Here is a 62,267-nt window from a genome sequence, read left to right on the forward strand (position 1 = left end):
CGGACCCCCCGGGAACCGCAGCCTCCCGCAGTGCGTGGCCCCGGCAGCAGGTCAAGCAGCCGCAGAGAGGCCCCGGGGCGGCCCCGCGGAGGGGGGGGGGGGGAGCCCCACCGCCGGCGTGGGGCCGCGGGTACGGGGCGCCCGGGCCGGCCACCGCCGCAGACAATGGGGCTCCCGCCCCTTTAAGGGGCGCCGGGAGCGCGGAGCGGAGACAATGGGCGGGCGCGGGGGGAGCGGCCGGGAACAGCGGCGGCGGCGCGGCGCGGAGCAGGCGGGGGGGGCGGCGGCGGCGGGGGGGGGAGCTGCGCGGCCGGGGCGGCCCGGGGCGCGGCGGGGGCCGCTCCGCTCCGCTCCGCTCCGCTCCGCTGGGATCCGGGCTTTCCGCCTCCTCCTCGCCGGCCCCCGGGATTTCGTGCCGTTTGGTGCCGGGCGGGGGGCGCGCACAAAGGTGCAAGCGCGGAGCCGCGGCGCGGAGACCGGCGGCGGCGATGGTGAGTGCGGCGGGGCCGGGCGCGGGGTGAACCGGGGCGCAGCGGGGTCGGCGCTGGCCGCCGCGCCCGGCCCGGCGGGAAAGGGCCTGGGAAGCCGGGGACTTTCCTGGGACGGCGGCCAGGCGGGGAAGCGGTGCCGCTCGGCGCCCCCCGCGCCCGGGCAGGGCCGCGGCTCCCCCGCGGCATCGCGGCCCCGGTCCGCGGCGGGGGTGCGGGAGCGGGGCTCCCTCCCCAGAGGTTTCTGCCCGCCCCGAAGCGCCGGCTGAGGCGATACGGCCGGCGGTGCCTGGGGATGGGGCGCCCGCCCCCGCGCAGGGCTCTGGGGATGCGCCGGGAGACGGGCCCCGCTCTAAGCGTGTTGGTCGCTCCCTTTTTGCGTGGCTCTGCGGGCCCCGGGGAGGCTCCCTGCAGCGAGACGCAGTGGGCCAGCGGCCCCCAGCTGTTTGCAGCCTGGCCCCGGTGCTCGTCGCTTTCCCGCTCCAGAGGGAGCGTGTTTATGCTGGCGTTTACTGACCTGACCGCCCTGCAGCGGTCACCATCCCCTTGGCCTCCCCAGGCACAGGCCCTTTGCACCCAGCACGGGCAAAGGGAATTGCTCGGAGCAGGGGAAAATTCCCACGGCTGAAGCACAGAGCTTCCTCCCTCTTCCTGTGTCTGCGAATCGCGGCAACCGCTTGCCGAGCCCGGGCTCTCCCGGGCTTAGGGTGGCCGCTGGATTTCCGCCCTGTTCACTCCCCTGCCCCAGGATAGGGATGGGGAGGTGGAGACCGCTGGTGCTGCCGCTGGCTCCGCGGTACCTGCGCGGCAGGGTCTGCCTGCTGCGCCTCGCTGCCAGCACGCTCACCTGCTTCTGGAAGATACTGGGCCAGATTTTGATCCAGTTTATCTTGGTGCTGTTATGGTGCAATGCCCTAAGCCAGCGGGGAGTTCCCTCTGATTTGCACCAGACGTCAGCCCTGGTGCCCTGTCTGGGGCGAGAAGTCTTTTTTCCTTGGGAGAGGGTGTGTGTGAGTCTGTTTCCCCTGCAGGCCTTGGTATAATAACTGAGGTGGAGGTTTAAAAAAAAAAAAAAAGAGGAATTAAATATTATCATCACGGAGCCTCTGGGGATGGCTGTTGCTTAATCACAGCAATTCGGGATTGTGCTGGGACTGAGTGGGGCTCTGAGGCAGCCCGAATCAGATGAGCTCTCCATACCCCTGTGCTTCTCCTGTATATTTACGCTGGCTTTGTTTGCGGGGGGGGAGCTCAGGATTGGACCAGCTGATTTAATTAGCAGATGACTTTATTCGAGCCAGAGATGGCTCTTCGCCTAGTTGTTAGGCCACGGGGTGCCTATTGCCCCTGTTGTTGGATTGCGGGTCGCCATGGCACTGTGGCCTTTACTTTTCTGCAGACCACAGGAAAGGCGGCAGTCCCGGCAGCTAAAAAGGCCCAGGCTTCAACTAGAGCTCTGCTTTGCATCCTGCACTGACTGCTTTCCTGAGTAAACCTTGCATCCGACCCAGCATTTGGGGGTGAACTCGCTTTCCTTGGAGAGATCTCACCGAAACTGGTCCTTGCTGTGGCTCGTGGTGCCTTTGTGCTGTTGCTGCCTTTTGCACCACAGCCCTGTGGGCTCCCTGGGAATTGGGCTGTGTCGGGGCGGCACATCGCTTCCCGTGTTCCTGTGGACGGTGGTGCTCCTTCAGCCAGCTGGGTCACTTCCACCGCCTGCTGCTTTCCCCCGGCTACCTCGGGGCTCTTTGGGGCAGCCCTGGGCCTCCCTTATCTCCAGTCGAGTTCCCGTGCAAGCAGGGACCGAGGAGCTTTCCTGGGATATTGATAACGTACTGCAAGGATGATCAAAACGCCCGGATAAGACGCTGAGATGGGCTGGGCGAAAGCGGTTCGGCTGCTCACAGTGGCATTTGGATGCAGTGCGCGTTCCTGGTGCGAGGCAGAGGCTCGCTCGGTGCTTCAGGCCCCAGGGAGGGGGCAGGCAGTTGGGTGCGTATCCCGGCCCTGGCCGTGGAGGGGCTGGGCAGGGCTGAGGGAGCCTCGGGGGTGTCTGCAAGGGGAGCTCCTTCATCCTGGGGTTTTGTCTGGTGGAAGGGGGGAGAGAGGAGGGCACCCCAAGGAGGGGGTTTCTGGTGTGACTTGCATAGCATTTGCCTGCTGTTCTGTGCTCCCTTCAGCCATTTGAATGATAAAACATGGTTTCTTGTGGTTTTTTTTTTTTTTTTTTATCAGATCGCAGACAATAGGGCTGGAGGGGACTTGGGGGAAGCAGTAAGTTCATCTCCCTGACCTGGTGCTCATTCAGCCAGGCCCTAGGTTTAGTCTGAGCTAAATTTTAGATTTTGGTTCTGTTTTCTAAGGGCTGGTGTGGCTGACATGCTCTACAGCTTTATTGTCCAACAGGGATGCTTGGGAAGGGCCTCAGAGAAACCATGGAGTCTGTGTGCGAACTGAGGGCTTTGCTGTCCTTGCCTGGGTGCTTCCATGTCCGTGCAAATGCCGGGGATGAGCAGGCAGCGAGCGCTCGGACCCAGCAGGCATCCAGGAAGGCATTGTGCAAGGCGCCCAGCTGCAGCACAGTGGTGCTGCACTGGCTTCCTCGCAGGGCAAACTGCAAACAGGGATTTCCCCTTGTGCCCTCCATCCTCAGAGGGCATTTGCTGCATTGCCTGCAAGAGAGGCTGGGCTGAGCACAGCTTCGTAGTTGCCCTCCTCGCCTTAAGAACATGCTCAGTGGGTGAGCTCCGGGCAGCCAAATTGGTCACAATCCAACCCGAAATCCCCGAGCAGGGATGTTGGGAGCTGCAGAGCAGCTGCTGCCATCTGCACCCGTTCTGGCTGTGTTTTGATGGGGAGAGAAGGGCCCCGGCTTACGGTCTCACCCCGTCCTGTGCAGACTTTGGGGTTTGCCCTACTGGGGATCCATCCTGCTCTGTCACTCCCTGGCTGTTTGGCTCCAGGCAGATCCTATCCTGGCACTGCCTCTCCAGGCTGGAAGATGTGGCTGAATCTGTCTGTCTGCCGCAGCCTTGCAGGATTTCATAGTGTCAAGTAATAGACACTTGGAGCTGATTGAGTAGAAATGCTGCAGATCTGAAGGTGCAGTAGAAGTTTATGCTGCAGGGGTGAATTTGGGGTAGGAACTGGCCTTTTATGGTGTTCGTGCAGCACTTTGGGGGACAGAGCTTCTGAAGATGCTCTTGGAGAATGTGTTAAAATGAAAGAAACCGCCTAAAACATCTGTCATGTAGCAGCGCAGACCCCTCCTGTGGTCACTCTGTCCAAGCATTCTGCGGTGCTGCTTGGACGCTTGTGGCTGAGCACCACTGATCGCGACCACAAGGGAAGCAGCCTAGGGCTTGGGAGTTCGGGACCTCCTCTGCCACTGAGCCCCTGTGTGACCTTAGGCTTGTCACTTAATGCCCTGCTTTCCTGTCTGGAGGCACTGTTTGGGCCAAGGGGCTAGTGAACACCCTGTGCCCATCTCATATGACTCAAGTTGCTGCTCCAGGTGGAGAGCATTCAAAGCAAGGGGTCCTATGGGTGCCCTTTTTCTGGGTGCCCTGGCTGCGGCCCTGCCTGGGGCCTCAGTCCAAGGTGGAGGGGCCCCAGGAGCAGATAGGAGGAGAAGCAAAGGCATGCAGCGATGTGGTCCCAGCTGGGGGAAGGGACGGAGGGGTCTATCACCAGCCAGGAAAATGCCAAGCATTGGGAGTTTGGGGAGGGGGCAGGAGAGGGAGCCGTTTTGGGCTTCCCCACCCTGTTTGTGCTGCTCTTGGGAGAGGCATTGACCCCTTCTGGGGCTGGCGACGTGCTGGGCATCACAGTGCCGTCCTGTCTCCTCCTGGGCCAGGGACCAGAAGAGGCAAAGGCAGAGCTACTGCTGATCTGCCAAGCAGGATTGGTGCTGTGAGAACTGGGGCTGCAGGCTGAGCTCCTTTGTGGGGCTCTGGGATTTGGGAAGCAGAGGGAGAAGAGGAGCAGGTAAGCAGCCCCTGGCTGCTGGGTATCTCCTGCTGAGCAGCCAGGGTGTAGCTCTGCAGTTAGGATCCCTTGGTGCTGTCACATTTTGCAATGCAAATAGCTTTCTCTTCACATTGAGCTGTTCTCATGCAAATTCATGTTTTTTGTACTTCTTTTTTTTTCTTTTTCCCTCTGCTTCATCATCTGGTGCAGTCATTTTTACCTGTGCAAAGGCAGCTAGTGCATCCCTGCTGCCCAAGGCAGCTACAACTTCTTTTGCTCCTTTAATGCCAGAGGCAAAGCAAGATTCGAATGGTGGGTGAAAGGATGGGCTTTTTCACGTAGTTGCCCAGTTGAATGGTGGAACTCCTTGTCAGAGGAGACTTGTGGGGACTGAGCGTTGAGCAGGACCCGCAAAGGGACTGGACGTTCCTGTGGATATTGTAACAATCCCGAGCGATCATAATTAAAGCTGACACTTTGGAAGGGATATTAAGCCGTCTGCATCTGAGCTAACGCTGAGCAATTTGAGATCAGAATGGGACCTCATGGGGGAGCTGGATTAACCCTCTCGGGCTTCCCATGGGGCTTTTACGTGTCCCTCTGGAGCATCTGGCCTGGCCACTGCCGCCAGTCCCTGGCCTAATGGGCCAGAGATCTCCAGTGTGGCCAAAGATCTCCTCCAGTGTGGCAGCTCGTGGCTGCCTCCCTGGGATTGCGGCAGTGGCAACTCCAGAGCATTACAGTGCTGATGCGGGATCTGTTTCCCTAAATCTCTTGTAAAGCATGCAGCATCTCCATGCGGGCTGGGGCTGGCAGCTCTCAAAGCCCGTCTCAGGGGACTTGACCCTCAAAAGGAGCAGAATGGCCTCTCTCTGCTTTGCCTTTCCTCTCCCTGGCAGCATGTGATGCTCCTGCGAGGCATGAGGTGCGCCGTGAGCTCGCTGCGAAGCCTTTGCTCAGTGAGCTGGGAGGAGACGCTGGGCTGGATGCAGCCCAGGGGGTGGGGAGGGAAAATTGTTTGTGTTTGCACTTCGGGAGGGTGTGCGCAAACAAGGGCAGTTCAGCGAATTTCCTTGGTGGCCTCTTTCCAGCTCCTTGGCAGATGATGCATGCCTGGCTTTGGGCCCTTTGAATGGATGCGGCTCCTCTGTAGTGAGGGGGAAACTGCTTTGCTGACGGGTCCCTGCAGCTCTTACCTGGAGAGGGCTGGAGTCCCTCTGCCTCGTGGAAGGGCTGGACATCTTCTGTGGCCACCATCCCCCTTGCAGGGGATGCCAGGAGCTTTTTAATAGCACCACATCCATGTGGCCGCCTGCCCTTTGCAGCATGGATCAGTGGGTCCCCGATTCCCTGCGCTGGTGCTGCCAGCAGCCTTCTCCGTCTCCCCGGGGACATGACTGGGGTATGCGATGCATAAGTGCAATATGCTCCCCCCTTCCCCGTCGCCTCCCTGCTCCCCAGCAGCCAGGCGCTCGGCCCTGCGGCTCCGGCGCGGCAGCCGGCTCAGCAGGAGAGCTCGGCGGTGCGGCTGCCACAGCTGACTGGGGAAGGCGCCTATTGTACGAAGGCAGCAAGGCGTGTTTGTGTAGCCAAGCAAGCAAATGTGCCCCGTGCATGGCACAGCAGAGCTGTGCATCGGGGCCAGGAAGTGCCTCCCATTCCCAGGCAGAGGAAGGGCTGAGGGGGAGCCGGGAAGGCTCGCCAGGAGTGGCCAGGCTGTGCCACGCTGACCCCATCTCAGAGGAATGCTCTGAGCGCTCTTTGGGGGCTCAGGTCAGGTTTCCTGCCTGTCTGTAAGCAGCCTGCGCAGCTCTGGACTCTGCTTTGCGGTGTGCCTTGGTTCCCCTGTCTCTGTCCCAGGCTGGGGTTTGCTTCCAGACCTCCCAGGCTTACAGGGAGGATGAGCACCAGTGGAGGAACGTGCCTGGAGTGCAGGACCCCAGAGTCCTCCTCCCTGCGCAGTGCCAAGCGAGACCTGGCCTGCTCTGTGACTCAGTTTCCTGATCACTGCGATGCTTGTTAAGTCTAGCACTAAAAGGCCTTGCCCAAGTGTGTCCGCACTGTTTCCTGTTTGGCTCCACCAGTGGGAAGAGAGCTGTCACTGGTGTGCGAGGGGGTGTGTTCACACCCCTCTTATAACCACATTAGAGCATCATGATTCTAACTCTGATATTTACTTAATTGATTTAGATTTGCAGATGCTCTAAAAAGAGCACCAGTGGCATAAATCACAGGCACCTCCTCAGTGCCGGGGCGCGATGCGGTTGCATGCGCTACCTGTAAGGGGGCCCATTACATCGGCCCTCCTTCCTTGCCAGGACTGCAGCCCTGGCTCAGAGGCCTGTGTGGCAGTTCACAGGATACCATGGCATTTCCAAAACGGTACCAGCTGGTAACACTTCTTTTCCTGCTAATATAGAGGTGCAGTCATTTAGGAAACAGCTGGAGCAGTTTAATAACTTATCATGAAGAGCCAGTGGCTGTAACCCCTCTGGGTCATGGTCCCTCTGGGCAAGATCTTGTGCTGGAGCAGGGGGACGCTCTCTGATCTGCTCCAGTGCAAAGGCAGCCAGTTTAGTTCAAATCGTCTTTGGCAGGGACAAGAAGGAGGTCTGGTTCAGCTGCTGAGCTTTCTCTCTCTCTCGGTAAGGTCTGCCCTCTTCTCAGAGCAAGGGGATTCTCCAGCAAATGTCCTATTTGGCTTCTGCAAGCACATAAATAACTTCAGTGCTGAAGCAGGGAGAGAGAAAGCCAGTACAATATGGTATAGTTTTGCACAGCCCCGTCCAAGGAGTGCGTGGCACTATGCCGCTGCGGGAGTGGAGGAGTGGATTTCCTTCTTGGGATTTTCCCTGGAGCTGTCTGAAATAAGAAAGCTTTCTTGTATAGAAACACTTGGATCTTTTTTGAGCATTTTAATACAAACAGTAGTTAATGTTGGGGATTGAGAGAATCAAAGGCTGGGAGAGAAAGTGGCGGCATCTTTTCTGACCGCCTGCGTGATGTGGGCCTGGGAGCCCCAGTCAGGTTCTCTCTGCTTTGAACCCTGTAAATGTGTATTAGCATCATCCCCAAAAGCCATCCAGTCTGGACTTGAAGATGTCAAGAGATGGCAAATCCTCTTCTCCCCTGGGGAGTTTGTCTAATGGTTAATCACCTTGCTATTAAAAATGTGAGTTTTTTTCCTTATTTGCATGTATCTGGCTTTTGCTCCGAGCCCTTGGCGGTTGCTCTCTTTTCTCTGCTGGCTTGAAGATGGTGGGTAACACCAAGTCTCTTCTCCTGGAAATGAAGCATCCATTGCTAGATCCTCTACCTGAGCCCTTGTGCTGCTCAACTAGCTTTCCTCGTTCTGCCAGGCAAACTTTTGTATATTTTTGTATAAATACACACACACAAAAACAATGATTACAAATTCCCCTTCTTCCCTGACAGTACTACCAAGCCCATTGCTCCTCCAGCAGCCATGAGAAATGCCATACTTCTTTGTACTTTGAGCAAAGCAAAGGAATAAAGCAGCTGCCCCTGCCTTCTTTGGGGGAATTTGCAAATTGCCAAGAAAAGCTGGAAGAGCATCCTGGGCCCGTGGTCCGGCCGGTTGCCTCGCCAGCCCTGGCGCTGCTCTGCCTGTCGGCACACAGCTCGGCGCTGCGCCCTCATGAAAGCTGGTGCGTCGGGCTGCGTGTTGGTGGAGCCGGGCGCTTGAGGTGGGAAAGCAGCCAGGACTGGGGCAGATGCAGGAGAAAGAGGAGTTCCCACCTCCAGGAACTTGCCAGCTGGCTGCTTTATTTACAAATTGACCTTACAAAACTGATGATTTGGGTATTATTTTCCCCCCCACCCAAGTGGCTGCCTCTGGTCTACTTGCCTGAGAAAGCTGAGCTGCTTTTGTGCAGGGCTGAGCTGGGCAGAGGGGTGGCTCCTGGCAAAGGGGATGATCCTTGTCTGCTGGTGCTGGGCCTGGAGCCAAGCCCTGGTCCTGATGCTGAGGTTGCCCATGGCTTATTCATAGATCACAGCCAGAGCAAACTGTCCTGATCCACTGGTCTGACCGCGGTAAAGAATCTGCAAAACCTCTGCCATGTGAGCCCATAGCTTCTGCTTGGTCCAAAGCCTGTCCTAGAAATATGTCGAGTTGAGACTGAAGGGCCTGGGCCTGCTGCATCCTTGTGGAAGCCATTCCCATGGCTGATTTCCTGCTCTCATTAGAAATGTGAGCCTTATTTTCCATCTGAATGGATCTAGCTTTATCTCCCAGCTCTTGCACTGATCTGGCTTTACCTTTGGGAGTTGAACAGCCCTGGGGATCTGCTCATAGTCCCAGCAACTTTGCGACCCTGGCCTTGCTGGCCTGGGCCACCACGAGGACTGTGTAACTCAAGGAAGGGCTTGAAGTGCAGCCCTTAGGAGTGGGATGTCGGTGGCTGAGGAGTGCATAATCCTTGGGCTTTGGGGGGGATTCAGTCCCTTAGATCACTGAGATGCTTTGGAAAACCCTCTCCTGATTTTTGTCCCATAAATCAGCTTCTAGGCATGCCCAGAGGCGTTCTCGTCCGGATGGGGCAGCAAGAGTGGCCGGGGGCTGTGGGAGGCATGCTTTGCCTGTCCTTGGGAGCCCCAGGGACTCTGCTGCTCTGAGAAACCACATCAGGAAGGTCTGTGCTGCCCCATTGCGCTGTTTGCTCTGTGCTGTGGTGTTCTCTCCTGCATCTCACCCCGGTTGAGCTGCGCGAAGGACTGGACGGGCTGCGAGGTGCCAGCTCTGCCAGCTCCATAGCATTCAGGGCTGGAGACTCCCAGAGAAGGAAGTCTCTTGCAGCAGCAGGGATGTGACAGCCAAGGTGGCTGGAGGTGAGGGCAGGCAGCAGGTAGCTGTGTCCTACTGGGGTGCAGGGCAGAAAGATGCTGCTGCACAGAGGTTCAGGGAGCCAGTGGGGGTCTGTGCTGGAGCAGGGTGATTTCAGCTGTAGTGGTGTGTGTTTCCACATTGCCTGTTCGGGTCTGGGTATAAAACACTTTGCAAAAGCTGTACTGATTTAAAGTGCTCTTTGCCCCTAGTCGCTGCTCTTGCCTCTATGCTGGAGGGGGTCAGGGAGCATCTGCAGGCCACCATCTCCATCGTGGTGGGAAGGTCTCAGCATCCTCCTCGGCATGCCTGGAGGGCTGAGGAGTAGCCAGGAGGGGCCGGCAAGTGGGGGGTTTACATTGGCTTCACTCCGAGTTATATTTTGAAACATTTTAAAGGGGAAAAGGACTGCATGTTTTTAGCCTTAAAGCAACGAGGCCAGGAGGAGAGCAAGGGTGGCTCCGTCCCAGGTCGCGGAGAGCACCCAAAGCACGTGGGGAGCGCAGGCTCCACATGAGGTTGTCCTCCCACGTGCTGGAGCTGTGCCTCGCTACGGCAGAGACGTCTTGCTCCGCGGGAACCTCCCGCCCCAATTCACTTCTGTTTTTGGGTTTCCCCCCTAGCTACCCCACGGAGCCCTGGAGCAGCGGCCTGGCGCGTGAGCCGCTCCCAATGCGGAGCCCCGCAGGCTGCCGAAGCGCCCGCGCGCTGCGTGCCGTCCTCTTTGCAGGCTCAGGATGCCCCAAGTGCCTCGGTGACTGATCAGACGGGGGCCAGCACCCGTCTCCATCCCCGCCACTGCCGCAGTGAGTTCCCCGCGGGGATGGTGCGCATGGGAACGGGCCCCGCATCCGGCTCCCGGGCAAGCAGTATGGCCAACGCGCATGGCTCACGTTTCGCCCTGGCTGGCCGTTGGGAAGCAAGCAGCGGGAGCGCAACCCGGGTGTAAATCTCCTAATGGCACTAATGAATAGGACTGGGAAGGGAAGGGGAGGGGACGCACGGCACGGCCGGCTGCGAGGCCGGCAGTATTGTTCCTGGCAGAAACCTGATCCTTCCTGCAAACAAAGCGGAGAAAAGGGGGGCTGGCAGGAGGGGCGGGGGTGTGGGAAGGGGGGTCCTTTCTCTTTCTGCTGTGCTTCGTCCCCTTCCCCCCTCGCTCGCGTGGGATGCCGGGATGCGAGCTCCCGGCGCTGGTGCCATCTCCTAGACGACCGGTGTGGGGGGGCTTTTGTGTCCATGGTGATAAATGTGCGAGACTCCAGCATCGTGGACAAAAGGATCCCCCCTTTCCTCTCCTCAACCCCATCTCCCCCCTCTCTGAGGCTGCAGAAAAGAGGCCAAAAGACATTTGGGTTTTATTTGGCCAAAATGGCATTTCCGTGGTAACTCGGCCATGGCCCACCCCCAAACACAGCTGGCTCGGCCCCTGGCACGCACCAAGCAGTGGGGTCAGGGCCTTGGGGGGGTCCCCAAATCCCCACACAGCACCCTCGGGCAGGGAGGCAAGGGGGCTGCTCTGGGGGCCGGGCAGCCACCCATGACGTCTGTGCGACACCCCTGCCACATCTGCTCTCTGTCCAGGCACCTCCCCTCTCAGAGCTGGCAGAGGTACAAACCTGGACGAGCTGAGCCCTGTCCTCTTCCACTTCCCAGGCTCCGAGGCCCCGTGCTGGTATTTGGGGTCCCAATTCCTGCCTTGGGCTCCTTAAGCAGGCGGGCTGTAAGCCCGGCCTCATCCTCACACCTGCAGCTGTTAGGGTGCGACCGTGGTCAGCTCTGCTTTGAGGCCTCCCTGTGCGTTTTCTGTGCTCCGATGCAGTGGAGCCCTCCCAGAGCGGGAGGCTCCAGACTGGCTGTGCTTAGCCTCCTGGTCCGTGACTAAATGCATTTAGCTGGCACACCCCCTGCTTTGCTTTTCGGCAGGGCAGGCAGCAGGTAGCGTTTCCCAACCTCCCCCGGGAATGCCGAGCTCAAGGACGCTGCGGTGGCGAGGCAGGGTGAGATGAGGGGCTCCTCTGGCTGTGGGGTGCTTCGACCAAGCCCCTGCCAAGCACCAACCTGTTCCACGTTGCACTGAAGTCAGCTGAGAGCCCGTGGCCGGATGGTGCCAAGATGGGTGGAAGCAGGGTTGCCAAGAGGCACAGCACCGGTGCAGGGTGGCGAGCGGGCAGGAGCTGGGAGAGGAAAGCCAGGGCGCTGCAATCCCTCCGCGGCCGTGTTGCTGGGCAGGTTGAAACCATGCTGGAGACAGGGGAGCCAAAGCTTTACCTGGGCTCCAAGTGCCGTTTGGGTGTGATGCAAGTGATACGTTATATTCCTAATCCAGGAGCAATAGGACACAATAGCTAGGTGTAGGTGGGTATAATATGTGTGTACGTATGTGTGTGTGTATATATATATATATGTAAATACAGAGATATATATTTATATGCACCTAAAAATCACTGTTGTTGGAGTTTGGGGCTGGCTAATGTGATGTGGCAGCAGCGAGTCAGTGCACAGGGAGATGTTATTTCCCTGGCTTGTCAAAGCCAGCCTTGCGGCTGGTGGACCAGTCCCTGGCTGCTGCTGCTGAGGGCCTCTCCCCACATCCATCACGCTGGCCCGGGCCCATGGTCCCCTCCCCGGAGCCACCCCGCTCTCCCTTACGGCGGCTCCCCACAGCCCCCCTGCTGGCTTTTTGCCTGACCCCCGAGAGCACCGCTGCCCCAACCTCTCCCCTTGGGTCTGGGTGTAAGAGGTGGTAATAATAACACAAAGTGAAGGCCTGATCCTGCATTCCCCAGCCGATGCTTGGTGCCTGAGTGGGGATCCCAGGCTCTGCTCCCAGGTGGGATTCGGCTCGCACCCTTCTATCCCGCTGCTTTGCAGCAGCTGAAAATCTTGTGTTGATCTTCAGCACATAAGATTGCATCTCCACGCTGGGGAACTTGTTCTGACAGAGCCCCGAGACTCCCAAATGGGCCTGAAATGTTGTCTGCGCTGAATTATTCACTTATTTTTTGTGTGTTTTTTTAAATTGGCCCCCACCCCAGGCACTCTCTTGGCAATTAAAATAACGATCATGATATTAATTAAGGCATAAATCACCTGGAATAGTGCAGGAAAAAGCTAATCTTATAGTATCGTGAAAAAAAGAGGAAGATGGATTCCTGGGTCCAGCTCAGGCCTGGTGTTAAAGTAGAAAATACCCAGATGTGACCCAGAGGACGCGATTGTGTTAGCTGTTGGCAGTCTGCACCCTTGTCCTGTCCCTTCTGGAGTCCTGTCCTTGCTTTACACCAGGCTCAAGCCCACTGCGTGGCCACGGAGGTGCAGGGCCAAGACGGACCCCAGTGCCGCTGACCCTTCCCATCTTCCTCCGCAGGCAGGCGGACCGTTTTCTCCTGAGAGAAGCCCAGCCAGCTGATCAAAATAGAGTCCCTCAAGGTGACAGTTGACTTCTTGAAGGTGCCCCTCGGCCTGAAGAAGCCTGCGCTGAAGGAGGCTGCGGCCGCCTTGGCCGCCGTCCCCGGGCCAGGGAGACCCAAGTCCATCACCGTGGAGCGGTACAAGGGTCGGCGCTCTGACAACATGGACAATGAGTCGCAGTACTCGGGATACTCCTACAAGTCCGGGCACTCCCGCAGCTCCCGCAAGCACAGGTGAGGGGCCGGCACGTGCCTGGCGGTGGGGAGTCCCCTCACCCCGTGGGTCCCTCCTCTCTGCCATGCTCACCCTTGTTCCCCTTCTGCCTTTCAGGGACCGTCGGGATCGGCACCGCTCAAAAAGCAGAGATGGGAGCCGCGGGGACAAGTCGGTGACCATCCAAGCCCCAGGCGAGCCCTTGCTGGACAACGAGTCAACCCGGGGTGACGAGCGGGTGAGAGGGGCTGGGCTGGGATGTGCCGGGCAGGGAGGGATGGGGCAGAGCAGCTCCTCCTCCGGCTCTGCCTCGTGTTTGGGAAAGGTGCTGGGCCGGGCCCTGCCCGACAGTGCAAATTAGAGCAGCCTCCAGGTTGCTTTAATCCAGGCTCCCATGAGCCAGGACCTGGAGCGCTCCCCCAACCCAGCGCTCACCAGTGGCTGCTCCCTGCCCCTCGGTGGGAGCATGGGGCCTCTGCTTCAGCCGTGGAGGCTCCCATGCTTTGAGCTTTAGGTTACTAGAGAAGTTTGAGGTTTTCTGTCCTGATTGAGGACCGAAGTGAAACAAATCGGCTTGGCGGCACGGACCCAGCCTGTGTCAGGGTGCCGGGTCACCGCCGTGGCCCACCCCGGGGATGTTGCTGAGAGTGGGAGCCGCCAGCGGAGCATGGGGGCTCCCGACGTGCTTTGCTCGCCCCATGGGAGCGGTTAAGCCGGTCGGACTGGCCCTTGGCTCGCTGACAGGTACCGTGCTCGGAGCGCTGCCTTTGCGCCTGACGCCCAGAGGCAGGGCGTGTGGGAGGCCAGGGTGCAAATGAAAGGGGACATGCTGTCGCGCCACCCTGGGCCAGCACCCGGGGTGGGCACAGGCTGCCCTTTTGCTCCCTGCCCGCTGCCCGGCCCGGCCGCCCAGGGTGGAGAACACCCTTGGGATCAGCTCCCCTGGGATCGGCTGCTGTTGGCTGCTCAGCGCCTGCAGGGCGATGCAGGCTCGGCTCTGCCAAGGCGTAATAAGCCCAGCCCGACTCCTGGGAGGATCAAACAGACGAGCAGGTTTATGCAACTGGTCGAGCAGAGGCTCCTGTGCCGCATCCCTCCGTAGGCTATGCTAGACCTGCAGCCCCGCGTGGGTTTCTTGTTCCAACCTGCGGTGGGGTCTGCGCTGCTGTGGTCCGCTGCACAGTCCCCAAGCCCCGCTCTGGCTGCAGGGAAATCTCCCACCTACACTGCCTCTGCCCAGGCTGGCCCAGGAAGCCAGCAGTAGCCCAGCATGCCCAGCTGTGGCTTTGCTTTAGGACTCAGCTTCAGAGGGTCTGTGTTAGCCAGAGCAGTTGCTGTATAAATCTATCATGCAGAAAAGGCAACTAGATAAAACCTCTAGGGTTTTCTAAAGAGCCGAGTCAGGTCCCAGGTCACGAGAGCAAAATCCCCCATCTCCCCATGCCACTGTGCATGGAGAGGGGATCCCCTGCATGGCTGCTGAAGTCCCTTCTGAGGGACGGGGACAGCTCACCCATCCCCTTGCTGGAGCATGGTCCTCGGCTTTAATCGTCTCCCAGCCACCTACACGGGCAACTCCAGCTCTTTTAATCTTCTCTCATTAACAAGTCAGTGCCGCCAAGGGCCTGTGTTTATGGTAGTTGGACGGCTCGTGGCTCAGCCTGTCTGGTCAAGCAGCGGCCAGGACGAAGCGCTTCCACTGCGGAAACTCGTACCCCTTTGGCAGAGCTTACCTGCTTTGGGAAGGGCTTGAAATATGGGAGTAGGAGGCCTGGGAGCAGATTCTCACAGGGCCAGGCCCCGTGGTGGGAAAAACCTTGTGGTTTTCCCACACCGCGTCTCACATGCGACAAGTGGAGTCGCAGAAACAAAAGGTTTCTGTCTTGCCTTCCCCAGCGCACTCGACACTGCTCTTTTCCTGCACTTTGTCTCCTCGCAGTCCTGCCGTGCCCTGTCCCAGCGACATCCTCAAATCATCTGCCACCTCCTTTTGCAAATAGTTCTGTATTTTATTTCTTTATTTTAAGCAAGCAGTTCCGTTGTTTTGAGGCAGGGGCACAGTCCGACCTGTGTGTGTCCTGTCTCCTTGAGCAGCTGCACTCAGGGAAACTTGCTTCCCCCTGCACAAGAGACCGGTCCTTCCGGAGGTGGCTGGGACCCCCCATCTGCTCCTGTCCCAGGAAAGCCTCAGGCTGCAGATTGATTTTTGTTGTTACAATTTGGAGTGAAAACACCAACTTTCTTGCAGAAATTCTGGCAGGAAAAACACTTTCGGAATCGTGAGTCATGTCAGGTGAAAACGCTTTGTTTCAGTAGTGCCAAAGTGCTGTGAAACTGAATGTTCAAGTCGGGATGACATGATGAAAAGGCAAACCATCCAACTGTGTCATAGCGGAGTTTTCTGTGACTGCAGAGCAAAGTCTTCTCCTTCCGCCAAAACTCCACATTTTAACTCCATCAGCAGGAAAAAAAATGAAGTAACTCATTTCAGCACCTCTCTAGCTTTAGTGAGAAGTCCAAACTGATGTGTTTTGCAAAGTGTCTCGGTTCCAGCAAAATAAGACTTTCTTACCGAAAGCCATCCTGTTCAGTAGCATGTGTAATTACATGGGGCAGAGGAGCTATTCTGCTGCCTCCAGCCCCCGCGGGGTCCCTCCGCAGTTATCTCGGAAAGTGGCCAAGGGCTGGGAACGTGCCACCGCGGGTCCGGGCTTCCGTGCTCTAGGGTCGCGGCTGCTCCCCATTCCTCCCCACACCGCTCCTGTGTGTTTGGGAAGGAGTGAGCCCTGCTGACGGGCCGCGTCCTTTGGGAAGGGAGCTGGGTTCGGCTCAGAGCTGCTGAGGTCTGTCACCAGCCTGGGGTTTTGCTGTGAACACCCATGGTAATGCTTTTGTATAGATGTTTTACAAGAGAGGACTTAAGCAGGAATTATATCTGCTCTCCGGAGGAAAAAAGCCAGATTAAAGTCAGGTTTAAGAGCTCGTGAAAGTGATGTTTCTCCCTGGGAGAGATGCATACCTCAAAATATGCTCATGGGGCAGCCAGTGTGTCCAGGAGCCCCCAGCGGGGAGCAACTTGGTCATGGGTGATTTTGCCGGCCGCCAGCACAGTCCTGGGGAGCCAGTGCATGGAAATGAGGCCCGTCTGCTTCAGGGCTGGGCGCGGGCACTGGGCTCCCACGACTTTGTTCTGCCCTGCGCTGTGCTGGAGGAGGCCGCACCAGCCTGTGCGGAGGCGGCGGCGAGGGTGTGTTGGGACTGCAGCTGGGCATGTTCGCTCTGGCCCCACTAATGAGAGGATTTGCCTGGAAACAGGATGCTTTCCACTTGCAAAGCTTTGCTTGCCACTGTTGCTGGCGTGTCGTTCGCCGCGGAGGTGGAGAGCGTCAGGGAGCTACGCGCTGTCCTGGCTCTGGCGAGGATTTCCCAGGGGGTCTTGGCCAAGTCGCCGTCTGCCTCCAGGCCGCGCTTTCCACCGTCTAAATGGGGGTAATGGCACCAGGCAGTACACCAGGCTTAGAGGTTTGGATGATGGGAGATACTGGAGCTGCCGGTGGGTTGCGCTGGGGTGGGTGAGACTCCGGGACCACACGGCTCATGGCAGGCAGCTCGCGGGGCGTCCGGTCCTGCTGGACGGCCTCGGTGTGCTTAACCCGTCCTTTCCTCCCTGCTTCCCCAGGACGACAACTGGGGCGAGACCACCACAGTGGTGACGGGCACGTCAGAGCACAGCATCTCGCACGATGACATCACACGCATCACCAAGGACATGGAGGACAGCGCACACCTGGACTGCTCCCGGCACCTGGGCGTCTCGCTGGCCGGGGCGCTGGCACTGCTCTCCTTCCTCACCCCGCTCGCCTTCATGCTCCTGCCCCAGCTGCTGTGGCGGGAGGACCTGGAGCCCTGTGGGACACCCTGTGAGGGGCTCTTCATCTCAGTGGCCTTCAAACTCCTCATCCTCCTCCTGGGCAGCTGGGCTCTCTTCTTCCGGCGTCCCAAGGCCTTCTTCCCCCGTGTCTTTGTCTTCCGGGCGTTGCTCATGGTGCTCGTCTTCCTCCTTGTCGTCTCCTACTGGCTCTTCTATGGCGTGCGCATCCTGGACTCGCGGGACCGCAACTACCAGGGCATCGTGCAGTATGCTGTGTCACTGGTGGACGCGCTGCTCTTCGTGCACTACTTGGCCGTGGTGCTGCTGGAGCTGCGGCAGCTCCAGCCCCAGTTCACACTCAAGGCCGTGCGCTCCACCGATGGGGCCAGCCGCTTTTACAACGTCGGCCACCTCAGGTGCGGCCCGCGGGGTGCAGGGAGGCGGTGGGGCACCGTGTGCGTGTCTGGGCATTCGCGTGTGCACTTGAGCCTACGGACATTCATGTGTGCTTGTGCATTTATCCGGGTGCATGTGTGTGTGCGCGCACGTGCATGCATTCACGGGGGTGTGCGCGCACACTGCTGCCCTCTGCTGCGCGGCTGGCACTAGCTGACTAGAGCAGATGCGAGTGTCCCCAGCGGGTCCCCTCAGCAGGAAGGTGCGTGGATCTGTCCCTGCTCTGCTTTGGGGGCCTAACGGGGCACTGCTGCAGCAGGGACTCTTGCTGTGCCCCAGGTAAAGCTCCGCTCCCGGAGGGCCCGCAGACCCCACATGGCGACGTCCCTCCCTGCCTTCTCATCCTGCCCCGGCTGTGTGCGCGTCCCCTTCCTGTCAGCATGATGCTAACCTGCTTTTTGTGTCCCCCCCGTGCCCGGCTGTGTCTCCCCACAGCATCCAGCGAGCAGCCGTGTGGATCCTGGAGAACTATTATCACGATTTCCCAGTCTACAATCCCGCCCTCCTCAACCTGCCAAAATCCGTCCTGTCCAAGAAAATGTCCGGGTTTAAAGTCTATTCCCTCGGCGAGGGTGAGCTCATGTTCCCTTGGCTTCTCCTCTCGTTCTTTCTCTCCTCTGCCACCCTCCCATCCCCGTCCTGGTGTTTTGCCCCGCTCAGGCTCCTCCTTTGTGCTGGGCTCCTCAGCAGCTCTGGTCCTTCTGCCTCCCTCTGGGAACTGCTCTGGGCTCGTGTGCATTTTTTCTGGCCAACGTGGGTGATGTGGGTCCTGGTTTCCATCCCACATCAGTGACGCCTGATGCAAGCGGGAGCAGGCTGAGCCTGTCTGCAGGATGGGCTGTGCCGGGACCAGCAGCGTTACAGGGCATCGGGGCAGGGCTTCGAGCACGGGGAGACTTAGAGTACAAGACCTTCCTGGGGCCCTTCCCGCAGGAAGCGTATTGCAGTGTCAGTGCTGCCCACAGCCAGGGCTAATGGGCTCCTAGGAGAGAAGATGCCCCGCGGCTCTCTGAGCCGTGTCTGCAGCGTGCGGCTGTGGCTAGAGACGTGGAGCAGGGCTGGTGCAGCCACGCTGGGCTAGCCGAGGGCAGGGAGGAGCATCAGGCATCCTGCAGGCTCCGTCCTCCTCTCTCTCACCTCTCCCCTTCCCTCCAGAAAACACAACGAACAACTCCACAGGCCAGTCCCGAGCTGTCATCGCTGCGGCTGCCCGGAGGCGCGACAACAGCCATAATGAGTATTACTACGAGGAGGCAGAGCATGAGCGCAGGGTGCGGAAGCGCCGCGCCAGGTACAGGGCCGGAGGGAGGGCGACCGCTCTGGGTAGCCTGGGGAGATGGGGTGCCGAGACCTGGCAGGCCCTCTGCTCTTCAGAGCAGCTCTTGCCAAGCCTGGTTGTTGCATGGCAGTTCAGATCTCCCTGCAAAATTATTTGGGGTTGAAACTGGGTTCTTGTGGTCTGTAGGAGCATAGGCTCTGCTGTCTGAGCTGTGGGGCAGGACGCCGATGAGCAGCTCCCCCTAGCCCCACAGCTGCCAGAGGCCCTGGGACCAGGGGATCTCCTGCCTGTGGCCAGGCTCTGCCCTGCTGCAGCTGCAGGCCATGTCCTTTCTCCCCCCAGGCTCGTGGTGGCCGTGGAAGAGGCCTTCACCCACATCAAGCGGCTGCAGGAGGAAGACCAGAAGAACCCGCGGGAGATCATGGACCCACGGGAGGCAGCCCAGGCAATTTTTGCCTCCATGGCCCGGGCCATGCAGAAATACTTGCGCACCACCAAGCAGCAGCCCTACCACACCATGGAGAGCATCCTGCAGCACCTCGAGTTCTGCATCACCCACGACATGACGCCCAAGGTGCGCGGGAGCGAGGGGAGCCGGAGGCGGGCAGGACAGGTCTCTTCTCCCTTACTGGTCCCCTGTCACCAGGTTTGCCTGGGTGCCTGCCAAGCTGGTCTGGAGAACCAGGGATTTAGGTGTTTTTTGCCCACAGTGCCATGTAAGAGAGCATCTCCCCTGGAGGACAAGGGATGGGGGCTCTTTAGTTGCTGGATACAGCCAGAAAAGCGAGTATAACCCCAAGGGAGTGACACACAGCGATGGGAACCTGGTCCCCAGCTGCTGGACCTGGCACATGGGGATGTTTTTTCCAGTGGGGCCTGCTTAGCAGCTTGAGACTGTGGGGAAAAAAGGCTGAGCCATGTTGAGGTGACGTTTCCATGTCCCTGCCTTCCTTCAGGCATTCCTTGAGAGGTACCTGAGTGCTGGGCCAACCATCCAGTATCACAAGGACCGCTGGTTGGCCAAGCAGTGGACGCTGGTCAGCGAGGAGCCAGTGACGAATGGCCTGAAAGATGGGGTGGTCTTCGTGCTGAAGCGCCAGGACTTCAGCCTCGTGGTGAGCACCAAGAAGATCCCTTTCTTCAAGCTCTCAGAGGAGTTTGTGGACCCCAAGTCGCACAAGTTCGTCATGAGGCTGCAGTCAGAGACTTCTGTGTGAACTGAAGAGGGATGGAGAGAGGCTGGGGGTGACACCCTCTCTCAAGGATGGGCTTGCTGCAACTAGGCCTCTCTGTCTCATCCTCCCGGTCTCTGACAGGGCTTGGGAAGGCTACCGCTTGAGGGCAGAACTGTGACAGCCATCTGGAAGCAGTGCCTGTGTCTGGCCCCGTCACCTGCCTGTGACCACTCGCCCCGCAGCCCTCTGTCTCAGCTTGACCCGCGTTTGGGTGGGCTGAGTCCCTTCTTCCTCGTCCCCGTGCTCTCCAAAACCCAGGTCCTTGTAGCAATCCCTAGAAGGTGCATCCAGCGAAGGACAGTGTCACAGCCAGAAAGGAGACCGCATGTTTCAGTGCCATAACTCAAGGGCTAACTCTCCATTAGATGTTCTTCACCAGCGTCCTCAAGTGCAGTTGGGTCTGAAGGACCTTCTATGCTTTCCTGTTTTCTACTTGGCAACTGTCCTGTCTCTGGCCTTAAAACATCACCCAGTGTCTGGGGTTGGTTTTTAATAATAGAGACTTTTGGAGTATTTTGCAAACACCTCTCCAGTCTGTGGCTGCTATGAAAACCTGCCTGACAGACCCATGGGTGGGGAAGAAACTAAACTGATGATGCTCCCAGCGACAGCCTGGCTGTACAAACGTCCTCCTTGTGTCTCCACTGATGCTTTCCACACTCAGCTTTTAACAAAAGCAAGAGAAAGACTGATTTTTAAAAAAGAAGTTTTAAAGTGATGGTTTTCCCTGCTGTGCGTGTGCTGTCTAAGGAGATCTGTGTTTCTGTGAATAGCAGCTCACCCTGAGCCAGTTCCTCCACTCCCACCCCAGCTCCGAGTGTCTCTTTGCACGAGGTTCTTTGCACCATTCCTGCAGCGTAAGGAGGCCTTAAAGTGGGTGTCAGACACGTGCCGGCTGCCAGAATGGTGTAAAAAATCGTCTCAGAGTAGAAGCAAAAGTCTACTTTTCCTCTCTCTTTCATAACGCCGAAATAGCCAGCGAGAACGATGAATTGCAGGATTCACAAAGAAATGACTTCTGATGTGCCCGAATCCAGGGGCTTTTCCATGCTGTGGCTGAGGGCAGTTTGGAGGCACAGTATGTGGTGTGCCAGGAGTCCCGGTTTGCAGGCAGAACAGCGTAAAGTGTCTCTTGGAGTCCAGAGCGGTGCCTAGAGTCAGCAGAGTGAAACAACAACTTCTCTCCAAGGCGTGATTGTAGACTGTGGTTCATGGAGGTCCTTGGTTAATGCTGCCTGGCTCAGATGTTGACGTGGCTGCCCCTTTACGGCCGCATCTGCAGTCCTCCCAGTCCGCATTAACGCTTCCCATGTAAGTTGGGGAAGGGGAGATGGAGGCGCAGAGAGGTGAAGAGAGCCAGCATTGAGCACCTTATTCCTGGTGGGGGGAAATAGCTGTTTCCAGAGCGCTGGCACAAGCAGAGCTAAGGGAGAGCACCTTGGAGTCCCCTCGGCCTCCGCCAACTGAATTTGGGGCCCTCGACTTGAGTAGCCTTCTACTCCCAACGCCAAACCGCTCCTGAAAGCACACACAAAAGGCTGGTGGGATTAGGCATTCCCCAAAACAGCACCCAATAGCACAAGGCAGCAGAGGAGCAGGCTCCTGCGCTGCCAGGTTCGAGAGGCCAAGGGGGACATCAGCGGGGCGCCTCTAGGCGCAGCTGCTGGCACGAGGGGACGCAGGTGGCTGGGCTCGCCCAGGTGCAAAGGAGCGAGGCAGAGCCCAAAATGCATTAATTACCCCAGGGCGAGCAATCCTGCGATTCATCCCTGCGGCAGCCAGCCGAGCCCCTCTCCCTCCCCACTGAGTCCGTGTGTGTGTGTGTGTGTGTGTGTGTGTGCGCGCGTGCACGTGTTGTGGACTTACCCACCTGGCGAGAGTATTGTCACTGTAGTGTTTTTTGTCATTTAGCCAGTTTTTTTCCAGTGGGATCTGCCTTCCCGCGGGGCCTGTATGAATTCTGCTTCTGCTCCTTTCGGCATGGGGCGGAGCGAGGTTATGAAGGGCCTGGCCAGGAGGGTGGCTGGCGTGTCTGGTCTGTGTCAGGTTTCCGCTAGGTGAATGCAAAAGCTTTTGCCTTTCCTTATTTTTGTTAAGGTTACAAATACCTCATGGAGTTGTTTCTTTCTCGTCCCGTTGTCCGGCCGTGTCCTGCTGCCAGGGACGCGTTGTGGGGACAGAGGGGTTGATGGCAGCGCCCTGTGCTGCTGCCCCCGGTGCTGTTGCTGTGCAGGTTTGGGGTGGCTTGGTTATAAGACCTGCCCAATTTCTTCACTGTGATTTGCAGTCTTGAAACTTTATTTTATTCTAAGCACTAAGCTGATAAAGGGTTGTGACTTCGGGGTGATGAGAAAGACCGACACTGCTTTGCCCTGGCCATCATGGTTGTGGTTGTTTTCCATGGGTTCGGATGATTGCTCCAATTTGCTTTGATCCTGTCCTGTTAGACCCAGTTTGGTTAGATCTTTTACCATCCCCGTCACCCGTCTGCCCCGTCCTTCACACTCCTTCTGGACAGTTTACAGTTGCAGTGATGCTCCTAAGAAGCGGTTGGATGCCAAATGCTTTTCTTTCTGGGCTAAAATCCTCCAACCAGACACCCCTGCTTGCCATCTTTGCTCCCATACACATGTGCTTTCACCAGTTGACTTGTCTTCTCTTTGTGTTTGCACAATATCCTGTTCTTTTCCCCTCTCTTTTCACCCAGATCTCTTGCCTGAAGTTACGCGTGTCCCTTCCCGACCACGCGTGTCCCTTCCCGACCGCAGGGCGCTGCTGCCACCTGCCTGCGCGCACTGGCCCGGGAGTGCCCTGGTTGATGGCCTCTGGGGAGCAAATGCCCCGTTTCAGCCCCGCTACCTCCCTCTCCCACCCCAGAGGAGCTGGGGGCTTCCCTGCTAAATACCAGGAGCACAAAGAAGATCCCTCGCAGTGGGCGTAACAGGTTGTCTGTGCCTCCTGGCACGCTCGAGGGGTGGAGGGGGACAGCGCAGGGTCCCAGGGGTCTGTCCCCATCGGTACCACTGCTCTGCTCCTCTCTTTTGCAGGACCTTCCATTTGCAGGTTTCTGCGGCTTTATCATCCGCGGCTCCGTTTCCCGCCTGCATCACCCCGCTGGGGGCCGTGCCCTGGCATTACCTCGCCAGGCTGCCACCGGCCGGCCCCAGGCTCGTCCTCAACCAGCCCCAGCTTCCCACTCTCCTGAGCTGGGAAAAGGACCCCAGCAGGCGCTGGGCTGCATCCCGCTCTGAGCCAGCTTCCAGTCTCGTTTACACCAGCCCCACGGTGCCAGAGTGACTCTACTTGACGTCCCTCCGGGTGCAAATCCTGACAGGTTTCCCAGTGCTTTTGGGGGTGCTTTGCACCCCAATGCGCCCCGTCCTCCCCAGCAAGCGCACAGGGCACTCTGGTGTCTCTAAGGTCTTCCAGCCTCTGTCAAAACTAAACGAGCCGGGTCCGGTTGTGCCGAGCGCGGCTCGTGGAGGGTCCTGCAACCCCCCAGCTCCTCCCAGGCCCGTCCGGGCCTCGGGGAGCCTCCCCGCAGCATGTGGGGCTCTGGGGGCCTAGCGGCGGGGACAGCTTTGGGGTTTTTTTTTGCAAAATGACTTCAGCATGGGAGATGGGACGTGTAGACCAGGGGGGTAGGGGGGGCTTCTGCTTGGAGTTTAAGAAGAATAAACCCTTTTTGTTCATTTTTTTGTTTTGTTTTGTTTTTTTTGCAGAGCCAAGACCTTGTGCATGCATGTAGAAAGTTGTAAAATGTAAAATTGTTTTTTAATATATAAAAAGCTTGTTTTTACAGTTTGCAGTGGATCGAAGCATTACGGCAGTGTTAGGAAGTTTTGTTTTTTTTTCATAGAGGAACTAAATTGTACAAATTTTTTTTATATATAAAATAAACACATTTGACATTTTTCTTTGTCTTCTCACACCTGGTGCTTTGCGGTGAGATGGTAGAAGCTGACTCATGGCTTCTAGCAGTGGTTTGACAGCAATTTTAGCTGCTTAAACTCCTCAAATCTGTCCTGCCCTGCTCTGCACACTGCTGGAGTTGATGCTGAGCCCTGTGTCAGGTGTTTTGGCTCTCCTTGCCCGGACTCTCCAATTCAGAGCAGCTGCTGCAGTGGCAGGATGCGGCCCCAAGAGAGCGCTCAGAGGGAAACCAGCACTGCCTTGGTGAAAGATGCCCTCGGAGGATGCCCAGCAAGGCTGGGTTGGTGCCAGCAGAGGATGTTTGGAAGCAGCTGTATCCTTTCTGCCAGCAGCTCAAGGTAAATCGGGAGTGCTCATCCTGCCCCCTAAACGCACAACATGGGGAAGGGATGGGGATTTACAATTGCCCCGGAGCTGATGTGGTGTTATCCTGCCTTTTCTCTTTGCTGCCAGGCTCAAGGACGGAGGAACAGGAGCATCAGCACGGTGCCAGACATGCACGGGACAGATCCCAAAGGCTCACCGAGCATACGGGAAGGAGCTGAATGCCACACCAAAACCCTGCAATGCCATGCCATGCCAAAGCCCTCGCGAGGGAATCGTGAGTCCCACCTCGCGTGTTGGGGTTGCAAAGCCCCCCCCCGATCATGGAAAGCTGCCAGGTGCTGCAGGCTGCTGCACACAGGTGGCCTCGCCGCAGCAGCTGTGCAGGCACCTGTGCTGAGCATTCGCACCCAAGCCCCTGCCCTTGACACCCCACGCCCCCACCCCTGTGTCCCCTCCGCTGTGTCCACGTGCCACCTATCCCCACACTGTGCCCCGCTGGTCCTTGCACTGGGTGCACCGTGAGCAGGTTTTGCTGGGTATAAGGGGAGCAGAGTGCAGGGCTAGCTGGGCTGGGGAAAACTGAGCGCAGGTGGCTCACTTCCCCCAGGCTCGTCTTGCTTCTGCAACGTCTCCAGCTGTGCAGGTCCAACTGCAGCAGCCCCTGGGTATTTTGGGTCTGCTTGCAATGTCGGTTTCTAGCTCTCGCTGTTTCTCCTTGACCCTCACCCCCCCCTTTGACCTGTGATGAGTTCAACAGTCATCTGAGCAGCCCTATCAGGTCATTTCAGTCCTGCGCAATTTTTCCTGCGTGAGTAAGCGAGCAGCAAAAGAAACTTCCCACTCTCAGCCCCCACATCAGTGCTTTACCCATTGAGTGGGCAGAGACGCCTCTTCTCCTTCCCCAAGGACAGGGGGAAAAACTGACTTCTTGGGGCTGAGCTGCAGTTTCCTGTGTGGGGTGGGCCGCCTGCCCCGAAACGCGCCCCCAGCTGTAGCTCGGCCCCCTTCCCCTCTGCGAGTGAGGCCGGGAGCGGGGCCAAGCATGCGCCTGCCCCGCTCAAACCATCTCCATCACTCAGCTGCCTTCGGGGAAGCAGGGACCCAGCGGCTCCCTGGGAGAAACCCAGGCAGAAATCCCAGTGGGATGTGGTGGGCAGCCAGGGGAAGTGCGGGAACAGCCCCGCGCGCTCGGCAGGTGGAAACGCCTCTGCGCCGACGCAGCTTGTGGAGGAAGTGGTTGCTCACACAAGGGCAGTTTTGTTTATTCTCATATGAAGAGTTTATCCCGGCTCAGCAGGATCCAGGTGGCAGGTTGCCTGCGTCCTGCTGCCACTTTCCCTTGTTTCTCCCAGGTCCTGTTCAGCCCAGAGAGAAAATTCAGGGTTTCTGGGGTGAAATCCTGCTTTATTGGCTTGACCGTGCACAACACGTGCACCCCGAGCCCCTGTCCTTACACGCACGGCCTTGTCGTGCACAGCCGAGTCCCGTGCTGGGTCCCATCCTGCCAGGGTTTAGGCACATGCTCGAGTGCCTGTGGGCCAGGAAGGACCGAGGAGGCAGTGAGGTACACGGGGCCACCGCAATCCGGGCGGCCGCGAGCATCCTCGCTGTGCGTGCACAGCCCAGCCGCGTTGCCCATCGCCCCACGGGTGGCCTCGCCGCCTCCTCGGGGTGTGTCCAAGCTGCCGGTTTCTCCGTGGGCTTTGGCCATGCTGGGAGCCCTCAGTCAGCACCAGGTGCCCCGGGGCAGCGGGGGCTGCCGGCTGCCTCAGCAGGCTACTCGGGTGAGAGAGAAGCAAGCTCAGGCCCTGCTCCCAGGTTGGGGAGCGAGAGGCCTCAGGGCACCGCTGCGTGCAGGCAGCCCCTGGGAAGCATCGACCCTCCTCTGGGGACCAGCATGGGCTGGAAATGCCTGTGGCAGTCAGTGCATGGCAAGCTGGGTAAGCTCAAGGATGTCCCTGCACCGCTCTGCAGTCCCATGTTTAGCCCAAAAGCGTACCGTGCACCGTCGGGCTGCACGTCCAAAGAGGGTTAAAATACCTGGGGCGGCAGCGGCTGCGGCAGGGGGGCATCCGGCTCACTTGAGTCCCAGGTTGGGGGTTTCTCCAGCCCCTTTTGCTCCTCCTGCAGCAGAGACAGCAGAGGCTTTAGGAAACGCTGCCCAGCCCCGAGCGTCCCCATCCCTGAATGTTGTAGGAGTTCGAAGGAGGCAGGATTTTGGCTGCAGAGGTCTGGTCAGCTGGCCTCACCTTGGCAGGAGGGATTATTGGGGCCGTGTCACGGACAGGGATGTTGGCTGGTGCTCCCAGGTCTGCAATACAATAACCTGGGATGTAAGTAAAGGCACAAAAACCAGGTGGAAGATGTTACAGCGAGATGTCCCTCTGCACCCAAGCAGACAGTGCCACTCAACTCGGTGCCAAAGACGTCAGGGCAGGGTTGGACCACGTCTTACCTGAGTCGTCGCTGACCGAGGCCGCTTGGTCGTTGCTTTCTGTGAAACAAGGCGAACAAACAGGTTGCATTAAAATAAATTGGTGGCTGAATACACTTTGCAAAACCCCCAACAAGTTCCTTCTGGGAAGTCAGTCACACCAGGGGCCATACGTGCAGGAGAGGTTTCAGTTTTGCTTTGTAGGGGCCAGTGATGCCTTAAAGGCAGGCCTATGACTGGGCCAAAATTTCAGGTTGTAGTAAAACAGAAAAGAAGAAGTCCTGTGCCACAAGCCAAATGTGGAACTCGGTGGCCTGAAGGTGTGAAAAGAGGGGAAAAGCAAACCTTCAAGCGCAGGATTTATGTGTTAAACTCCTGGACTTTATAAGTCAGAGCTAAGCAAGGGGGAAATCCTCGGTGTGAGGCTAAACCGTGGCAAAAGGAGGCTTTCTGGGGCAGGGCAAACCCAGCCCTGCTCACGGGCTGCCCCAGAAGAGCCAATTGCTTTGCAGCGCTTGCCGGCATTGGAGGATGAAGGCTCCGTGTGCGCTGCCACCCTTTCCTGTGCAGCCCTGGGCGCAAGCCAGCAAAGCAGAGGAGCCACCCCTTCCCCGGGCCTGGGTGCTCACCTTCGCCACGGGTCCTCCTGTAGGTCAGGAAGAGCACGAGCAAAGCAAGGGCCACAAAAATGACCGGGGACCAGTAGCGGATGGGAATGGCCGATGCGTTGTCTGGAAGAGACAAGAGGTTTCAGCTGGCTGGCAGCTGGTTGCACCGGTCATGCTCTGCAAAAGCACCTGAGCAACGGGGGCCCGGACTGGGGTGCGAGACCCTGCAGGACGGCGGCGTTGGGGTACTCACGGCTTTTGTTCCCCGCAGCGCCTGCTTTCGTCGGCAGAGCGGAGGGGCCGGGGGTCCTGTCCCAAGGCGGGACAGACGTCCACGCCACCGGCCCCCCCCCAGCCCTGGCACTGGAGTTGCGGGTCCCCCCTGGCCACAGGACGCTGTCGGGCTGTGTGAGGCTTTGACCTCCCTGGTCCTCTCCTATGAGCACAAGAGCTGGGAGCAAAGTGTGTTAATTCACATCAGCGCTCAATAGCTCCAGGGTCACCAGTGCCACCCTCTCAAATATTAGGACTTCAGCCCTGGACCCATTTAAACCTCGCAGTGTTTAAGCACCGAAGGCGCTTGGCGGTCTCCTCTTGCCCTTTGCCTTCTGGCTCCTGGCCAGGCTAACTCGCACTGCCTTCCTGCACGTCTCTGTCAACGGACGAGAAAACCACGAGGGAAGAAAGTGCTAACGGTTTGGAGAACCGGAGTGGGTGGCTGCGAGGTGCCGGGAGGCCACACTGAGGCCACCTGGATCGAAGCCAGCACCAACTTGCAGCCGGGCCACGGAGCCAGCACTGCTGGAGGGTGGCTGTGCTCACTTGAGCGTGCAAAGGAGCCCTAACGAAGGAAGGGTTAATTGCTCCCGCCGCTGGCTCTGTGGTGCAGGACAAGCATGTTTGCAGCTTTTTCCCCGCACGCATGCAGCGCTTCCCCCGCATGGAGGCACGTTGGGTGCGCGTCCCTCCCCCCCAACCATGGCTACGTCATGCTGAGCCAGAGATGGGGCAACTGCCAGCGGGGGCAAAACAGCCTTGAGGCTCGTGGGTATTAGTCAGAGCTGCCTGCAGCGAAGCCACTGGCGACCTCAGCGCTCTGGACTGTACAAGCATCCCTGGCGCTTGTCCTGCAAAAAGTCGAGCACGAGTGGCCGTGCCTGCAGGAAGCATTGCTGGAGCCAGGAGCATGCAAGGCAGGGACATGGGTTTGCAGCCCATCCCTTTTGCAACGTGAGAGCCTGGACGCCCCAAATCCTCCCTCCGCTGCCAGCCAGGCTCAACCCAAGCGAGGACGTGGGAAGCCTGAGCCTGCTGCTGGCTAACTGGCACAGCAGCCGCTGGGCCCTGCTGCAGCAGGCCGGGAAGGTGCCGCTGCAGCTTTCCCGGGGCCCTGTCCCTGCCGCGAGAGCCCCGCGCCGTCCCTCACCAGCTCCGGAGCACAGCACCGCCAGGCAGATCCAGCCCCGACCGCCACGGGGGTCCATGCTCAGCACTGCCCTCTGCGCCCACCGCTGCGGCGCAGTTGCAGTTGCGCCCGCCTTGCCTTCCTTCCCCTTTCTGCCCAGCCAACGGCTTCCTCCACGCTTGAAGGTGGTGACTCTGCAACATGGGTGATGATCAGCCACAGACGGGCCTGGGGGCAACGTTGGGGCTGGGCTGGGGCAAGGGACTGAGCCCCGTTGGCCACGGCAAAGGGAGCAGTCCCGGCTCCAGCGCTGCCCGGGGCTCCCTCCATTCGGTCCGGTTTGGACGGCGCCGCGGGGCGGGCAGCACCCTCCAGGAGCGCTGGGACCATGCGGCGCAGGGGGCCCTAGCAGGACCTCGCCAGGCGCCGAAGCATCTTGGGAGACGCTAGACGCAGAGGGATGGAGCAGAGACATTTCAGACTTGAGCAACGACCGAGCGATCTCGCCTGGCTTGAGCACAGAGCGTTGCTCTTCCAGAGAAGCAGCCCCAGCACAGGTGGGGACCCCGCTAAGTTAATCCGACCCTCGCAAGCCGCAACCAAAAACACATGGCTCCAGGACTGAGGCCAGGTCTTCCACATACTTAGAAACACAAATGAGATTCAATCAAAACATCAATGTAGCTTTCCCTGAGGAACCCCCGTGTCCTGCGAACCATCGCTCCTGCTGGCTCTTTCCTAGCTCCAGCTCAGGCTGGAGGTTGCCACTATGTTGCCGCCTCCCGCCGGAGCCCCAGCTCTCACCTTACGGGTTACAAAGGCTTGGGGCCACTGCATGGATCCATTGTTAAAATACCCATTGAGGTATATTTTTTTAATTGCATATGATTTTGAGAAAGCATAAAAACAATCTTTCCTGGCCCTACTGTGGAAATGCAGAGAACAAACAAATTACTCCTGGAGTTTGGCGATAATAGGCTGTTTTGGCTGAAAAAACAGGCAGACAGAAATTGAGCTCAGATACGTTGTGCATTTTTATTACAGTAACTCCTGGAGGGCTCTCCTGTGTCAGACACTTCAAAGAAATCTCCAGTTTCATCCCTGAATAATTTACTCTCTCCCCAGACAAGACAAAGAGCAGGGGGAACAGGCCCGCAGGGGAGGAGGCATCCACAGGAGGCGGCACCTGGGAAGCTGGTGCCAACAACACGTCCGGCTCTGCTGCTTCGCCCAGATGGCATTCAAGGACACTCCTGTGGCACGACCCGGGGACCATTCAGAAAAGCTGTTAGAAAGCTGCCTAACTTCACAGTTACGCTATTATACTCCATATACAAATATCCCATGCAAGAGTTAGTTATACATGCATCTAAAGAGCAGGGGAGACCTGCGTCGGCCGCATCCTTGTCCTCCTGCTGGTGCTGGGGCAGAGGTTTTCTCCAGCTTTACAAAATGTCAGTTTGCAATAGCTCCCTGCTTGCCACTGAAGAGCGTCTGAATCGGGGTGTCTGGGTATTAAAAAAGCATTTCTCCGCAAGCCGCTGCCACAATTTTGTTGCATGTCCCTTGCTCTGCTCATAGAGGACAGAAGAAGGAGCCCGAACCCCAGGCGGATGCTAAAGTACAGGCAGAGCTGCATCTCAGCACACGCGTCTCTCCCTAGGTGCAGGCATCCTCCCGCTGTGGCTGAGTCCTTTCCCAAAAGGCAGGTCGGTGGCAGCCTGGTTTGAGGGATGTCGGTGCACGAGCCAACAGCAGCACCAGGAGGAGCCAGGCTCAGAGCAGCCCCATGGAGCCATGCAGGGCTGGCACCGTGCTCACCACCACGCAGAGGCTTTTCTCCCCCTGCTCCAGGTGCCCCGGGACGCCGTTGCAGATCTTCTCATCGTCCATTTGCAGCTGCAGAGAGGCACCGCTGTGCTGGGCAGATGTTTGGGCACTTTCTGGCCGAGCAGCGGCACCCAACGGGGTGCTGCCCTTTGCGCCGTGGCTAAGTTTCTCATCCCAGCAGCCGCGCTGCCTGGCCAGGGAAGGCAGCTAGTAGCGACTCACCTGGGCCATGGCCTGCACCGTGGAATAGATAGTTTTAGAGGTTTCCTCACTGGTAGCCGGCGTCGTCTTTGCATCATTTTTCTCTGCATTAGAGAAATGCTGCATGTGATCCTGCAGAGGTTTGAAAAGGTGCCCTAAGTGAGCCTGCAAAAAATGCCAATGAAGCAAGCACGGGGCTTGCAACTCAGTGGGGACAGGGACCAGGGGGAGGTGCAGGCAGGTAGCTGTGCCCCCTGCGCAGGGGGGGACTCACCTGCCGAGAGAAGCCCACCTGGGCATACACCGTCGTGCACTCAGCACTGGCATCTGCAAGGAGAAAAAGGGGACGCGTGAGTGACCACGCGGCTCCCAACACTCGCCTGGGCGTGCTGTCCACAGGGCTCGGCCACGTGCCGGGCTCGCGCCACGTCAACGCGTGCAGGCTGTGGCTCTCCCACCTCATTGCAGCGCTCACCATGGTTTTGGTTGGAGGTTTTGCTGCCAGTGCGCTTGCCACCTGCAGACAGGGTGCTCAGGCACTTGCTAAAACTCCTCTTCAAAGGACTTTGTTCAATGTTCAGAACATTTACTACTTAAATACATGACACCTGGCTGCTTTCAGAGGGAGGCAGGTGTTTATCATTGCTTTACAAATTGCAAACACTGCAGAAAGTGGTAGTATTAGCTAGTTCTTTTATTTAAAAAAGGGGGGGTAGGCACTTAAATCCTTCATAATCCCATTTTTGCAGTCAAAGTGCCTGTGCCTTTCATTTGAAATACTGCTGCCAGCCCCATTAAGTAACAGCAGCTCTGCGGGTTTTTGCTCATTTCTGGTGGAGTAGCTGGCTCCAAATGACCGTGCGCAGCTGACCTTGGGATCGGCCAGGGAAGGCACTAAGGCCTGAGCTCTCCTGGCCGGATACCTGCGGACACAAACGTGAAACGCGGGGTTTATTTCAGCTTATGGAAAGCAGCAAAGTGCAAACAAGCCTCCAGGCAAGAAGGCTAGCAAGATCCCTGTGGGGCATCCACTTGCTTCTGGCAGCCCAGCGCGGGACGATCCTGCCCACCGGGATGGGAAGCGGTGCCTAGGAAGGCCCCTTCAGCCTCGGCTTCCGCTCGGTTTCTCGGCTGGACTCGCACCGTGAGCTCCCGCGGCTCCTGGCTCCGTTCGCGATGTCGATCATGCATGTTGGCACCCTCCCCAGCGGGGCGAGGTCCCCAAATGCAGCTGGGGAACACTTTTCACCTCCGCCTGCATGCCACTTCCCAGAAAAGCAGCCGAGGCCACTTGCAAAAGCAGCTGCAGGTGGCCACTGGGGAGGCTGCAGGCTGTGTGGCAGGGCGCATGGCCCCCCCGTGCTGCTTCTCTGCAGCCTGGCCATCTCTTGCCTACCTGGGATTTTCCCAGATCTCATCTTGCTTGGAAGCTCTCAGGGCCAAGCAAACATGGAGACCTCCGTGCAGGCCCCATGGCCAGGACAAGGAGGGACTGAAGGAAAGCACGGCTTCGGTCACCACAAAATCACGCAGGAGCTTTGGAAGGAGCCCTGGCAGTTTGCAAGCCCTGGGAAAGTCCCAGGGATGATGGACGGTGACCCTCAGCCTGGATACAGGTGTTTTGAATGCATTTTGGGGATACACTACACTCTGGTAGCAAGCAATAACAAGGGATGATTTTCCTTCTGACCTTAAATGAGATGAACCTGTTTGCAGCCTGCTATGCATCTGCAAAACAGGGAAGGAGGAAAATTACCTGGGAGACTCCTAAAATCCTACCTGCACTGGTCGTACAAGCTGTGAGCAAAGAGACGATCTGCCTGCCTGCAGGAGAAAGGACAAGGAGCTCCATTAGCCGCAGAAGCTGGAGCGAACCATGCGCCATGTCCTCAGCTCCGGCCGCCCCATCCTCACCCGGGAAGTGGGGAGAGGAGAAAAGGGAGAAAAGGCCTTCGGCGCCACTGCGAAGCCCAGCAGGGAGCAGGGGGAACGAATGGAGCCTCAGCCATGCAAGCCTGCCTCGCTCGGTGGAGCTGCTCGCCGAGACGTGGACGCTCACCTTTGCAACAGATCCAGCAGATCACCAACGTGGAAAGCACTGCAGCACTGATCACCAGTACAAGGATTGCAGTTTGGCTGCTGGAAGAGGTTTCTTAAAAACACAGAAAAGGCTGAGTAACAATGGAGGAATGCTCCTGGCGTACCAAAAGATATATGTGCCCCTTCCCAGCATTGGAGCAGTGGGAAACAGGCACGTCTTTGCTTCAAAGCGCCGCCGAGCCCTTCCCTGCGCTGCGGCAGGGCTTGTGTGGGCTGGCCCTGCCTCTGCTGTAGCGCGGTCCGACACGGAGGGGAGGCGAGCTGCACAAGGATGAACGCCTTTGCAAACACCACTCCCACCCCGAGCCTGGACATCTGGGGAACAACCCTCTGCTAGAAACCCCGACCCCCCCAAATTCCCCAGGCGGCCAAGCCTGGGCTCCCCGCACTGATGCCGAGGGCACTGACTGTCCAGAAAGCCTGAACATCCCCCAGGAACCGTGGATAATCTGCTTTCAGGAGCAGAGAGTGGCTTGCGTCGGTCTGAAGCCCCATTTTAAGGACATGCTGCTCAGCACCCCCCCAGCAGGCGGCTCGGCACGGCTAGCGGCAGCGTGGGCATGGCAGCTGCAGCATCGCGAGCAGGCTGCAAGTGGCCAGGGGGGCACGGGGCTCACCAGTGACAGGAGCGCGGGTTGCGTTTTCTGGCAGCATGGGTAAAGTGGTGCGGCGTGGGGAAAAAACAGGGAAAAGGGAGAAAAGTGAGTGTTTCCTGCAGAGCCACCCACCCCGAGCTCGCTGCCCCGGGGGGGGGGGGTTCTCTCCTTGGAAAGGGCGGCACGCCGCGGGCGGCACGCCACGGGGGGGTACCTGCACAGGCAGCTGCGGGTGACACCGTGACGTTGCTGCTGCTGACGGGGTTTTGCACCGTGCAGGTGACGGGCAGCTCGTCACCCGGTGGCAGCTCCTCGAGGAGCAGCGCAGGGCCAGCGGTTGGCAGCCCGCCTGGGGCGCTCCAGCTGTAGGAGATGTTGGCCGCCGGGGCCAGCACGGCGCAGCGCAGGCTGTAGTGGCAGGCGGCGGTGGAGCAGTTGCTCCAGATGCAGGTGATCGCTGGCTGCGGCAGCTCCGCTGCGGGGAGCAGGAGGAAGCGTGAAAACAAGGACTGTAAAAGCCCTCGTTCTGTGTTGATGTTTGACATGAAGAAAGGAGAGGGAGGGGGAAAAAAAAAAGAAGGAAAAGGCTCACCGTACACATGCAGGATGAAGAGAGCTTTTGCCGTTGTAGAGAATTTAGCCGTGTAGATGCCAGCGTCTTCCATTGCCAGCTGCGAGATGGTGATTGCGGTGCCATTGGCAGAGAAGTTCAGGCGACTCTTGTAGGTTTGGTCAAAATAAATGATGTCAGGAGGGTTTCCAAATTTGACAGTTGCTAGCAGTTCGCTCTGAAAGTGCCAGGCTACGTGCTTTCCCAAGAGGCGCTGCAGACGAAACGTGATGGACTTGCCCGCAGCCCCGTTCCATTCTGTGGCTGTGCCGTCCCCAGAGCACACTGGGAATAAAAGCGAGAGCGAGATTCACTTGCCACGGCCAAAGCGGCCGGGGGGCACCGAGACTGGAAAATCCCCCAGCTGCCAGTGGAGAAATGAGACCCGGGGTGGTAAGGACCAAAGCCTAGTTCCTGCTCCAGCTGTTCCCTTTAGGTAACACTCCTTGTTCCTGTCCTGGTCTGCTCAGGATCTCCACAGGCCCAGGGGGCTCCAGCACTGACCGCCCCTAGCTGAGACCTTGGGAGTTACAACATGAGTGAGTCCCAGGCCAGACCCTTCCTGGCTCTCCAGCGGTTGCAAGGTGCTGGCTTTGGCCTCCGGAGAGCTAGTTTCTCTTTTTGCCCCCCCCCCCCGGCCACAAGAGCCCCACATGCCCTTGTTGGCAAAGCACCCTGGCGGCTTGGCACGGTCATGGGGTGCCCAGGCATGCCGGCGTGGGTGAGGCGCAAAGAGCTGAGGTGAGAAGCAAAGGTGCGAAGACGAGGTTGCAGCAGCTCCAGAGGGCAGAGACCTTCCGTGTCGTCAGCAGCCCGCACAGCCCCGCTCTGCCGTGGGATGGTGGGATGGGCAACTTTCTCCCTGAATATCCGGCTTCTCGGGGACGTGCCGCCGCGAGGACGCCTATCTCCGGCTGCAGCTGGAGAGAGGAAAAAACTCGCCGGGGAGATAAACTCTTGTGGGCAGATGGGGTCGGAGGAGGAGGCGCTGCCATTCGAAATGGCCATTGCAGCAAGGTGGGTTACGGCGTAGCAGAGCCCTCGGGGGCGGCCAGGAGGGCAATGAGGAAGGCAGCACTCCGGCATCCACTGCTGAATGCTCACTTTCAGCTCGCAACAGAGAGCGAAGCTGCTATTTTGAGTGCAGCTGCCTGCAAACTCAGCCCAGGAGCCTGGGGCAGGGGAGACCAACACTAGGAGCTGCAGAAGCAGCCGCGGCCAGCCCAGGTGACTCGCCGCCACCTTGCTCTGCGCTGCCCAGAAGCCAGATGCCAGCTTTGGGGTCTCCAGAATCACAAAATGAGTTGGAAAGTCACAAGATTTTTCCTTTCGTACTTTCCTTAGTTTTACTTCCAGCCCTTCGCCAGTGCTAGGCTCACGTTTACAAAATCCTCAGGAGAGCAAGAAAACGGGCACAAAGTATCCTTTGTGTTAAACAGCCCTAACTGCCCCACGCTAACATCACATGATCTGGAGATGCTGGAAACCATGCAAAGAAAACCTAAACTGGGAACAGAAAGCCAAGTGGCATGGGCTAGTAAGGCAAGCGCTTCAGCCCAGGCACATCCAGGCAGCACCTGGTGGGAGCCGAGACCCGATACCTTCACTGCTCACCGGCGCGGGGGCCGCGCGGGCTGCCTGCGAGTGCGGGACCCGGACTGCGCTCTGCACCTTTCCCCCTACTTTGTCCCACCTCCTTAGCATGGCAGAGAAATAATTAACAATATGGCAATTTAATGACACCGAACGTTAAAGCCTCCCCCCAGAGCGCGCCAGCCCTGCCTCGTCCCCTGTCCCAGCTGCAAGAAAACCCGAACGCTTTGCGCTTACTTGCTCGGTGAAGCAGGACGGCAAAGGGCAGGTACCAAAATCCTCCCATCTAACTGCAGCTCGTGGGAGCAGCTGCCTCCACCCAGCTGCCTGCGAGCACTGTGGCTAGAAGCGGAAGCGGTACTGTTGACTTCCTCTGTGCGCAACTTTGCCACGAGACCCTTGGTGGCTGAAAGCGTTTGGGGGCTCTTTTTGTTTTGATCCAATGTTAAACTTTACCATTTTCGAAGCCGGTAGACCTCACGCGGACCACAGCGGCACGTCGCAGGGTCAGCCAGCAGCCCCACAGCACCAGGTGCCTTTTCGGCAAGGACGAACAGCGGTGCGTCAGGCTCTGCCCCGCAGCGAGTGCTGGACGCAGAAATCAGGGCTTTGCACTATTTTAGGAGCTTGAGGTCGAGCGCAGGCTCGCCCTTCCTCGGGCCTTGGCCGGGGGGAAGTGGGTGTCTTGGCTGACACACAGTTTTCCAGGCAAGCAGGTCAGCTGATTTTCATTAGTAATGAAAGGAGGAACCAAAGCACATGCAAAAACACTGATTCCCTTCCTCCCTTGAGCAGCCCCTGGAGGCTCCTGCTGCAAAGCTGCTCAATGGGGTGGCTGCCTGCACCCCTGCTGTCCCTGCTCCCCATCCCACCTCTGCCCCTGCGTGCCGCCTGCTCCCTGGCCTGGAGGAAGGCAAGGGCACGGATGGAGAAGCGAAAGCGCCTGCCGGGGTGGCAGCTGCGGGCACAGTGGGAGACGAAGGGCTCATCCTATTTATTTTGCCCAGCTCTCACGCGGACCATTTTGAAAGATTTTTTTACTACAAATTTATTTTCCTTTCCAGTAGCTGCTGCACATAAGGTCAGACCTGCTGCATGAGATGAATTATATTGGGATAACCATATTGGGATAATCTAATCACTTGACCTGGGGACTTGGAAACAACTTGCAGCCCTGATGCCTCCTCCAGCATCTTGACCCCGGCTGTTTCCGCAGGGACAGCATGCACCGTCAGTGGGTGAGCCGGGCAAGCCCCTTGGGGTGCTTGGGCTCTTTGGCAAATTAAACTTTTAAAAGTCAGTCTGGAGTAGGCTCTCCCCACAAGTCATCAGCAGAAAGGAGCTGTGCCGTCGCACGGGATGCTCCTGCCCCTGCAGCCGCGCGGGTGAGACCCACTGGGTGCCTTGTGCGGTGGGCAGCGCGGCAGAGGCTTCAGAAATGCCACTTCCTCGGGCAAGGGGCTGAAACCTGCTAGCTTTGCAACTGGCTGCAGAGGAGAGCTCTACAAATGGTTTTCTCTTTCTTCTTTCTGCCTTTGAAGCTGCCTTCTTTGGCGTCACCCTGCACCGCGCCGGCTGCTGCAGGCCATGGGTTTCCTCTAGTGAAGCTGGGCTGAAGCCCGGGGTCCCCACTGGGTGCAAACCCCTGGGGCTGCTCGGCCGGGTTGGGCCGAGCCTGGGGGCATGCAGGGAGGCCCTGGGGACCAGCCCTGGAGATGCCCCACCCTGCATCCCCCCTCTCTCATACCAGCTGTCAGGGCCCCTCTGGAGCCCTCCTGCCTTTTCTCGGGCTTCGGTCTCTTCTTGGTGCATCACATCTCACCAGCAACAGCCCGAGGAGATTTCTCATCTTGCTTCAGTTTGGCCCTTTGCTTTGCCATTCCTTAGCTTTGGGGCTGCCATTTGCAGCGGTCGAGGCTCAGCTTGGCAGTGCATGCTGGAGAGTTTTACACTGATTCCCCAGAGACGGTGGGATTCCCTCCAGCCCAGGCTGTGGATGCCGGCACCCAGGGAGCCAGGCCGGCAACGGCCAAGGCCAAGGTGTCTCTAGGCTGTCACTCACATGCCACGGCGAGGCTCAGATCATGGGCAGTGTCACGCTGGCGTAGACTGTCGTGGGCCCCTTGTCGGAGGTCTACACCGGAAAGCAGAAAAACAGGCAATGAGGGGCTGCACCGCTCCTGGAAACCTGCTGGTTTCCATCGAGAGCCGCTTCAGTCACGTGGGATTTTCCAAAGGGAAAAAGCGAGCGGTGGGGAAACACCTGGCAGTGGCCCTTACCTGCAAGAGGAGAGGGGGTCCCGGCAGGGCACGCGGCTCTGCCCCGGGGCCGTGCACGGGGCGCTGCTCCCACGCTGGGGCCAGGATCAGGGCCGTGTCCGGCGGCAGGCTGGTGGCAGCAGCATAGATGGTGGTGCAGGCAGGGTGCTCGGCAGCTGGGGGCCCACGGGGGCCTTTTGGCTTCTGTTCAGAGAGCAAAAAAAACCGCACGTTCTGTCCCCAAAATGCCACCCGGGTGCCGGGGCAGGTGCAGCAGCCAACACTGTTCCCAGCTCATCCCAAACGAATAGGCTGATTGCTGGGACTGCTGGCAGCATCCTCGCACTGGGAGGGGAGCGATGCCCTGGGAGCAGGACCAGCCCTGGCCCGGGGAGCTCCCACCCTACCAAAGGCCAGATTTAGCCTGTCTTTGGCCACAGCTGCAAGGCTTCATTGACACCCAGTGGCCAAATCTCGGCCCGCGTGACGGCGTCAGACCGGGGAAGAAAACTCCCCCTGCATCAAGCAGCATCCTCCGGCAGGAGCCAGCCGGGTGCTGCTCCCTCCTGCAGGGCACCGGGAGCTCGGTGACGCTCCGAGCTGCCAGTGGGGAAGCGCCCGCCGCGCTCACCTCCACCCGCTGCACTTGGGAGTAGATGGTGTGCACGGCGCTGTCCTCGGCGAGCTGCGTGGGCTCCTGCTTCAGGCCTGTTTCGGGGAGGGAGGAGGTGACAAAATTACTGCTGCGACTTGCACGGGAAGGGGGGGGATGGCACAGCAGCAAAGCCCGACACTGGCGCGATGCAAGCGCCTGGGGGAGAGGCCCGCGGACTTATTGTTAATCATCATTTTTGCAAATTGGTGGTTGAAAAGGGGGTGGGAGAGGTGTCAGCAAGGGCTAACGGCTGGGCCCCTCCGATGAGACCTCCAGAGGGAGAAATCTCTCATGTTTGGCCTGGGATCATTCGGTTTCTCTTGAAATCTTGTGCTACGATCACAGGAGCGTATCACTCGGGGAACACGCTGCAGATCACGTGCTTGTCGAAGCAGGTACGTTTCTCTCTTTTTCTTCTTTCTACCAGTTTCCTTCCTGCCTTTGACTCTCGGGCTTAGAGAAAAGCATGTTTTGGGCCTCCGCGTGGGTGAGGGGGCTCCCGGGCCGAGGCACCCCGGCACTCACCTGCACGCAGAGTCACGCACCTGGCCACCAGCGCCCCCATGGCCATCATCACCACCGCGACCAGCACTGCAACCACCAGCACCACGTGGCCCGTGCGCAGCCCAGAGCCGCCTGGGAAACAGGGCAGAGAGACAAGCGGGTTCAGCAGCTTTGCCCAGCCGGGGGCTAAACTAAGCTGGCTGCTAAAACCGTGCACCAATCAGTGCCTTTGGCTGCCGGTTTTTGCAGAGCAGGAAACGTCAGGCAGGAAACAACGGGCAGGAAACAGCGTGCTCACCGTAATTGCCACCAAGCTGTCACCACCAGTGAAAAACCTGCCGGGGGCGGGGGGGGCAGATCGGGGCCAGATAAGGCCCAAAATAGGTCGCTGGCTGCTTTACAGAGGCTGCAGGGAGGCAGCCCCCTTGCACAGCGCCCTGCCGACACGCTTCAATTTAAGTGTATGAATAAGCCCCTGTGGCTTCATCGAGAGCCCGCAGAAACCGTGGCACCCCACCTGGGCTGGCTGCGAAAACGGGATGAAAAATGCTGCTCAGGGCTTCCAGGCAGCTCGACTGGAAGGAAACGCATCCCGGGGAAGGGGCAGCCGCTGCTCCCTCCAGCCCCGGTGAAAGTCCCCGCGTCACGCGGGAGGCGGCAGAAAACCCCACTGAACCAGAGCATGATTTTTGCCCCGGAGCCTCTGACGGGGAAGTTGCCACTGAGGTTTTTTTTGTTTTGTTTTGTTTTTTTTAAATACTCAGAGACGTCCCTGCGTGTAGCTCTCATGCATTTCGAATGAGCGCCGGGCACGGGGGCGCAGGGCCTGAGGTGGCCGGGAGCAGGGCTGCAGTTACAGGAAGGCCTTGGGCAGCACAGAGGGCTTGGAGCAGGCGGTGCAGCGGCCGCTTTTCCTGCTAAAGTCTCCTTTGAGCAATGCAAAAAAAAAAAAAAAAAAGCCAAAAAACCCTGCAGATTAAGAATGGGGCCATGAGGTGACACCGAAGGGGCGAGATGAAAGCACGCCCCTGCACCGGGGTGGTGCAGGCCCAGTCTGCTCGCCAATGCCGGACCCGCGTCTGTTCCCAGGGACTCACCCTGCTGCTCGTAGCTGCACTCGGAGGCGCTGAAGGCCACGGCTCGGCGGCTGATGGGGTTGGCGGCAGTGCAGGCGCAGGCCAGGCTGGCATTGCGCGGGTTGTAGGAGAGGTGCAGGAGGCTCCCGTTGTGGACGCAGAAGCGGGAGGCACCATTCCAGCTGTAGGACACCCGATCGCCCCGCTCTGCTGTGCAGTTGAGGGTCATGGTGCAGCTGTCATTGGCCAGCATCCTGCTGAGCACCTGGATGCTGGGCACTGACACTGGCTCTGCAGGGAGGGATGGAGGGCACCAGCGCTCGTTTCCAGGCAAGGACGCTGCCTTGTCCCCTGCCCCATAAATCCCACCAGCCTCTTGCAGCTCCCCAAGAAACGGAGAGGAGCTGGTCTGGCCTCAATCTCGCTCCTGCTGCAGCATCCCGAAATTGTGTCAGGAGCACGGAGAGGGATGGGGTCTGCATGCACCCAGCAGCTCCCAGAGGCACCTAGCTCACAGGCTGCAAGAGGGTGCCAGGCTCACCGCAGCCCCATCCCAAGGGAGATGGGGAGGGACGTGCCCCACAGCCCCTGCTCAGCCCCAGCACCCACCGTTGCAAGCGATTAAGGCAGCACAGTCCCCCCATCGCTATTTCTCACCATATACTTCCAGCTGTATTTGCCAGACTTTCTCCTCAGATCCCTTGCTGATGATGTACTCATAGAGCTGCCTGTCCTGCCTGCTGGTGTTCAGGATTTCCAGGGAGAAGTTGGCCAGGTGGAAGCGAGTCTGCTCCCGCATGTAGTTGGTGTAGTTGCCGTCCGAATACTTGAGCAGCACCTGCTTGCTCTGTGGGTCCTCTGTGTCCCGCTTCCAGACAGCTGTGCCGAAGCGCACCGTCAGCTCCTGGAATTCGGGGGGGATCCGCAGGAACGTCGCCTTGCCTAGGGTGCCCAGCACCACCTCCCTCGCCCCGCAGCTCATGCCTAGGAGGAGAGCAAAGAGGAGGGCTGAAAACAGGCGACGCGAGGACCTACAGGCAGCCCAAGCGGCTTGGAGCGGCGGTCCAGCTTTCTCTGCCCACGAGAGCGCAGCTGCCAAGGAGGAGCAGGGGACAGCGTTCGACTCACCCCAGTTATCTGCAGATTAGGGACTTCTTGGTTTCTGGGCGGTAACACCCTCAAGTCATTTTTTTTTTTTAATTTTCTATCGACCTCCCGCTGGGCAACCCTCGGTTGCTGCTCCGGCACCCACCACCCGCCGGTGGGTGCAACCACCACCTCATTCCCAGTCCTCCGCCGGGGCGCGCACCCAGCCGGACTTGCAGGCAGCAGGGTGAGCCCATGGAGCGGGGTGGAGCCCTGGACAGGAACCGCTGCCCTTCTCTGCTCTTCCTCTCTACCCGCTGAACCAAACGGCCTTCGTTTGCATGATGGTTGTCCCAGAGACACTTTTCGGTCTTTGCCTACAAGCCAGTGATTCGTATTTGCACCGGCTCCTGGTTGTCTCAAGTTCGTTTTTGTAGCAAATCGCATGGGAAGAGATGCCAGCTCATCACTTCATCTCCACCAGTGGCGGGTGCAGAGCAGAAGGTGCCCTTGTCTCTGCCATTTCCTATGAATTTCTTTCCGTTGGAGCAAGGGCTTGCCCCAGAAGGGGGAGAGGGGGGAAAAAAAAAAAACACCAGGAGCTGTACCCAGAGAAACAAGCCTGAAGAGGCCTAAATAAGCCCAGCATATGCCTCTCCTGCAGTCGTTCCGGTGAAAAACCACAAACGAGAAAACAGCTTTTCTCACCCAGTCCCGAGCGCGCGACACACTTTATTCTTTTTTTTCTTTTCTCCTCAGTCCCATCGTGGTGCAAAACCCAGCAGGTTCCCGGCTCTCCTCAGAATTTACATTTCTGTGGTCCTGCAGACCTGGCTGCTGCCCTTTCCCTTGGTATGTTTACGGTAAATCCCAGCACCGAGCTGGATGCTTTTTTCCAGTATTTTCTCACTGCTACAGAAAACAGTATTTTTGGTGTGCAGCGGTGACGCTCCTGACAGCTACTGATGGAAAAGCCCTTTTTGCATCACGGTAGGAAAAACCCTCTGCCCCAGCCCAAAGCAGTTCCTGGAAAGAAGATACTTCCCATATTAGGAAGGCAATTCATCCATGCTTAGTTGGGGGGTGAGAGGGACATAGAAAAATGATCTGGCCCCAAAATCCAGATTAGGAGCCAGAGGAGGGCAAATGACCACTGGCAGCGGCAGGATGCCGAGCCTGCAGTAGCCCTTGCACCAGGTATCACGGCAACAGGGCTTTCGGTGTATGAACTGGAGAGAAAACCCCAAGGGGATTTTAAAAGTAGGCATTCTAGTAATAGCGAGGCAGCAAAGCGGCCGAGAAATTCCAGCTCTGTGGAGGTCCCAAGTTTCCTGGCCGAGCATCAGTGACGACACGCAGGCAGCGGCCCCCACTGCTCCCAGGTGCTTGGGCTCCCCGCCCCAGCAGCTGCCTCGTGCACCGCTGCCTGGCTCAGTGCCTGGGCAATGTGTTTTTTGGGGAGATTTTCAGTAGCCCAGTTTTAAACAACAGAAGCCACCTTGGCTGCCAGCAGCCAGCCAGGGCTGTTTTTTAGCAAGGTTTACAAGTTAGAAAACAAGCATCACTCTAGTACAAGTTTTCTTCCGTTCCTCTTATGTATATTTTACAGTTTTGGTACCATCTCCCAGCCCAGTGGCACCTTCCCATCTGAGCCTGCAGAGGGTAAGACAGTCTGCCAGGAAGCCTTTGTCTTGAACACCCCAATTCACAGCTGGTACTAAATTATTTCCTCAGTGCTATCAATACTCCATTAAAACACAATGTAAAATGCTTCATTATTGCAAATACACTTTGTCCCTCATCATCTTTGCCCATTCATCATCCTCCACTCTCTCCTCCCTCAGCCTACAAGCATATTGGAGATACGCGATACACAGAGCTTAACCTTGAGCCATTTATCTCCTACATGAATACTCATACTTCATCTGTCTGCCTGCCCGCCATGTAAAGCAAATAGATCACAATTTCTAAGTGCCGATGGGAAATAGAGGTCTTAATAGATGATGATCCCCCCCACCCTTAAAAAACCCTGAAGAAATAGCAAAATCCACATACCCCAAAGGCAGCAGAAGGAGCTAAGCAGCCAGAGGTACGCGCTGCGGTCCATTCCGCGGGTCGTGGAGCTGCTCCCGCACTGCCGTTAACACCAGCAGCTGGGCTCGTTATAAGAACAGGTGTACTCAAATCAGAGATGCCATCATGAGCCTTGTATTTCCTGTTTTTGGCTGAATGATTTCTTTTTTTTTTCTCAAGTGGAAAGTATTCAAAGGAGAGACATGCCGCTTAATGCTTCACTGGAGAGCCCTGTGCAAGGAAGCACAGCATCAGCTCACGGTAGCGTCGGAGCGCAGTCATCCTACCACGGGTCCTTAACCAAACAGCTGAAATACGAGAAGCGACCAGGAGGGAAATGATTTCAAGTACGGTAACAGCTTCCCTGTGTCGATCCCCTGGGGCAGGCAGCACCCAGCCCACTGCTGCTGCTCTTTGCCCCCACGTGCGGCCGGGTTCATCCTCCTCCTCCCAACCCTGGCAGCTCCGGCTTTGCTCTGGCGAAGAAGACGTGCTCCTGGTAAAAGCAAGCCCGCTCCCAGGCAGCAAAGAGGGCGCTGGGTCTGACCCCCCGCCATGAGCAAGACTAGCTCCTTTTCTAGAGGACCAGCCCCGAGAAAGGGGTGCAAGAAAGGCTTTTGCCTTTGCAAACCCACTAAGGGTGGAAGGAAGGGCAAATCCTCCTCTGCAAGCTGAACACTCAGGGCAGCCATTCCAACTGTGATTTGCTTTTCCTCCTGGGGTATTTGATCCCATCCCAGGGATGGCTCAGCCCCAGCAGCAGGTCGCTCCGCAGCACCGAGAGCCGAGCTGGGCGGCCGCAGCAACCTGCTGCATCAGCCCCACTCAGCTGAGAGCAGAGGATGGGGAAGGTGGGGAAAAACACCGCCTGCTTATTCTACTGCTGGAAGAGGTTACGGAGAGCTGGGTTGTTTTTGTGTTTTTAGTGGAATGATTTATTCATCTGTGCTGTTGCTCAGCCCCCTTTCCACATAGCTGTTTTAAAATGGGAGAAATATTTTTTTCCTATTGCTCTCTTCAGGTTTTTGGTACTTCTTCCCATACTGATTTCCAGAGGAAAGCAAGGGGGACAGCATAAAGTAGGAATTCTTCCGCTATTTTAAAGTGAACCAAATCAACCTTAGTGCCACAATGAAGTAAGAAGTGAACTTAACATCCCACAGTTTTTAACAGAGCCAGTTTCTGAGAGCTCCATAAAAACAAGTTTTGTGGGCAATAAATTATTTCTAAAGAGGGAAAAGTTATGTCTAAAGCCCAGCTAAAGCATTTGGTGCTCCCTGGCATCCTGATGGGCTATTTCTTCCTGCTTAGAAAGCATCTAGTTAAGAAAACAAGACATTTCTCAGTGACTAAACAGCCCTCTTTGTGCACAGAGAGGAAGGACTTAGTAAAGGTGTAAGAAAGGAAGGATGAGTAAGATGGGGATGAGTGGGACGCTGCTCCTTTCTCTTAACACTTCAGCTTTGGCTCAGCTGCAGAGGGATGGAGGTTGCTACCACCTGCGCAAGTCCTTGCCCCAGGATACTCAGAGCAAGCGGTTAGCCAGATAATGAGGGGCTTCGACATGCAGCATAGCTAAAATGATTGCTGTGGTGTATTTTGCAAAGCAAGCAAGCTGCCCAGGCAGAAATCCAGTCCTAAAAATTGGTCGGCACAAACTGAACCCCCTCCCGGTCCCAGAAAGCCCTAAGAGGCCGGGCTGGCACCATGTCCATCGGGACCCCAACACAAGCAGCGGGGTTGCACCTTGCCTGATTGCCTGGAGACAAGTTATTCAACAAGCAAAAGGAGCAAGAAAAACCTTCCTGGAAGTATCTGGGAGCCTGAAGGAGAAGGTGAGGAAGGCAACGGAGAGATCTGGGAGCTGTTGGATAAGCAGGGCAGGCAGTGCAGCCTTCATCACAAGGGGACACCCAGGTCCTCATCACAGGATTTTGTGATCATGTTGCACTCCAGCTGCTCTGTGTTTCACCAGAGACCTGTAAGCCACCTAAACCCCTTGTACAACACACACACTGCTTTGCCCACCTAGGAAAAGACTAAGAGCAGTGCAAATATTTTCAGGGGAAATTTCTGCAAAAACATACACTGGTGCTAAAACCAACACCTGGCCAGGAGGCTGCCATAGCTGCGCATGAGCTGCAGCACACACCAGGAGTTACACCACGAGCTGCTCATTAAAGCTTGAGGAGCGGAGCTGGAACAAATCCATAACAAGGATTCAAACAAACCAGCGAGGTCCCTGTTGACCCTTTGATGAATCTGGCCCTGGGAGTCTTTGCTTAAAGCTGGCTCTTGAAGTGATGCCTCTTGGATTTGAAGGTGAGAAAAGCCCAAATCTCTCCTTTCTCAGGGCGGTTTTCCCACAGTTAGCAGGAGCTGCACCGAAGCCCGCGGGACCCAGATGCCATGCCTTGGCCATGAGCTGCAGCATCTCGTGGCAGCAGGTTTCCCTGCTCACTCCCTGTCCATCCTTGCAGAGCCAGCGATGGTCTCCATCACTGGCAAGACGCGTTCCCCCTGCCTCGATGGAGGGAACCACAGAGGTCTGTGGCCTCAGGCTCAGCATTGTCAGCCAGGTCCTCCCCACAAGAACGGGGGAGGCTCCCAGATGCAGCACAGGGTATGCAGCTCCTCCCAGCCCAATCTGAGCTCCCCCCCCATCACCCTCCTGCTCCCCCAAGCACCCGGCTGCTGCGCAGAGCGAGGCAGCCGACCCCAGCACAGGCAAGGAGCAGCCTAGAGGAAGGGAGACGGGGCGGAGAGGGGATTCAGATGGATTCAGAATAAACACCTGAAAACATGGCATTTAAGACTACAATGAAAAAATTTAATGCAGAAGTACGCATTTCTGAAGGCAGGTAACGTACTTGTCCTGCTGAAGTCTCCCATGTTGATAAACCTCATCTCTGCCTCCTGGAGATGCTTCGGTGCTGCAGGTCGGGACTTTGAGTAGCACCTCGCTGGCCCTGGTGCTCACCTGTGGTCTCAGGGACCTCAGGACAGGCCAAAACGATTTCCACCCATTTCAGAGAAACCACAACTGCCCTGGCCCCGTGGTATTGCACTGTGCGTTGGTAGCGTGAAAGGCGCCGCTGTCCCACCGGCTCCCAGATGCCTGGGAACGCCTCTCACTCCAGGGGAGCCACTGGCATTGGAGAGTCCCCGAAAAGTGTCTGTGCAGACGGTGCACAGAGGAGGTTCGCCCCCGCAGCCTGCAGGCCCCTCGGCCAGCTTCCAGGGCCACCGTGAGGGATGAGGGCAATGCCAGCGCTCGTGGATGCTCAGATGCCCCCAGCCACACTGTGCTGAGGTGTTACCAGTCTCGGATCGCCCTGTGGGACCTCGGGACTGTAAACACAATCTGCATGGCTAGAGTTTTCAAAATGCCATTATGAGAGAAATAAGATAAACGTTAGATGCTTTTTTTTTCCTGACCTGCAGAAACTGATCTCTGATTGCAAGAAGGCATCAAAAGGCCAGGAGTGGAAACCGAGGCACAGAGCTTCACCGAAGGCAGCCAGCAGGACTGGGAGCAGAGCACAGACTGGGGTAACACAGTGCTTAAAAGCCCGGTACAGCCTAGACCCATGGGGAGCAGCTGGCTGCGGATGAGATTTTTCTGTGCAACTCCTGCAGATGTCTTTTCTCCATAAATGCTGCAGAAATGGGAGCTTGAGGCTCCAGTGACAAAACCGATTCAGGCCGATACACTCAGGGCGGCATCTGCAGCACCAACAAACCACAGGTCTCTTCTGGTCTGGGGCCCTCATCCGGGAAGGGGCATCAGCGATGGGATGGTGGTGACAGCACTGCATGCTTAAGCCATGACATGAAGGAGGAGGAAGGCCAGAGCCATCAGCACCTTGGTCTTCTGGGCCACAGACAAGGAGGTGGCGGAGGGCTCGGCTAGAGGGAGACACAAGCGCCCGTGAGCGCAGGGCAGCCCGAGCGAGGCGGGACCAGCCCAGAGAGGGAAGAGGCATTTCATGGCTCTCCATCCCCTCCCCAGCTTGGCCATACCCACCTGCCAGCCCGTGGCTTCCCCCTCTGGCACCGCTCTGAAGCCCAGAGATGCCCCCAAGCGCAGCTCGCCTTGCAGAGTCCCTCCTTCCCCACCAACGACTGCGCTCCCAGGGCCGAGACCACCGTGCACCCCCTTCCCACCCGAATTTTGCCATGCGGTGGCTGCAAAGTGGCCGGTACCTTCCCAGGAGCAGGGCTGGCGGTAGGTCAGCGAGGCGGTGCTGGAGGAAACAGGGTTGCTGGCTCTGCAGGTATAGGTCTCTGCCCAGGGGTTGAAGGAGAGGTTCAACTGGGGGCCCTGACTGTGCTCCAGCAGCTTGTGGGGTAGAATCCACTCGTATGTCACGTCCTTGAGCTCCACGGAGCATATCAAGGTGACTTCGCACTGCTCGGCGTCCCCCCTCACCTCGGCTCGCACCATGGGCTTCGGCACCTGCTCTGCAAGGGGCGGCACGTTGTCATGGCCCCTGGCCCTGGTGCCCCCACCCCGCGCCCCCGCCGCGCTCCCCGCTCACCATGCACCGTGAGGCGAATGCTCTCCCCATGCTCCTTGCCAGCCTTGTCTTCCAGGTAGACCCAGTATGTGCCGCTGTCACTTTTTTGCAGGTAGCTGATTTGCAGGGTGTAGTTGGGGAAGAGCTGCAGCCGCCCTCGGAAGGTGCTGTCAGGGTAGTGGGGGGCCCCACTGCTTTTCTGGATGGCAATCTTCTGGGAGCTTTCATAGCACCAGTAGATTTGGTAGTACAAGGTCTGGTTTTGCAGCCCGGGGCTGAGGTTCACCACGCCATCGATGGCCCCGGACACGGTCCCCTGGCTGCTCTCCACCACAGCTGCTGAGAGAGCGCCAAGACCATGGCGGTGGGGCAGCTGCGGGGAGCACCATGCCAGGTGCCCCACGAGCATCCTCAAGCCCCGAAGTCCCCCTGCCCCCCATTTCTGCCTTTGTTGCTCTCATCACCCATCTTCGGCCCACGGGAAATCCTCAGGAAGGGAAATGCCCGGCCAGCAGCAGTCACACCTTGGGATGGGGACAGCCGCCACCGTTGCTCCGTGCAATCTGGGCACCACCCCAGCACCTGCTGCCGGCCCTGAGGGTGGCTCGCGCTGGAACGCCCCTCACCCCAGGGGGGAACCGGCCGCCATACCTTGCCAGAGGAGGAAGAGGAGCACCCCTGCAAGGCCTGCCACCATCTTTGCTGTGCATCTGTGCCCAAAAAGCCAGGATGGAGATTCCTCCTGCCAGCTGCTAGCGAGGGTCTCACTGGCCGGCAGCCCCCCACCGCTGCCCAGGCCAAGGGCACGGCTCTCACTTCTGTGAAATGAACCCGCGGCGCAGAGAGAAGATGGTGCAGTTCCTCATTTACCACCGGAAAGCAGGAGGGTCATGTGTCTGAGGCCCCGGGCGCCACGCTGCGGCAAGAACATGGCCACCCCAGGCTCCCTCCTGGGGATCCCACGGAGCATCCCCAAGGGCTGAGTCGATGCTCACAGCCCCTGATGGACCCTCTGGACACAGCACTGAAATGTATGCATAACCCTCCGTGCTGAAATCCAAGTGCGCTGGCCCCATGAGTAGCATGAATGCTTAAAATTAAACATTTTCATTAAGGCCAAATTAGTTCCTGAATTAAGGTATTTCAGGGCCTCCGCTTGACATTGACTGAGCCATACATGGGACATCGAACCAGTGCGCTGAGCTCGGCAGGGAGCAGCTGCTTTCCCCCACGCCACCCAGGGACGCACAAGGAGGGCGCCAGCAGCGCCTGCTGGGCCCTGACCCGCTGTAATCCTAGCACCGGGCACTTCGCGTCCATCCCAGCCAGGAGTCAATGGCAGTGCCACCGAGACCTTCTTGTGAACGGGCCATTGCACAAGCAGCGCCGGCGCAAGGCCGGATCCAGCCAGACAGTGGCCCTGAGTGCTGGCACAGTCGACCCAGTGCCGGATTGTACCATGGTGATGAGGAAGCAAACTTTACTGCTGGGAAAGCAAACTGTTGCCTCAGTGCTAACAGCAAATTATCACCAAACAGCTCTATTAGCATAAATTACCATGCCAGGATGAAGCCCAGCACGCCGACGCATGCTCCAGCTCCATGGATGTTTCCCCCTCGCTAGAAACACAGGGACTGGGATTTCAGCCCTGTTGCTCTGGCAAGAGGCTGAAATTAGTCCTCTGCTTCCAGTGCCTGTTTGGAGATGGCGGCCTCAGCCCGCTGCAGCTCCTGCTCACGGGTGCAACAGTCGCCACATCCCCAGACGGATTTTAGTCTCTCTGTGCCAGAGCTTAGGCTGCTTCCTCTGCATTCGACTGGACTGTCCTGAGCCCAGTGCATTGAGCCAAAGCCCCAGCACCAACGCTGAGGGCTCCCTCCAGGTCTTGACCCACTAAACTGCTCCTGAGCAGCTCCCCAAGGGGCTGATCCCAGGTGAAGGGATAGGATTTAACTAAGAAGAAAAAATTGGGGAGAAGAGTCTATTTGGGCTCCTTTGGCATTCGCCTGCATTGCGGTGCACAAAGTGTTTGACTTGCACCTGCAAATCTTGAAACACCAGGGACAGGACTTCAACTTTGCAGTAAAGTCGACTGACACGAGGAGCCCCCTTGGCTCCTGATCTGTGAATAAAGCGATTCATACTCCCTCCTGGGTACGTTTCAGACTATAAAGAGTCAATTAAACACCACAGTCGCCTTGTGCAGTTGAGCTTATATTCACACCTAAAACAATTCCCAAGGTGTGTTGAACCTATCAAGACCTGGAAAAAAAGAAAATCCAGATCATGCTCACACTAGACACATACGTATCACACGCATTTCAAAGCGCTCTTCTCCAGCAAGAGGTCCTAGTCACCCGATCTTTTCTCCTTCTCCTGAAGGAAGCCTCCAAGGTGCAGCTTGGCTCTGCAGTCTTTGGGAAAGCCTGGTCTGCGACGTTCCTGTCCCCAGAGGCAGCAAGCCTCCGGCCGAAAGCTCTGCCCAGGGCATCCTCAGGGACACTGGCAGTCTTCTCCAGCGCCCCAAGCTCTGGGAGAAGAGGCACATGAAGAGAAGAGGGGCCTTGCCAAAGCAACAGAGGCAGCTAGGAGAGGTGGTGGCCCACGGGAGCTGAAGGCGAGGTCTGCGGCAGGGAACGCCAGCGTCTTGAAGTCTCTGCAAGCTGCAGGAAAACAAGCGATTTTTAGTGTGTGTCTGCAAGGGGTGGGGAACGCCTCATGGCACTTTGGGTACCTCCTTCGAGGCTATGGTATTTCCAGGCTCTCATCCTGCAGGCAACAGGCCTGCGAGGGGCTTTTCTTAGCAGAAAATTTCTAATAAAAATTTGCTCATCAGCACAGAACAGGGATAGGCAACAAGGAGGGTGGATTCCTGCTTGGGAGAGAAGACAAGGGGAGCAAGGTGCTCCAATTTACACAGGCTGCCCTCAGGATTAACAGCAAGACCATGTTAGCTCCTGGGGGCCCAGGGAGTGAGGTGCTGGGCTCGTCTCCCTGTGGGTCCATTACCTCGGTGTAGGCAGTGGAGGTTAAAGCTGGCTCGAGCCTCTTCCTCTTGACAGAAGGGGACTGCGAAGCAGAGCAAGAATATGCTTTTAGAGACGCTCCTGCTCGCCCGCCACGGTTTGCTGAGATCTGCAAAGGTTTCTACGGCTTGGCCATAAATCTATCCTGGAGGACTTCTTGGGAGTATCTGAGGACCCCACTGAGCACCTGTGTCCTACGGACATGGAGGCGACCAAGGTTTCCATGCCCTGGCGAAGGGCAGACCTGGCCCCAGGAGCTGCGGCAGGAGAAACTCACCCTCTTGCTGGGCTGCACCACGGAGTAGATCGTGTGGCTCTCGGGCTCCCGAGGGCAGCTGGGCCCCTGGCACAGGGAAAGTCAGGACATTTAAAGCAGCCAGCTCAGCCACAGACCTTTTGTGCCTCCCCAGCCCCGCAATGTGGGAGCTCACTCTGACCTTACCGGTGTTTTGGAGCAGATCGTGGTGTAGATGGTGTTTCCTACCCTGGCAGCCTCACTGCTCCCGTTCTGCAGGGGAAAATGGGCCCCAGCTTGGTTAAAGGATCCAGCTCGGAGCAGGGAAAAGACGTTTTTAGACAGCGGTGGGAGGCAGCACAGGGCAGGGGTGCCCAGAGGCCCCAGCACTCACGTGGTCACGGCTGCGCTGGGCATTGCCCACCTCCTCGTAGATGGTCAGCGGCTGCTCAGCATTTCCTGCTGGACCTTAAGCAATTAGAGCAAGAGGACTGCTGTTTTAGGGGCTCCAAACCCTGGGGGACTTGGCCCTTGGGAAACACTTGAGCAAAACAAATCAGATGGGAAGAGCGATCCTGATGGCAAATTGGAAGTTCTGTGTTGTCCCACATCAGCCCAAAAAGGAGAAGCAACCCCAGGACAGCTCCTCACCTCGCCTCCTCCGGCACCTCCAGGTGATGAGGGCTGCAGAGATGGCCAACACCAGTCCCAGGGCTGCAGCCAGCGCCCACCACAGCTCAGTGGGGAGCAACCCTGGGGAGAAACGAGGGCAGAAGAAATGGGGAAACCTTCGATATGGGGCAGAGCCCCTTCCAAAGCACGTTCTCCATCACACTGCCCCCAAATACCCTGCAGTGCGGGAAAGGGACCTGGCTGGTAAGAGCCAACAGCAGGGCTTGGGCAAGGGACTCTCTCCCTGGGTGTCCAAACCACACTGTGGGCAGGAAAAAACCCTTTGGCCAGGACCAAAATCCAGCCTTTCACACAGCCGAGGGCAAATCACCTGGGGGGCTGCACAGTGCTGCGACATCAGTGCTGGCCGTGGCCCAGCTCACAGCATTGCTGGCATTGCAGTGGTAGACGGTGTGGTTGGCGTCCTTTCGGAGCTGCAGCTGCAGGGAGGACTGGTGCCCCACGGCTCCGGCAGCGCTGGCACGGGACCAGCGGTAGGTGACGTTGTGGGTGCCGGGGACAGCACAGGCCAGCAAGAGGCTGCACAAGCTGTGCTCGCGGAGCACCACGCGCGCATCCAGCACCGGCTGGCCGACGGGCGCTGGAAGGACAGAGGCGGTGAGGGGGGCCGGGGCAACACCACGGTGGCAGCGCGGCCTCCAGACTACTCACCCAGCACTGACACACAGAAGCAGCTGGTAATCTCGAAGCTCGATGCGTTCTCAAAGTGTGCAGCGTAGACACCACTGTCTGCCTCCGTGACCAGGCTGATCTGCAGGGAGAGCGTCCCCCGATGGAAGATGGCTCGCTGGCTAAAACGACTAACTGGGGGCCGCTCTACGCTGCTGCTCTTAGCTGTCAGGATTCGGAGCCGCTCCCCTTTGTCCAGTCTCACTCTCCAGGTAATGCTTTCCCAGAGCAGTGATGGTTCCTCTGGCACCAGCCACAGCTCTCCTCCGACAGCTGCCACTATGTCCTTGCACCCTAGGGGTTCGCAAACAGTAGGAGAAAGAGCTGAGTGGGGGGATTAGGGAGCCAGGGCACCAGCAGAGGGTACACGGCCACCCGCTGTGGAGCAGGGCTGTGCCCCAGACCCGCAGGCTGGCTCCCCCGGTGCAGCCCCACACGCATCCCCCTGGGCAAGCTCAGCCCCACCATCTCTATCCCTTTTGTCCCATCCCAGGGGCACCCCTTGGCCCCAGAAAGGAGGTGGGGGCTTGCAACACCACTGGGAACAGGCTCCAGGCTCCTGCACAGTACCATCCCTAGCCAGTTGCTTATCTTTCACACCCTATCCTCTGCCCTCACAGTGCACGGATGTGCACGCAACATCCTCTCCTCCCTACCTGCCCCTTGCACTGCCCAGCTGTTGGGTTGCAGACCCTACAATAATACACTCAGGTGGCCCATTTGCACCCCAGCTCCTTCCCTACCAGCCCTGCCCAGGGAGGAGAGGGGCAGTTGCCTGCTGGACCACTGAGAAGCCATGAAGCCATGCTGAGCCTCCCCCACTTCTTTCACACCAGCCCCGGATGTCAAGGGCTCTGGCAGAGCTGAGATAAAAAACCCTTAAAATAAACCCAAGTGGCCACCCAGTCTGGGTGCGCACAGCCCTGTGGTTTTTCCTATCTGCACGCAGCTCCAAGTGAGCACCAGCCACCATGGGTGCCCAAGCTTTGCACAGCATGGCCACATACGCATGCATGCTGCGCATGCATGCTGCCTGTGCATGCCACCCATGCACACCCCCCCCGGCACAGCCCAGCTCATGCTGCCTCTCCAGGGAAAGCTCCAGCCTCCAGGAGCTCTGCTCAGCCCCAGCTTCCTGCAGCAGGCTGGGGCTTTGCACAGGAAAGAAGAAAGCCCAGAACAGGGCTCCCCCAGGAAAGGAAAGAGCTGGCCTAGCCCCCAGGAGCTGTTTATCGGCTTCTGGCCCTGATGGGTCACACCTGGGGCTGTTTCCCATCACTCCTGGCACCAGACTACCCTCGAGCAGGAGGAACTACAGCTGCTGCTTTTGGGGCTGTTTGGTGGTGTGAGCACCTTGAAGGCACTAGGAGCCGAGTCTCACTTGTTTAGTTGTCCTCCTCTCCCTTGGTAAATCCTCGCTTTCCTGGGGAACGCTCATCCTGGCTGTGCCTCCTCTAGCCTGGGCAGAGCCCTGGCCTCCTCTCTTTGCAAGAAGAGGAACCAAAGGGAAATTTGGAAGCAAAGCCTCAAAAGATATGTTATATCAGACGAATTTTATCCCAGCGCTCTTGGGGGATGTGTTGCCCCCAGGCGCTTGTGTGGCTCAGCAGGAGGCTCGACTGCCCTCTCCACCCTAGAAAACAGCTCAGGAGCACAAGTTTGTGGTGGAAAAAATCAAACCGGTCCTCCCTACAGGATGGGAAAGCAGGAGGGACAAAAGTAGCCCAGGTTTGTTGCACGGAGGCGATCATATGCTGGCTGGGGCTGGTCTCCAAGGTAGGAGTTTGCACCCTGTGAAGGGCCAAGCGTGGCGGCGAGCTGTGGCGCGTCCAGTGGGAGACCCCGGCCACCCGGCACCGTCAGCAAGGAGAGAGGCAGGTGCTGGGGCGTGGGCGTGCAAGTTCAGGGAAAAAATGACTCAAAATCTGCCCCGTGGTCCAAAGGTGTGATTGTAGCTCACTGTCTGCAGTTGGTACGAGCAGTGGGGCCGGTGCAGCACGGCTTAGGTTAACTGTGCCAGTCAGTGGGGAGGTTTTGCAGCTGGCGCTGAGCTGCCGGCCACTGCAGGCTCAGTCGCTCCAGCTTTGAGCTGAAATCACAGGCAAAAGGTGCTGAGTTTGTTCAGCAGAGAAAACTAGCTTTGAAAAGCTGCATTTCTGGGAAGGTCTGGACAGAATGCAGCTCTTGGGCGCTGCTCCAGGAGGAAGAAAGCTTATTTCGAGCAAACCCTGGGCCCTGCACCCAGCAGGCAGCAGCGCTGCCTGCAAAGGGGAACCAGCGCCCTGGGACAGTCTGGGCCATGTTTACCTGGCTGGGTGCAGAGAGACAGCGCGCCACAGGCCAAAAACCCTCCTCAGCACTAGCTTTGTTGTCCTGCGGCTGCTGCTTCCCACTGGGCATCCGTCCCTGTGAGCGCCTTGAGCCACCCAGCCAGCTCTGCCCACACGTCCCTGCTCCACTGCCCAGCCAGAGCCTCCCATCCTGGCTGCAGGGACAAGCCGGTTTGTCCCTGGTGCCGCAGTGAGCCCCGTTTTGCAGCCTAGCTCACGTGCATCATGCCCCTTCCTCCTCCTCACCTTCCCCAGCGGCGGCAAGCAGCATGAAGCAGAGCAGCACTTGCTGGGGCAGTGCTGGCTGGTGGCACCTGGCGCCTGGCAGCTCCATGCTCCACGCCGGCAGCGAGCAGGCTTCCTGCAGTGGGGCAGGCGGCGAGATGAGAAGCTCCTCCGAGACGGCGACAGTCCGTCAATAGCTTCCTCTGTCCCCTGTGGTTTCTGCGCACCCCTTGTGCTCATGCAACATCCTCCACGTGGTGGAACAAATGGTTTGGGGGGGAGGCTTGCGTTTTTGGGGGGGGGGGGCTGTTCCTTTACTGCTCAGCTTTGGGAGGAGGAGGAGTGATGCTCTCAAGGCTGCAGCAGGCTTTTATGATTTGTGAACCGCAGCTGCGTCAAGCATCCCAAAGTCAGGCCCCAAAAAAAGCCCTGCAGTGACCTGCATTTGTAGGCTTCCAAACAGCCCCAAAGTGGAAGTGACTTCCGAGCATCTCCCCTATGCCCATGGGGCTGCAGTGTCACCCTGCAAATGGGAAAGAGCTAGGACAACCCTATCACGGGATAAGGCTTAGCACAATTTGGCTCTTCAAAGCCCAGCGTCCCAGACAAAGCCCCCACGGGTAATGGGCGGATGCTGCACCCAGCCGGGGGTTTCTATAGCGCAGGACCTGCTCCTTGGTCAGCATCCCCCTGTGAGCTGCATCCCTCCGCTCTCCTCCTCCCCGTTGCCCAGATCTCCCTCACTCCTGCCCAGCTTTGCACATCCCAGGTGGAAAGGCTGGGGCAGGGGGGCTTTTGGAGCTGGAAGAGCATCTAACCCCGTGCAGTACTCCCCAAATCAGCATCTCCCCCGCTGGGGGGGCTGCACAGGGCCGGGCAGCCTCGGGGCTCCCAGGATCAGACCTCAGGCCAGCAGTATTCGCCCACAGCTGCATCATGTCTCACTGCAAGCTTATTCCCTTTCCTGTTCAGAGAACAGTTGCTCCCGCAGCACGGCGAGCTGTGTCCAGTCTCTGCACCGGGTGCTCGGGCTGGGCTGGGCTGGGCAGGGCAGCTCATTAGAAACTGCTTTTAAAAGCTTTTCTCAGGTAGCCTTTCTGGTGTGGTTTACTTTCTCATGCAAACTAGTACAAAGAGTTTGTTGCAGGGTCAGAAAAAGCCTCATGGCAAGGAGAAAAACCCCAAGCAGCCAAAGCTGAAACCAAACTCTGCTTTCTGAATGCTGGAAAGTTTCACTGCAATAGTTCAACTGGGCCATTAAGAAGGAGTAATTTTGAAAAAATATATATGTATATTTAAGAAAACGCTGCAAACCTGGGAAAAAGTATTCTGTTCATAACACTTTAACTTGCTCTAGGAGCCACGGGAGGGCTCCTGGAGGGTAGTGAGTGAGATCTAAGTTGAAGTTTCTTTTCCGCCTCTGGAAAACGTAATTCTCTTTATATTAGCCTTTGATTACAAAAATACTTTAGGAGAAAATAACTCAGAATTGTTATTTGGGAATAAGTATTTCCCACCAGCCCAGAGGGAAGGGGAAGGAGGAGGTGAGTTGCAAGGGGAACGTGTGCAAGCCGGTGAGCTGAGACATGGCTGTCAGGGCGCTGCCGGGGGGTGTTCAGCCCCTCACCGCAGCTTTGACTCTCTCCCTCTATACCTGGGATTTTGGGGCACAGTGCCACCGAAGGCCAGGCATCCCCCGAGTCCCTGCTGCCCCAGGAAGCCTCCTTCCCAGCAGGATGATCCTGCTGCGGAATAGTGAGGCTGAAGGAAGGAGGAGCGTGGAGGGCCAGCAGGAGTGCGCAGCCCGGCACGAGCCCCTGAGCTGATCCGCCACCGTCTGCTCCTGCCCTGCAATCCCCTCGACGCTGCTAATCACCTTAGGGGCTTGGCTCTAAGCCTATTGCCCTGTCATCTGCTCAGCCCTGCCTGGCAGCTCCCAGCTGGGAAATGGCCGCTTTGGGCTGGAGAAGCCCCTCCGGCAAGGGTGCAGTGGGGGAAACTGAGGAACGAAGCCAGGTTTCGCTCAGGAGCGGCTTGCTTTCTGGGCAGCAACCAGCCCCGACCAGGAGCTATTTCCAGCCTTTGCGGGAAGGGCTTTGCAGAGGGGCTCTGTAAATGGACAGAAAGGGAACAATTTCCCGTTAAAGTCTTCGGAAGATGCTGCAGCAGCAGTTGGGCTCTGGGTGAGCAGAGGGACGCAGGTCAGCTCCGTCCCTCCAGCAGCTGCTCTGTCAACACCAGAGCTGGTTTTCTGAGGCGAAGGGCGAGCAGAAACTAAAGCAGAAATGAGCAGAAACTGAACAGAAAGTATTCTCACTGAAATTCGTACTTGGGATGGGAATATATTCCCTGCCGCGTCCACCTCCTCAAGGGAGAAACCCCAGCGCATTACCTGCCCTGCGCCGACACATGAATTGCCCTGATTTCTCCCCTGGGGCGGAAAGACACACTAATTATTCGTCAGCAGTGCTGGTACCTCGTTGTTAATCGTTCACGTTTCAGGGTAGTTTCCCATCTACAATCACTCCCTTGTGTGCACCAGGGGAGAGGCCAGGCTTGGGCTCGGCGTTTCCCCATGGCGGCCGTTTCGGGGTGTCACGTGGCAGGATCCAGTGGTGATTTTGGTCTTGTGGCCAGCACTTGCCACGATATGGGGTGAAAAGCTGACGTTTGGGGTCCCCCTTGCAGAGCCCACAGACATGCTGCGGCCAGAGCGGGGGGAACAGCTTGGGCCCCTCCAGCAGTGGGGAACTGAGGCATGGTGCATCCCTGCGGAGCCGGCTGCAGCAGGTCCCAGTGGGACAGGGCTGTGCAGGCTCCTCTGGCCCCTTCCACCACTTGTGGGCAGAGGAGCAAAAACTCATTAAGGCTACAAAGGAAAAGCAGCACTTTGCAAGGTGGAAAACCTCCACTCAGAGCATGGGCTGAGCCGATTAATTAGCGCTTTTGTCCGCGGCTCAGTTCAACACACAGGGAACAATTTCCATTAAGGGGAGCTTCCCTCTGCCAGGCGCTCTTTCAGCTGCTGGCCCGGGGAGTGGAGCCATGGCAGAGGAGGGAAAGAAAAGGAGGGAGGAAGAAAACAGGAAGGGAATGAAAGGGAAGCGTTTGCCACGTTTCGCAGACCACACTGAGGAGGAAGGGAAGATGCTGCATGCTTGAAGCACCGCATTGCAGAGGCGAGGGTGTTTTTATTCAGCGCATCAGCTGTGCTTTCTCGTTCCCCTTCCAGCTAAATTTGGCCCCCAAGAGGTGAAAGCAAGGAGGGCTCCCGCGGGCCAGGGTTTCTGCACAGGCAGAGCTGCTCGTGTGGCGGCATGCTTGGCCCAGGGACACGTGGCCGCTTCCCCAGCTCCGACGCCTTCCCGGGGCCCTTCCTGACCTAGGGGCCGGGAAAATGGCCAGCGCATCTGAACCGCTCCTGCTCGGGCATCCCCCACGACCACCGCCGGGCCAGCTGGGAGCTGCTGGGAGTGGCGAAGGTGACGGCCGATGCACGCCAGGGAGCAGGCTCCCGCAAACTTGCACCACCCTTGCATGGGGCTTTCACCCCCAGGTCCAAGCCACCACCCTTCCCCTTTGCAAACAGCAAAAGCAAACGCAGGGATCTGGGTGCCTCCTGTTCGAATCCGCTTTCCGCAGGCCAAGCAATGAAACAGGCTGGTTGTGCAGCCCCTTCCCACCCCGTCCAGCATCCGCTTCAGTTCTTAACTGAGAGATTGGAGGCAAAATATCCTGCCAGCCCCGGAGCTCGGCTCTGCCCAAGAGGTGGCAGCATGCACCCACGCTCCGTCCCGGCCGGAGCTGTGCTGCCAGGGCCAGGGCCCAGCTTGGGCCTGGGTCTCCCCACCATAATGTCCCCCAGATCCCTCTAGTGCTGCACCCACCCCTGCACCAAGCACACGGCAGTGTCTGGGCTCAGTGCGGGACTTCTCTCCGGTGGGAACGTCATCGGTTGCGTGTTCATGGCCCCGAATCTGGCGCGAGATAATAATTGAACGTCTCATAAAAAATTATGTAGTTTATAATAAGTGAATTATTTACTGGTGACCCTGACTAAATGCTGCGTGGTATAAATTATTGAGTGGTAGATCCGTCAAAAAGTTCTCATAAATAAGTTATCTGGTGCCGTCTTAATGTTCCCAGTAAATTACTCATTCAATCTCCCATCTAAATGCTCTCCTGGGGAAATTACTCGCTCCTGCTGATTTATGAATTAGGACTGGGCAAATAAGGATGATTAGGAAGGGGAGCCCTGTTGGGACGCTGCTTCGGCGGGACGCCTCGCCCTGACACGCGGACGCCAGCACAGGGTGCTCACCTGCCAGCCAGGGGCCATGGGCAGGTTGTGCCTGCAACCCTCAGGCCAGTGGGGACAAGTTCAGGTGCCGCCACTATTTCCCTTTGCTGGAGGGACTCAGAGTGGCTCGCTGCGGCGGGATGGCGTTTACCTCCTGGCCGCCCTCTGTGGCCACCCCGGGTGGCTGTGGGCTTGTCACCTGTGTTTTATTGGCGGCCAAGTATTGCACGCTGTACTAGTTGTGTGTTTTATTGCCTCTATAATCACCACCCTGCAAACAGGCGTTGCCAGCTCCCCACCAAGTTAAATCCTCCCTTCCGAGGACTCCTGCAATTTGGCACCGTCCTGTGTTTCACCGGAGACATGTTACCAGCACTGTGACTCACCCGGGGACCAGGGCGGCTCTCGCCAGCCCGATTTCTTCCCCCTCGCAGACCCGCTGGGGACAAAGGGAGGGTAACTCAGGGCAGGGGGAGCACCGGACCCGCAGCTGGCAGCTCCCTAGCGCCACCACTGCAGCCGCTTCCAGTGAATCTCTTTCCTCTGTCTCGTTTCCAGGAGCAGAGCTGATTAAAATAATACATTAACTATGCCTCAAACTCGCGGAATAACATGATGAAAAAGCGAGTTCCCCGTGATGAGATGCTGCCTGCAAAGGAGGCAATTAAATCAATCTTGGAGGCCAGCGAGTTTGCAGGGGGAAGAGAGGTAAACTCGCGTGAGCCAGCGCGGGGTTAATGGGAGGAGATCAGGACGGCTTAAGGGACGTTCAGCCGAGTTGTCTTGTGGGCAGCTCAGCGCAGTTGGGGCACCCAGCAGGGCCAGGCAGGCGGTCCGCAGGGGGACATGCGCTCCGTCCCCATGAGGAGTTTTGCCGGCCGCTGCCGGGGCTGCTCCTTAATCCACCGCAGCCCCGAGGCGGCCGGCTTAGCGCAAGCCGCTTTCGGGGCCACTTTGGTTAAGCTGCTGTGTTTTGGAGCGATGCTGGTGAAGGTGGCCCGCACGGGCAGCAGGACCATGTATTTGAGCCTGATTTCTCCAGAAAGAGAGCAATGAAGGAAGAGCAGCATTTTCTGAGGCAGGAGGAGCTTTATCCTCCTCAGGCCCTGCATGTTGGCCGCAGGTGGCTTTTGGTGCTGCCGGCCGAGGAAATCCTTCCCACCTGCACCAGTGCCTCCCATGCATTTGATTTCCACAGCAGAGATGAACTGTTTTCTCCGCTCGTCGCCCTCTGAAAGGACCTCAGGGTGGGGAAACCACTCCCACCTGCGAGGCAGAGCCGGAGACCACCCAGATCCGCCGGGGATCCCAGCCCACGGATGCGGGCCCTCAGCACTGATGCGGAGGAGGAACGGTCCCTGAGCGCCGGCAACATCTGGCCACAGCTGGGGTGCCCGGGAGCCGAGCTGCAGTGCTGGCCTCCTGTCAAGGCAGAAAAGCCCGGTAAAGGGGGTGGTGTGGAGCAGCCCAGCCAGTGGGCGCTGAGCCCTCGATCCTGCTTTCCCAAGGAGCTCCCCGGTGGGAGCCAAGCCCACGGGAGCCTGGGAAGCGGTGGCCACGTGCTGGGGCGAGCGCGGGTGCCTCCTGCTGCTCTGTCACCCGCGCCCCCGTGTTTGCTTTAATAATTGAATGCCAGTTTGGGGGACAATTATTTATTTAGAGGAAACAGCGTGTTAACATGAACGCAATCTAATCCCCGGCGACAGATGTCTGCTTTATTAGCACCTCTGTCCAGGAGCCGAGCCGGGGAGGCGAACAAACTACCACGACAAATAAAACCCTCGTTAGCAGACGTAACCACATGCCAGAAGTTAGCATGGGGGGAATAATAAAATAAAAAGCAAGGGCATCCATCCGATGGGGAATGGTGCCAGTGCAGAGCGGAGGGGAGCTGCAGCAGCAGAGGGAGGCCGGAGGCAGCATCACGGGGGTAAATCCCTGGCTGGACGACGCTGGGTCACCCCAGGGCAGCGGGTGGCGGCGCCACTGAGGACGGCTGTGATCGTGCCAGTGATGGACGCCACGTGGTGCAGCCCGTGGGGCTCTTCGGTGCGTGCCCATCTGTTCGGCGTCCATTTAGCAAACGCCTCCCTGAGCACCAGCTGCGAGCTGGCACCCGGCACCTGCCTGGCACCCGGCGCCCACCCCGGAAACGCAGCCAGGAAGTGTCTCGTCACCCAGGAGCCACTCTCTGACCCACAGTCCCACCTCCATCGGCTCTCCCTGGGACTCACGCGTGGTCTAAAAAAAGGATTTAAATTAAAAACAGCATCAGTGTGGAGCAGAGGGTTTGGCTTCTAGCAGCGCCTGATGTGGATGCTCTGATGTCTAATACGGGGGGGTGAGCGCACAGGCCGCAGTCACCGTCTCCCAGTTCTCCTTCACCCCTGTTCTCACACCTGCGGCAACTCCTTTATCCCTGGAACTTTGACCCAGTTGTGAAAATTCATTTTAAACCACCCAGAGTTTGGACATTGTTGGCATGGGGAAGGAGGATGAACAGACAAGTGCGAGCATGATCACACAAGCTGTTTTTCCTTAGGAAATCAAGTTTCCTGCCATTCGTTGCAAATCACCAGGCACCAAGCAGGCAGGATCTGGGCAAATGGCGCCCGCTGCATCCTCTCCTGGAAGGCAGTTAATTGCTGTGTAATAGAGGTCACTCCAGCAGGAGCGCGTGAAGGCGGGCACAGAGGCTTCCTCATAATTGCTTGGAAAAAAAAAAAAAATGAAGAGACCTAACGTGGGTCAGAAACGCCAGGGTGGAATTCTCTGGCCTGCCCGGTTATTTAAGGAAGGAAATTCACCTGCTTTTCCCTGTCGAGGTGCTTTTCATAAGCTCGCAAATTATTTTTCCGCTCCCCGCCATTCCACATGGAGGAGCAGAAAGCGCAACCCGTTCCCCTCACTCCATTGCAGCTGGGCTCCTCAGGGTGGCAAAGGGGTCTCCACTGGCGTGAGGACTCTGGGGCCCCAACGCCCCAGGCACCAGTGAGCCCATGGGCCCCAACCAGGGCCAGCTAACGAGCGGGTTCGTTAGCCATTCCGCTCCAGCGCACCTCTCGTAATGAGCAAAGGCGAGCGGCTGCCTCTAAATGGGTTCTGGAAGCTGCTCGGAGACATTAGGCTCTGTATAAATATCATTATGATTGTTATTATTATTGGCACAGATGGGCTTTCATGGACCGCCGCGCACCACGGGAGTTCC

The 62,267-nt window shown here is 58.0% G+C and overlaps 5 protein-coding genes across 32 annotated transcripts; 1 reads left to right on the forward strand and 4 right to left on the reverse strand.

The window, feature by feature from the left end:
* The first annotated feature begins 293 nt into the window (after nucleotides 1-293).
* On the forward strand, nucleotides 294-23,687 carry VANGL2 (VANGL planar cell polarity protein 2). 5 transcript variants are annotated; one of them, XR_011136597.1, is made up of 10 exons: nucleotides 302-491; nucleotides 9,927-10,109; nucleotides 12,674-12,950; nucleotides 13,048-13,168; nucleotides 16,610-17,217; nucleotides 17,693-17,829; nucleotides 18,413-18,548; nucleotides 18,879-19,110; nucleotides 19,493-21,082; nucleotides 23,494-23,687. XR_011136597.1 is itself a non-coding variant. In XM_068921988.1 (9 exons), the coding sequence occupies exons 3-9, from the start codon at nucleotides 12,880-12,882 to the stop codon at nucleotides 19,751-19,753; spliced, it is 1,566 nt and encodes a 521-aa protein (XP_068778089.1). In that variant the 5' UTR covers nucleotides 302-491; nucleotides 9,927-10,109; nucleotides 12,674-12,879; the 3' UTR covers nucleotides 19,754-23,687. The 5 variants fall into 5 exon arrangements, 3 of the variants coding, with proteins under 3 accessions (XP_068778090.1, XP_068778089.1, XP_068778091.1); XR_011136598.1 differs by lacking the exon at nucleotides 9,927-10,109 and having other exon boundaries at nucleotides 294-491; XM_068921988.1 differs by having other exon boundaries at nucleotides 19,493-23,687.
* A 42-nt stretch (nucleotides 23,688-23,729) lies between these two features.
* On the reverse strand, nucleotides 23,730-29,341 carry LOC104144157 (collagen, type I, alpha 1a-like). 7 transcript variants are annotated; one of them, XM_068921997.1, is made up of 8 exons: nucleotides 28,500-29,341; nucleotides 27,327-27,524; nucleotides 27,095-27,196; nucleotides 26,487-26,525; nucleotides 26,281-26,357; nucleotides 26,072-26,155; nucleotides 25,486-25,562; nucleotides 24,081-25,386 (listed from the first exon to the last, which is right to left on the reverse strand). In XM_068921997.1, exons 1-8 carry the CDS (start codon nucleotides 28,951-28,953, stop codon nucleotides 25,299-25,301), a joined length of 1,119 nt encoding a protein of 372 aa, XP_068778098.1. In that variant the 5' UTR covers nucleotides 28,954-29,341; the 3' UTR covers nucleotides 24,081-25,298. The 7 variants fall into 7 exon arrangements, 6 of the variants coding, with proteins under 6 accessions (XP_068778103.1, XP_068778098.1, XP_068778104.1 ...); XM_068921998.1 differs by having other exon boundaries at nucleotides 24,082-25,386; nucleotides 26,281-26,342; XR_011136602.1 differs by having other exon boundaries at nucleotides 25,315-25,386; nucleotides 25,486-25,807.
* Nucleotides 29,342-29,494: 153 nt separating this feature from the next.
* On the reverse strand, nucleotides 29,495-46,055 carry LOC104144178 (uncharacterized). Of its 10 annotated transcripts, none has more exons than XM_068921978.1 (16): nucleotides 45,932-46,055; nucleotides 43,044-43,292; nucleotides 40,560-40,886; nucleotides 39,924-40,193; nucleotides 38,868-38,958; nucleotides 38,299-38,375; nucleotides 37,689-37,871; nucleotides 37,471-37,542; nucleotides 33,798-34,100; nucleotides 33,420-33,680; nucleotides 33,227-33,253; nucleotides 32,569-32,661; nucleotides 32,289-32,333; nucleotides 30,784-30,836; nucleotides 30,531-30,674; nucleotides 29,495-30,398 (listed from the first exon to the last, which is right to left on the reverse strand). In XM_068921978.1, the coding sequence occupies exons 2-16, from the start codon at nucleotides 43,093-43,095 to the stop codon at nucleotides 30,255-30,257; spliced, it is 2,142 nt and encodes a 713-aa protein (XP_068778079.1). In that variant the 5' UTR covers nucleotides 43,096-43,292; nucleotides 45,932-46,055; the 3' UTR covers nucleotides 29,495-30,254. The 10 variants fall into 10 exon arrangements, with proteins under 10 accessions (XP_068778079.1, XP_068778084.1, XP_068778083.1 ...); XM_068921983.1 differs by lacking the exon at nucleotides 45,932-46,055 and adding an exon at nucleotides 41,697-41,900 and having other exon boundaries at nucleotides 43,044-43,263; XM_068921982.1 differs by lacking the exon at nucleotides 45,932-46,055 and having other exon boundaries at nucleotides 29,495-30,377; nucleotides 30,531-30,641; nucleotides 43,044-43,297.
* On the reverse strand, nucleotides 45,870-48,436 carry LOC104144155 (CD48 antigen-like). 2 transcript variants are annotated; one of them, XM_009674983.2, is made up of 4 exons: nucleotides 48,233-48,436; nucleotides 47,603-47,920; nucleotides 47,268-47,525; nucleotides 45,870-46,970 (listed from the first exon to the last, which is right to left on the reverse strand). In XM_009674983.2, exons 1-4 carry the CDS (start codon nucleotides 48,276-48,278, stop codon nucleotides 46,882-46,884), a joined length of 711 nt encoding a protein of 236 aa, XP_009673278.1. In that variant the 5' UTR covers nucleotides 48,279-48,436; the 3' UTR covers nucleotides 45,870-46,881. The 2 variants fall into 2 exon arrangements, with proteins under 2 accessions (XP_009673278.1, XP_068778105.1); XM_068922004.1 differs by having other exon boundaries at nucleotides 46,833-46,970; nucleotides 47,603-47,917; nucleotides 48,233-48,434.
* Nucleotides 48,437-48,604: 168 nt separating this feature from the next.
* CD244 (CD244 molecule) lies at nucleotides 48,605-54,971 on the reverse strand. Of its 8 annotated transcripts, XR_011136600.1 has the most exons (10): nucleotides 54,781-54,971; nucleotides 52,187-52,498; nucleotides 51,846-52,115; nucleotides 51,494-51,595; nucleotides 51,237-51,310; nucleotides 51,050-51,115; nucleotides 50,885-50,950; nucleotides 50,591-50,650; nucleotides 50,316-50,453; nucleotides 48,605-50,244 (listed from the first exon to the last, which is right to left on the reverse strand). XR_011136600.1 is itself a non-coding variant. In XM_068921993.1 (9 exons), the coding sequence occupies exons 1-9, from the start codon at nucleotides 54,866-54,868 to the stop codon at nucleotides 50,167-50,169; spliced, it is 1,116 nt and encodes a 371-aa protein (XP_068778094.1). In that variant the 5' UTR covers nucleotides 54,869-54,971; the 3' UTR covers nucleotides 48,605-50,166. The 8 variants fall into 8 exon arrangements, 5 of the variants coding, with proteins under 5 accessions (XP_068778094.1, XP_068778097.1, XP_068778096.1 ...); XR_011136599.1 differs by having other exon boundaries at nucleotides 50,316-50,650; XM_068921993.1 differs by lacking the exon at nucleotides 50,316-50,453.
* Between the last annotated feature and the right edge of the window lie 7,296 nt (nucleotides 54,972-62,267).

The sequence above is a fragment of the Struthio camelus genome, chromosome 30, assembly GCF_040807025.1.
Source record: "Struthio camelus isolate bStrCam1 chromosome 30, bStrCam1.hap1, whole genome shotgun sequence".
In the NCBI taxonomy this organism is placed as follows: domain Eukaryota; kingdom Metazoa; phylum Chordata; class Aves; order Struthioniformes; family Struthionidae; genus Struthio; species Struthio camelus.

Coding starts and splice junctions, on each gene's coding strand:
- VANGL2 (XM_068921989.1), top strand. CDS start 12,880: ATGGACAATGAGTCGCAGTACTCGGGATACTCCTACAAGTCCGGGCAC. Junction 13,169..16,609: donor CAACCCGGGGTGACGAGCGG/GTGAGAGGGGCT, acceptor CTGCTTCCCCAG/GACGACAACTGGGGCGAGAC. Junction 17,218..17,692: donor TACAACGTCGGCCACCTCAG/GTGCGGCCCGCG, acceptor GTCTCCCCACAG/CATCCAGCGAGCAGCCGTGT.
- LOC104144157 (XM_068921997.1), bottom strand. CDS start 28,953: ATGTCTCTGCTCCATCCCTCTGCGTCTAGCGTCTCCCAAGATGCTTCG. Junction 27,197..27,326: donor CGCTGCGGGGAACAAAAGCC/GTGAGTACCCCA, acceptor TGTCTCTTCCAG/ACAACGCATCGGCCATTCCC. Junction 26,156..26,280: donor CAATAATCCCTCCTGCCAAG/GTGAGGCCAGCT, acceptor TCTCTGCTGCAG/GAGGAGCAAAAGGGGCTGGA.
- LOC104144178 (XM_068921978.1), bottom strand. CDS start 43,095: ATGGACCGCAGCGCGTACCTCTGGCTGCTTAGCTCCTTCTGCTGCCTT. Junction 40,194..40,559: donor AATACAGCTGGAAGTATATG/GTGAGAAATAGC, acceptor CCCTCCCTGCAG/AGCCAGTGTCAGTGCCCAGC. Junction 32,334..32,568: donor CTGCTGGATCTGTTGCAAAG/GTGAGCGTCCAC, acceptor TTTCTCCTGCAG/GCAGGCAGATCGTCTCTTTG.
- LOC104144155 (XM_009674983.2), bottom strand. CDS start 48,278: ATGGTGGCAGGCCTTGCAGGGGTGCTCCTCTTCCTCCTCTGGCAAG. Junction 47,921..48,232: donor CCTCTTCCTCCTCTGGCAAG/GTATGGCGGCCG, acceptor GCGCTCTCTCAG/CAGCTGTGGTGGAGAGCAGC. Junction 47,526..47,602: donor CATTCGCCTCACGGTGCATG/GTGAGCGGGGAG, acceptor CGCCCCTTGCAG/AGCAGGTGCCGAAGCCCATG.
- CD244 (XM_068921991.1), bottom strand. CDS start 54,868: ATGGAGCTGCCAGGCGCCAGGTGCCACCAGCCAGCACTGCCCCAGCAA. Junction 51,116..51,236: donor CCCAGCGCAGCCGTGACCAC/GTGAGTGCTGGG, acceptor TTTCCCCTGCAG/AACGGGAGCAGTGAGGCTGC. Junction 50,951..51,049: donor CGATCTGCTCCAAAACACCG/GTAAGGTCAGAG, acceptor TCCCTGTGCCAG/GGGCCCAGCTGCCCTCGGGA.